General features: G+C 37.4%; 2 protein-coding genes across 4 annotated transcripts; one reads left to right on the plus strand and one right to left on the minus strand.

Moving 5' to 3' along the window:
* The first annotated feature begins 22,035 nt into the window (after positions 1 to 22,035).
* LOC103981992 (cytokinin dehydrogenase 5-like) lies at positions 22,036 to 23,363 on the plus strand. The gene is made up of 5 exons (XM_065180575.1): positions 22,036 to 22,042; positions 22,393 to 22,520; positions 22,661 to 22,667; positions 22,715 to 22,945; positions 23,035 to 23,363. The coding sequence occupies exons 1-5, from the start codon at positions 22,036 to 22,038 to the stop codon at positions 23,361 to 23,363; spliced, it is 702 nt and encodes a 233-aa protein (XP_065036647.1).
* Positions 23,364 to 25,134: 1,771 nt separating this feature from the next.
* On the minus strand, positions 25,135 to 56,091 carry LOC135651524 (probable D-2-hydroxyglutarate dehydrogenase, mitochondrial). 3 transcript variants are annotated; one of them, XR_010501860.1, is made up of 17 exons: positions 55,813 to 56,091; positions 55,603 to 55,719; positions 52,574 to 52,893; positions 51,492 to 51,593; positions 47,580 to 47,627; positions 39,063 to 39,133; positions 37,460 to 37,578; positions 35,679 to 35,774; positions 35,470 to 35,579; positions 33,025 to 33,105; positions 32,377 to 32,477; positions 28,688 to 28,796; positions 27,013 to 27,118; positions 26,770 to 26,855; positions 26,551 to 26,676; positions 25,469 to 25,663; positions 25,135 to 25,367 (listed from the first exon to the last, which is right to left on the minus strand). XR_010501860.1 is itself a non-coding variant. In XM_065171635.1 (17 exons), exons 2-16 carry the CDS (start codon positions 55,694 to 55,696, stop codon positions 25,574 to 25,576), a joined length of 1,659 nt encoding a protein of 552 aa, XP_065027707.1. In that variant the 5' UTR covers positions 55,697 to 55,719; positions 55,813 to 56,090; the 3' UTR covers positions 25,135 to 25,367; positions 25,568 to 25,573. The 3 variants fall into 3 exon arrangements, 2 of the variants coding, with proteins under 2 accessions (XP_065027707.1, XP_065027713.1); XM_065171635.1 differs by having other exon boundaries at positions 25,568 to 25,663; positions 55,813 to 56,090; XM_065171641.1 differs by lacking the exon at positions 55,813 to 56,091 and adding an exon at positions 55,789 to 55,809 and having other exon boundaries at positions 25,568 to 25,663.
* Positions 56,092 to 71,117: the final 15,026 nt, after the last annotated feature.

The following is a 71,117-nucleotide window of genomic DNA, read 5'->3' on the forward strand; positions in this document are numbered from 1 at the left end:
GCTTGCTGGGCACCTATGACTAGCAATCTCCCACTTGACCTAAAGCCAATCACCTATGTGTCTGACGTACACGATTTTCTCCGCTGTGAGAACAATTCTCAAGTTATGGAGCCAATCCATATAATTTGGACTAGTGAGGCGGTTGACATCAAGTATGCCACGTAAGGGATTTGAAAGCGACATTTTCTGAAAATAAAGATGCAGTAGAAATGAATAACATGCAGATTTTGCAAGAAATAAACTATCAAGATATGGACATCAAGTGCTTCCACTGTGGCAAAGATAGGCACTGGAAAAGAAACTACAAAGAGTATCTTGCAGAGAGGGCGAAACAAAAGCTTAGAGAAGCTTCAGGTACATTCATGATCAGTCTCAATTTGTTAGACTCTTATGATAACACATGGGTATTAGATACCGATAGTGCTTATTATATATATAATTCGTTGCAGGTTCTGACAAGACCTAGGAGACTAGAGAGAGGCGAGATGGACCTCAAGATGGGCAATGGAGCAAAAGTTACTGTAGTAGCTGTTGGCGAGGTCGCCCTACATCTGCGTGGTGGAGCTTTTATTACATTAGATGCATATTATTTTGTTCCTTCTATTATCAAAAACATTATCTCCATTTCATGTTTGACAGTTAGTGGATATAAATTAGTTTTTGAGAACAATGGTTGTTCGATATTATTAGATGATAAGATCATCATAAAAGAAACATTGCATAATGGTTTATTTATGCTAGACACTACTCCATATATCATGAATGTAAGTGTGTCTAAGAGGAAACGAGATGAGGTGAACAATGCATGCCTGTGGCATTGTAGGCTAGGTCACATCCATGAGGGAAGGATTCAAAAGTTGCTAAATGATGGATATTTAGATCCATTCCACTATGAGTCATATGCAACTTGCAAGCCTTGCCTTCGTGGAAAACTGACTAACTCTCCATTTAGTGGAACTGGAGAGAAAGCCACTGAGTTGCTGGAACTCATACATAGTGATGTATGTGGACCCATGTCAACTCATGCCATTGGTGGTTACTCCTACCTCATTACCTTTACTAATGATTTCTCAAGGTATGGATATGTGTACTTAATGAAGTACAAGTCCGAGGCCTTTGAGAAATTCAGAGAGTATAAGAATGAAGTGGAGAACCAGACTGGAAAGAGTATCAAGACTCTTCGATCAGATCGAGGAGGTGAGTACTTAAGTACAAAGTTTACTCATTTCCTCAATGACCATGGGATATTATCCCAATGGACACCTCCTTATATACCTCAGCTCAATGGTGTCTCTAAAAGGAGAAATCGTACACTATTAGACATGGTATGGTTCATGATGAGTTTCGCTGACCTACCTATCTCATTATGGGGATATGCCCTAGAGACCGCAGCTTACCTTCTGAACAGAATTCCAACTAAGTTGGTAGTGTCTACACCATATGAGATATAGAAAGGGAAGAAGCCCAATATTAAGGTTGTTAAGATTTGGGGCTGCCCTGCCCACATTAAAAGACACAACCCCGATAAGTTATAATCAAGGATAGAGCAGTGCAAGTTCGTGGGATACCCCAAGGAAACTTGTGGGTATTATTTCTATCATCTCAAGGGCTAAAAGGTCTTTGTAGCCAAGAGAGTAGTGTTCCTTGAGAAGGAACACATTATTGGCAGAGATAGTGGGAGCATGATAGAGTTGAGCGAGGTTAGAGAACCAAGCTCAAGCACTACTCTACAACTTGAGTCTGTTCAGGTACCTAACATATAAGTTTCAACTTTACGTAGATCTGGCAGATATCCCATCTTCCTGAGAGATATGTGGGACATATTAGAGGAGAGGATGTTGAGGACATTAATCCTCAAACCTACGAGGAGGCTATTATGAGTATAGACTCTGGGAAATGATAAGAAGCCATGAATTCTGAGATGGATTCTATGTAATCTAACAAGGTTTAAAACCTAGTTGATGCACCCGAAGGTATTGTACCCATCGGTTACAAGTGGATCTTTACGAAAAAGATCGGAGTAGATGAAAATGTAGAGACCTATAAAGCAAGGCTAGTGGCTAAGGGGCATCGTCAAAGGCAATGTGTTGACTATGACGAAACCTTCTCACCCGTAGCAATGCTAAAATCCATCCGAATTCTATTGGCTATTGTAGTACACTATGATTTTGAGATATGACAGATGGATGTGAAAACTGCATTCCTCAATGGGAACCTCGAGGAGGTGTATATGATACAACCTGAGGGATTTATGTCCAAGAACTACCCAGATAAGGTGTGCAGTTGCTTAGATCCATTTATGGACTAAAGCAAGCTTCTCAAAGTTGGAATATAAGATTTGATGAGGCAATCAGATCTTATGACTTCGTTAAGAACGAAGATGAGCCTTGTGTGTACAGGAAGGTAAGTGGGAGCGCTATCACCTTTTTGGTATTACATGTGGATGACATCCTGATAATTGGGAATGATTTAGGAATGCTATTCATAGTAAAGGCTTGGTTATCTAGACACTTCTTCATAAAGGACTTAGAGGAAGCATCCTATATCTTGGGGATTCGGATCTATAGAGACAAATCAAAGAGGATGCTTGGCTTGTCCTAGTTCAGGTACATAAAAACCATTGTCAAAAGGTTTGACATGAAAAATTCCAAGAGAGGTCTCATACCGATGAGATATGGGATATCGCTTTTTAGGATTATGTCCCCAAAGACTCCAAAAGAAAGAGCGAACATGAATATGATACCTTATGCCTCAGTGATAGGGTCTATCATGTATGCCATGTTGTGTAGTAGGCCTGATATAGCGCATGCTCTGAGTGTCACGAGCAGGTATCAAGCGGATCCAGGCTTGGAGCACTGGAAAGCAGTAAAGTGTATCCTTAAGTACTCGAGAAGGACTAAGGATCTTTTACTAGTATATGGAGGTAGTAGCCTCATGGTTGAAGGTTACATGGACTCAAGTTTTCAGTTTGATGTCGATGATAGCAAGTCGAATTCGGGGTATGTGTATATCTTGAATAGAGGAGCAATGTGCTGGAAGAGTTCTAAGCAAGATGCTACTACTAACTCGACCACAAAGGCGGAGTACATTGTTGTAGTAGATGTAGCAAAGGAGAGAGTCTAGGTGAAGAAGTTCATCACAGATCTGGGAGTCATGTCGGGTAGCGATGGGCCAATTTCCTTATATTACAATAACAATGGGGCGATTGCTCAAGCGAAGGAACCCAGGTCTCATCAGAAATCTAATCAGAAGTGTTTTAAGGAGGTTCCAACTTATTAGAGGGTTCATGACCTGAGGAGATGTAGTAGTGGAAAGAGTTCCATCCGAAGATAACATTGCAGATCTACTAACAAAGCTATTGTCTCATATTATCTTTGAGCGTCACAGGGGTTTGATAAGGATCAGACACAGGTGATTGGCTTTAGGTCAAGTGGGAGATTGCTAGTCATAGGTGCCTAATAAACCAATCACGTGAGTGATGACACATGTGACTTGATACAAAATCTTTTTGCTTATTATCTTTTGGCATTTATCACTTTATATTAACTATTACATATACATATGTATATATTGTGATGTCCTTGGATCTGTGCAATGGGAATCGGATCGTGATGAGATCACATATGTATATGTAATAGTTAATATAAAGTGTGTTGTATACCGGACAGACTAGTGTGTTGTATACCCGTCCATATGATGGATGCAACTAGTCTCATAGCTGCTCATGTGAGGACACTAGGGATACAGTATAAGTGCTCATTGGAGAATGAGTTCACTAATTGATCCGCTTACGGAATACTAGATGGTTGATGATGTCTTATAGTCAGACAGCGATTTAGTAGTCCTAGTGGTGTATCTGGTCCTTAGACTTGAGACACAAAGGATGTCCTGTATGAGTGTTCCACTCTTTGATACTAGACATATAGGTTTGGATGTCCTAGATCTAGTACAACTGGTCATTGGGAGTGACAGTCGACCTTACGAGGGTTATTAAGTATCGATAGAGGATCATCCACTCTCGGCATCATGAGAGGAATATCTCATGTGTTCTTGCTCAGACAAATCCCTAGCTAGGGTCATTCTGATTGAGAGAGAAAGAGTTCTCCGGGAGAATTCGATTAGAGCGAGACTTGAGAAGAAACCGTATGGGTTTGACAGTATCATGCCCGATATAAGGTCTCTGGGATATTAGATGGATGAGGGACTATAGGTATACGGTAACTGAAGACAAACAGCTCCAATGGATTAGATTCTCCTGCATCGTCTAAGGACTACGACGTAGTGGCCTAATACGTCCGTAGTCGATGAGTCGAGTGAATTATTATAGAGATAATAATTCACTAAGTTAGAAGAAGTTCTGACATGTATGACTTATGGCCAGCTCGATATTGGGCCTAGAGGGTCACACACATATGGTAGGCATTGCGATGAGTAGAGGTTCGGATATGAGATATCCGTCGGAGCCCCTATCTTATAGGATATCCAATAAGCCCCTGAATTATTGGATCCCATGGACGAGATCCAATAAGAGCCCATGAGAGATTATTGGATAGAGATCCATTAATCTAAAAGGCTTGGGTAATTGGATGCAGATCCAATACCCACTAGGGGAGGATCCATTAGGGTTTGATAGAGGACCTCTATAAATATGAGGGATTCAGTGGTTCATAGGCTAGAACCTTTGCTTACCTCTCCTATTCTCCTCCCCTCTCCACCTCAAAGCAGGCCTAGAGTTTTCAGGAGCGTCGTCGTAGCCCTACTGTGTGAATCACCGCTAGAGAGGAGTACGCTTGACCTCCTTTACCCTTTCTAGAGATCTGTAAGGAAACAAGGATATACGATCTCTCTAGATAACACAATTTATTCTATACGCAGTTTGTTTTATAGATTATTGTGCATCAATCTTCGCATGACGACAAACATCTTTTTTGGAAAATTGAGGATTTTATTTTATTTTATTTTATTTTCTTGTTCCTCCGCTGCGCATGTGATGTCGCACCCAAGATTTCCCAACAACAAGGAACTAAGGAGAAAGCCTCCTATGATTAAGACTTTAGACACCCTCAATCATATAAATCTAATGGATTGTAACCCCCTTCAAGCATCCTTAATAGCTTTTTCCTGCCATAGCCCCTCAATCATATAAATCTAATGGATTGTAACCCCCTTCAAGCATCCTTAATAGCTTTTTCTTGCCATAGCCCTTTCTTCTAAGCACCCTAAGCCAAGCAACTCTTCTTCCTATCGGGATAATTATTGATTATCCCCTATAGTTAACTATGATTAGCATTCTGCTACCTATATTTTAAAAAGTAACATTGGGGTCTCTACAATTACGATGATAAAATATTTAACCCCAATTCTTCTTACATCGTTAACTTCATCGATGGAAAAAATTACACATGTTGTCACGTGCTAATGAAAAGGATAAAAATATAATTTTATTATTTTTTAAATTATTAAATTTATATCACCTTCTCGCTCTAATCGATTTCCTCTTCCTCTCCTCTTTCCAACCTACTCTCACCCATCGCACTTGCTCGACCACTGCACCTTCACTGCTTGATCGCTGCACCATACTTGCCCACCACCACACCTGCACTGCTCGACCACCGCTTGCTTGCCACACCCTACTCGCTTGTCACGCCTGCTCGCCCGCTGTACCCTGCTTGCCTGCTGCACCAGCTCGACTGCCGCCCCTACTCACCCATCACTCGCCTACCGCACCTTGCTTGCCCACCCCTTGACCGTAGCACCTTCTCGCCCACTACTCACCTGCTACACCTCGCTTGCTCGTCGCACCCCGCTCGCTTGCCGCACCTACTCGCCCACCCCATACTACTCATCGACACACCTACTATTATCGATCAGCTGCACCTTTGTCGTCCTCCACTCCGCCCTCAGCACCCTCTCCTTGGCAAACTCCAAAAGCTTCAAAATTGACCCACCAACCTCCTTCGATGCTGTAGTGAACGTGTCCAACCCGAGCTTCACCCGCATCGACACCGACCCCCTGCATCGAATCCAATGAAAGGGATCCTCCCCTTATTGAGGGACTCGAAGATGTGGATCATGGATCTAGATGGGCCGATGTTGATTGTGAGGCTAAACCTCTTGGGTCAAGGGGCATCGAAGTGGGAGGAGAGGTGAGAATGGTCGGTTGATGGTGACAAAGAGGTAGAAGAGGAAGGGAAGGATCAAGAGGCTAGTAGAGAGGATCCAACAGTGGTCACCTCCGCCATAGGGGGGGTGCGGGGTGTGAGAGGATGGGGCAAGTAGTACAAGACGGGGGTGGAGCTAGGTCCGATGAAGGGGGATGTAAGCACCATGAAGGAGGATAAGGTAGCCCGAGATTTGAGGGAGGAGAGATCCATGGAGGACAACGATTAGAGTGTAGGTGCGATTATTTCAGATGGTGAAGTAAGACCATTGTTATTTGTTAAGATAGGGTTGAGCGGGTGCGATAGGAAAGTAGTTGGAAAGAGGAGATGAAGAGAAAATCGGTTAAGTTGATATAAATATAATAATTTAAAAATAATAAAATTATAATTTTATCCTTTTCATTCACGCACGTTACAACACGTGCGATTTTTTTCGTTAACAAAATTAACAATGAATTGGGATTAAATGTTTTACCTTCATAAGTGTAGGGGGTAATATGTAATTACTCCTCTTCCTGCCAAGGCCACCTTAATGTAGGGATATTTTCATCCTTAATAGCTTCCAAAGAGATCTTTAGTAGAAAGAAGAAGAACTAAAAAGGTAAAGCCAAGAAGCCCCACAACTAGCCTAATTCTAACTTGCACTGAGAGCCAAAAGAAGAGGAGTTTAGAAAAGGGTTCTAGCTTCTAGCCATAGCCCTTTCTTCCTTAAGTTCCAAAGCCAAAGCTCTGCATCAAGTTATGCCCAATTATTATAAGAAGTCTATAATGTTTGTTGTTTGCTATCAAAACCTTCGGAAAAGGTTCTAGCAATGAGAGAGGAGGAGAGCGAAATTGGCAATGACACATAATTTGTCAAGAGAACCTATGCTCTATATACCTATTAGTCTCTTAAATCACTTTCAATTTCATTGCTTTAAGCCTTGTAGTTAGCACTTAAGCTTTTATAAGCAATTTAGATTATTTTCTTTCAATTTTATAAATGATCTTCTAGAGGTAGTTCTCTCTTTTGTCAAAACTTTCATTTGAGAGATAGTATCAAGTTGATGAATCATCGAACTCGAACTTCATACTATCACAAACCTAGTTAGAATTACCTAAGTCATGAAATACCCTTGCATTATCTGTTCGCAAAGGGTCAACCTAGTTATAACCTCGCTCGAGTCTCAAAAGACCTAAAATTGAGCAAATTGATTAGTTCTAAAAATGAATGACAGACAAGTCCTAACATCTCACAAAAAGGGTAGCATTACATGTAATTCAATAAACATATAGTGTGTAAGAGAGAAAAAAGAGGAAGGAGAAAACAAAAAATTTAGAAAGCAAATGACTATTCATTAGGTGTTGAGTGCATTGACAAGTCCTTATAGGCTTTAACTCACTTTTTGTAGGAGGCTCTAGTGGTGGGTAGCTGAGTTAGAACACATCAGGAAGTATCTTATAGATCTAAGTGATAGGCTACCAAGTTTCTCACATGAAAAATATTATGAATATTCAGTCACACCAATAGCTGCAATGTGTATGAGACATTGCCTACCATACTGATAAGTGGGAATAACCATTCATACTTGTGTATAAATCTCTTATGCACTTTATGCCTAAAGAATCGGAGTGATACCGGTTGGAGCTTCAACAACACTAAGCCACCGACTTTAAACTCCCATGGTCACCTTCCCAGATCTACCTACTTTTTCATCTTCTTAGTTGCCTTCTCTAAGTAAACTCGGACAATATATGTATTTCGGTGTTATTCCTTGATAAAATGATATGCTGATAGACCACTCCTAGTATAATTGATTGTCAAAGTGTGAGAAGTTGATGACTATTGTCTAATAATGATTTTAAAAATACTCTTGTTGGATGTAAAGCTCCACTACAAGTTGTAAAAGAATTGGGCTATGTCCAACAACTTCACCCAATCCCATTAGTAGGCACTCATTGTAATCACCGATAATTTCTCCTTTACTATAAATTAATTACTATAAACGATGTATTGCTTTCTTATTAACTTCTATATTTGTATACTATAGTTAAAGAAATAATTAAATTTAGTTTCCTTAATCACATGGATAACTTAGGAGTTCTACTAATCAATTAAATTATTAATTAATTTATTTCCTAATGAGTGATTGGATATTTAGGAAGTAAATAGTTTACATTTCATTTTTGTGTGTGAACTATAAGAAATGAATATTATATTACTTCCTTTATGTATGAAAGTAAAAGAAAAATAAATTAAAAAATAAAAATTAAACTATTACTTATCTTTCAGGGAGATCTCATCTTCTCCTATATAAAGGGGGCTACTCCTCCCTGAGCCTAACAATGATAGGATTGAGAAGAGGACTTCCCATGGAAATGATATCGAGGAAAGGATAGCCGAGGAGAGGTAGGATCCTTTCTTTTTAATTAGCTTTGATTTATGTTTTAAAATCTTAATATTGATATTGTCATAATTTTATAATGCATGATGATGTTTTAATTTTAAAATTTCATGATTAGTAAATAATAATAATTGATTTATGATGTTAAAATGATTATTTGATTTATATTGATCTCTTAAGCTTAAGTAAATTTTAATATTGATTTAATTATTAATTTTTTTATTTTTGAATTAGCATAATAGTTCTAATTTATTTAATTAGATATATATATGTTTTAAGAATTATATGTGAAATTTTATAATGTAATTAGTTTTAAATTTAAGATCATGAATTTAAATTTTTAGTTAATAGATTTAAGTTATTCTTTAATGATTTTAAATATTAAAATTTAATTTGATAAGAGGAGTCTAATTGGGGGCTGACTTGAGTCAGGTTGATCTATCAGATCGGATTGACTCAGCCCATGTGGTCATGTACAATCTAGCCCATGTGGCCAAGTACAACTTAGCTCATGTGACTAGGCATTACCCAACATATGTGGCCTGGTAGGAGCCAACCCATATGATAAGGTATGACCCAACCCATGTGGCAAGGTACGACCCAACCCGTGTGGCTAGGTATGATCCAGTCCATGTGGCTAGGTATAATCCAATCCATGTGACATATATGACTCAGCACATGTGGTAAGATATGACCCAACCATGTAGTTAGGCAAGGGCTAGCTCATGCGACTAGGTACGACTCAGTCCATGTGGCTAGATACGACCCCAATTCATATGTCTAGGTATGACCAACTCGCGAGCCAAGCATGGCCTAGTTCAACGGTAGGGCTTAGCCCAACTTATAAGTGAGGCTTAGCCTAGTCCATGAAGTTAAGCCTGCCCAGCTATGCGATTGGCATTAGACATATTGTCGCTCCTTTATCTAGCCCGTTGTACTTAACTCAACCTACTTGGAACAGGCATGTGCAGTGCATATGACCAATCCAAGACTTATGTGGGTTGGTTTGGTTTGGGCTAACTATTGAATCTCGAATTTTGATAATGAATTCAATTGTAAATTGTTTGATCTAATCTATATGTTGAGAAAAGTGTGCAGGATTAACTACGATAGCAATAAGACATAAAGCAGGTGTTGTGCCGGAGTTAAGATCGAGATCTCATTGGGAGTTCGACTAAAGTCCGGACATTCGTCGAAAGTTCTGTCAGAACCTACCGAGAAGTCTAGGAGCTTGCTAAAGAAGCTCGTTGGAACTCGCCAAGAAGATCATCGTAAAAGTCTAGGAGCTTGCCAGGAGTCCACCGGAACATTGCCGAGAGTTCGTCGGAAGTACGTTGGAAGCTCGCCAGAAGAGCAATTGACGCACTGGAACAAGAAGCACTGTAAACTATGCCTTAATTATCATAGTTAGAGCATAAATTAAGTTAGGATTGGGAGGTAATCTCATTAACTTAATTAGGGGCCAAATGGGCCCTTAATAGGGCTGAATTGGGCCGAATTGAGCACCTAATTCAGCCCTTGAAAACTTGGCCGACGATGGCACCGCTTGGAAGGCAGTGCCCCAGGATATCTGGGTGATGGTACCACCAGCAGCAGTCTTGACAGTGGTGGTACCCTCCTGTTTGGCAGTGGTACCACCTAGTGTCATATTAGTGACGGTAGTACCGCCCAATAACGGCGGTGGTATCGCTAGTACCCCGGAGTCCGAGGATGTGACACTTTTTGGCTCCAATTTTGAAGCCATTGGGGCCTATAAAAATCTCACCCTTTTCTACATGAAAGAGTACGAAACCTATTGGCATAATCTTGAGTTCTTGAGTCTTAAAGTATTGTAAAAGTGAAGAGTTCTCCTCCTTCATCTCTTAGCCTTGTAACCATCCAAGAAAGAGGAATGAGACTTGTAAGGGTTGTCTCCTAAACCCAGGAAAAAGAGAAAGTGCTATAAAGATATGTTCAGTCTTCACTTATTGAAGGAAGGCCTTTAGTGGACACTGGTGACCTCATCGGAGGAGGAATCTGAAAGTGGATGTAGGTCACATTGACCAAACCACTCTAAAACTCGATTTGCATTTACTTTGAGTAATTTACTTTTATAGCAAACTGCCTCTCCTCCTTACTGTGTTTTTACTACGCCTACATACGCCTTCAAGTAAATGCCTTCTAAGATTAGCTTTAATCATACGAAGACTTTACGAAACTGACGCTTTTCATTTGTGCAATTTACATTACTGCAAATCTCCTTAATCTTTTCTTACACTTTTACAAAAGCTTTCAAGTTCAAATTCTCTCCGAAATAGATTGAATCAAAACCATTTTTGTCAGAATCAGTTTTAATCAAAACAAGTCTTTCGAAATCACGAAAGTTTTCCGCTACACTAATTCACCCCCCCCTCTTAGTGCTGCTCTTGATCATAACACTAACACTATACGACATAGTCTAATTTCCTCTTCTTTATTGGTTTGAGCTCGTTAATTGATTAAATTAGATATGTTTGATCGGTTAAAGCTAGTTTAGGGTGATTCTAAACTAACCCGACTAATTTAAATCTACTTGACCTAATCGAGATCAATCAAATCTAAATTAGACCAATTTATGGTGATTCCAGACCGGTTCTATAAGGATTTGAGGTTGCTTCCATTAGATCATAATCGAATTGAGTTTGGTTTAAGTCAATTGAGCTATTCCAATTAGGGTTTTAGTTGATTGAGGACTATTTTGATATTGATGTTTCATGCCTTTATGATTTGATGAATTTAAAAAGTTTATCTAAAGATGTCATTTGAAAATTATTATTGGTTTCTATTTTATGTTTATGATATTGATATGTATCATGTAGTAGATGTAACTAGACTAGTAGTTTACATTAGGAGTGTAACTTGTGAAAGGAGCTACGGGCCCATCACAGTGCGAAGCCACCAATGAACATAGTCTAGCAAATTTACATCAAGTATGGTCTCTTATAATATTTAACCATATTGATTTATTGATGCATGCGTGAGTGAATGGATGAGTGTAAATAAATGATCATGGATATTTATATATCCCTACCGACGGCAAGTATGACGATTCTCTTCGGGGATTAGTGGGCCATCAAACGTGATGGTTAGACGGTTTCTCCATCCGTTGTTGGGAAGAATGTGTCCCCACTTAGGCGGGTGAGAGATACCACTCCATCCGATGTTGGGAGTGCGATATGGATTATCTCCATCCACTATTGGGAGGAATCCATCCCATGGAATATGCCTCTCCATTCGCTGTTGGGATAGTGCACCATCGGGTGATGTACGCCTTTATTATTATATATGTTGTATGTGGCTGATACATGATTTTATTTATTATGTAAGAAATTATCATCATTTTTCTGATACATAAGTTTTATAATGAATAAATATATTATCATTTCTTATTGAATTATTGATATTTATTTCATGAATATTGAAGATTGTTTTAATTATTATTTTGAGGTTCCTACCAACATGTGTAGTTGCTGATATGTTTTTATATTATATTTATTTTCAGAGTAATCTACTACTTTGTAATAGATCTGAAGCTTGGGTGGAAGAGACTTGTGACCCTACGAAGAAGATGTAGTCATTTTTCTAATTAATAGAATATTTACTATTGTAAAGATAAGGATTTAAATTCAAATATGAATAAAAAAAAAAGAGGGAGTTTCTTATGTAAATTATGAATAATAAATTATTGATTTATTATTCTTTTTATAAATCCGGGATGTGACACTCATGTAGTGCCAAAAATATTACCATATGGGGGTGGAGGCTTATGAAAAAGTATAACTTAGATTATAGTAATTTAAATAGCTCGGTCTAGAACCATCCAATGAACTATGCATCTTAATCGCTAATGATAGTATATAGAACTTCCCAATACTTCACCACATTCATCATTACCAACTTGGTAGCCTCCTTTATTGAGCAATATAGGGTGCAACAATTAATGTTGTATACTTTGAAAACTAATCAACCACCATGAGTATTGATCCAAGTCCCCCTACCATCAATAAGTTTGATATGAAGTCCAAGGAAATATTCTCTTATGGCTTTTCTAGTATGGGCAACAGCTTCAAAAGTCCTACTGGCTTCTACTCTCTGAGTATTGGTTCTTCTATATAGTAGTCTTTAGGACTTGAAATGTCGCCTCACATTTGTTTGACCATCATCAAGGCTTCTCCTTTTTCAACAACTTTATCAATGGAGCTAAGCACTTCTAGTACCCAACTATGAAACACTGATAATAGTTGATGCAACCAAAGACCTCAGCTCTGATACCTTCTTTGGTGTTCACCACTCTGCCATAGCCTACACCTTCGATTTGTCCATCCAAATGGATCCTTCATTGATTCAATGCCCTAAGAATAAAATTTGTATATGGGCAAAGTAGCACTTCTCTCTTTTCACAAACAAAGTGTTCTCCCTAAGACTCTTCAAAATTATTTGAAAGTGTTTGACATTCTCCTCAAGCATTTGGTTGTGGACAATGATATCATCGAAGTAGATGACTATAAATTTGTCTAGATACTCCTTGAATATTTAGTTTATGAGAATGTAGAATGTGATCAAAGTATTAGCTAAGCCAAAAGATATCACCAAGAACTCAAATGCTCTATACATAGTTACGTAGTTGTCTTCGCTTCGTCACCTTCAATTATGCGCACCTACTAGTATCCCGACCGAAGGTCGAGTTTGTAGAAATACTTCGCCTTACCCAATTGGTCAAACAAACCGAATATCTCTCACAAGTGTCCATGTGACACAATCTTTATTTACAAGCCTAAAACAACCACCAAACCCAACTAAAATGGGGTTGTTAAGCCTTCGACCATCCCTCTACATACTGTGTAAAGCATGAACAAACCAAAAGAGATAAACATACATAAGCATTATATTAAACATCTTGTTTAGAATTTTATCTATGACAGAACGTCCGGACATCCAACGAACTCTCGAACTCCCAACGAAATCTCGTTCTTGACTTTGGGACTTTATTTTGCTTTATGCTTTGATCACAATCGTAGTTAATCCTACACACTTAAAACCTACTTTGATCTAGATAATTATTACAAAGCTTGAATCAAATATTGTCCGGCATGTCATTGGTTCATCGATGCTTTGTCCGATTCTTTGGCACATCATCCTCTCTTGCGGCCTATTGCCCAATCGGCCAGTTGACCTTCACAATTCCAATTTTTTTAGTGCAATTTCTGCTCTTCTTGGCCCAATGCCCGAACTCTTAGTCTGAAGTCTTCTATCGATACGTCGATCGATCCTTCGGCGCAACATTCAATCTTCTAACATGTTCCACTCATACCCAACATGATTCTTCCTGCTTTAATTGTCTCTCCCTGATCGAAGCTTCTTGTGTCACTTAAAACGTAGATCAGATAAACACTATCAATTGGTTTCATCATCAAAATCTGAGATTCAATAATCTCCCCCTTTTTAATGATAACAATCAATTGATGACGGAGTTAATCTTAACTCCTCCTATCAATATGCCATATTGATAGAACCTTGAATTCAAGCCAAAGCAAATCATGATTCACATCATATGCATCATCATAATAAAATCACGAGTATTGTATGCATCATATGCATGATCATAAGTATCATCATGGTATCAAAATATCAAAGTATATTACATCCTACTATGTATAATTCTCATATTATCATATCTTCTCCCCCTTTGTCATCAACAAAAAGGAGAAGTGCAACTATCAAGTTTTAGATATGTAATTTCAAATCATTACATTTTAAACATAATCTCAAGTTTTATCATCATACAAGCTAGTAATTTTCTTTCTTCTCTTTTGAGAAGTGCATGTTAGTAATTTTGCTTCCTTTTAAGTTTTTCTCCTTGCAATTTGTAAGCTAGCAAATTTAGCTAAGTGTTATATCATATTAGAACATGCAAGATAGCAAATTTATATCATTTTAGAGTATGTAAGCTAGCAAATTTTACATATATGAAAGTTAGCAAAATTTTACATCTTTTGAGATGTGCAAGATAGATTATTTTTGCATCTTCTTGAAATGTGTAACTTAGCAAACATTTCTTCTCTTGAGATTTGCAAGATAGCACTTCTTGCTTCTCTTTTAAGATGAGCAAGCTTGCAAGTTTGCCTCTTTCCGTGATGTATACGCTAGCAATTCTTTCTCCCCCTTTATCATTGGCAAAAAGAGAGGAATAACAATAAAATAGTGCAATTCATTTCCCTTTACTTCAATCTTCAAATCATGACAAGGATAAATAACAAAGATGAAGAATCCAATCATGAATGTCAAAAGACCATATATTATTTTTGACACATTTCTTCTTTTGTAAATAGAAACCATGATAGGAAACGATCTTGATTCAAAAAGAAGACTCAAGTTATAATTCCAAGAATTCATAAGAAAAATAATGATTCATTTGACAAAAAAGATCGTTGATTCATACATTTGAATAAATATTTTTAAACCAACATCACTTTAACTCTTCATGCATAATTTTAAAATGTAAAATCATCAAACATGATACAATCATTTATTTTCAAAACATTCATCATTATTTTTAACTCATTCAATTTGTCAAATCAACAAAGTCCCTTTCAAGAGATTCATAAAAATAGATTCATCAATCTCTTTTTGAAAACTCAATAAGATAGGGATTGAGAAGTTTTCAAAAAAAATATATATTTCCTTTTTATTTCATACAAGAATGCCTTTGTCATTTATGCAAAATCAAAATATGCATCATGTTTAAAATGGAAAAAGCAACTTTCATTACGACAAAGATCGATAAGCCATAAATTACAAGAATCATCATGCATAATTTCGAAATATAAACTCATTAAGTATGATCATTATGCATCATTACTTTGGGCATGATACCAAAACATAGTTTCAAGTTTTTAAGGTATAATATGTACAATTTCGAAGTATAAACTCATTAAAGATGACATCAAACCTCTTAATATTTTTATTAAAACATCAAGCATGGTTTCATTGAACATAAGGCATCTTCAATCAAAATCGAAAAGCAATACGAAAATCAATATGATACACACTATTGCTTCTTAAAAACATGCATAAGATTAATCTTATTAGATGTACAAGCATTAGATTTATATCTAACATTTTATTATATTTTCATAAAACATGTAATTGTCATTATCATTTTCAAAATTACTAGCATGATCCCAATTTTTTTATTTGTTATTTTATAAATAATTTACGTATAATTTTTCTAAACTAATTTAAAAATAACTCATGAAATGCATCAAGTAATTTCAAAATAAAGCAAAAGGGTTATGGTTACCTCATTATCGAAAGTCGTTAAGGCGTAGTTTGCTACCTCGCCTTTGTTGGTTTTTTCTTATCTTCGGATTAACTCGATTCATCCTAAGCCACCTTGAGTGTTTTATTCTTCTTTTGTAGCTTCTTCTTTTTAGGTTCATTTTTGTTCTTTGATTCTTGTTTTAAGATTTTTTTAAGCTTTATAGTTAAGAGTTCAAAGTCATAGCTTTCGCTCGAGTAGTCTTCATTTGTTCTAAGTGTCAAATCCTTTCTGTTCTTTGGAAGGTTGTTCTCAAGTTCGTCAAATGTCATATAAGTTATTTCATATATCATCAAAGACCTAATAAGTTCTTCAATCAGAAAATAGTTCAAGTACTTTAATTCTTATATTGTCATTACTTTCGAATCCCAATTTTTAGAAAGTGATCGTAAACACTTTAAATTCATGGTAAGAGTATATTACTTTCCCCTATTCTAAATCGTGTTTATTGTAGCAAAAGTGAACTCCTCCGTCAAAACTTCTATCCAAGAGATGGTATATGATCGATGAATCATCAAACCCAAACCGGTGGCAAAGAGGAGGGTTTAGAGATTTAACTTGAATCGGTTCGAAGATTTTCTAAGGATAAAATTGGTATTTATGAAAAAAGATACATCTTTAGTAAAAATGATTATGAATGATACCCATGTGGTAAAAAATTATTCCGAGAGATTTATTTGGTAAACTACCGTTACTTTTTTGTATATTATACCTTAGGACTCGAACCACTACTTTTGACCATGCTACTTAGGATAACATTGTATGCTTCCCAAGAAAGCACATTGTCATTAACAATATTCTAAATAGGATGTTTGATGTAATGCTTATATATATCCGTGTCTTTTGGTTTGTTCATACTTTACACAACATTTAGAGGGATGGTTGAAGGCTTAACAACCTCATTTTAGTTGGGTTTGGTGGTCGTTTTAGGCTTGTAAATAAAAGTTATGTCATATAGAGACTTGTGAGAGATATTCGATCTGTAGTGGACCATTTTGACCCTTTGTTGTGTAATCGTTCAAAGCTTATAAGCTTTTTGCATTCCAGAAGTTCGATGGCATTGAGAAGGTGAATCACAGTAGCTAACTCAATGCAAGGAGTTCAAACACTTTGAATGTTTCAAAAGTGTGAACAAAAAGCAAGCGAAGGGCCAATAACCAGCTCGATATATGGAGTACAACCCTCGAAGAGGCGGGCGAAGTCAAGTAATATTTGCCTTCTCAACTCTTAAAAGAATGGGTGAAACCGAGTACCCCAGTTCTCTTATCTATCCAGCAAAGGAGCACTGCATAGGTTCAAAGATCAATCGAAGATAATGGAAGACAATAGTTATCAAATCCTTACCAATGGTGATTAGTGTTACTAAGAGTAGATTATTCACTTCATTTCCCAACAGAATGTCAATCGAAAGGGGAAGTGATGCGAATCTACTTGGAAGTGACAATTAGATGAAAAAAGAGTCGATGGGTAAATTTTGTGGAGGAATGACCGAAAACTTCAAAAGTTTACGAGGCGATGCTCATTAAAGCTCCAACATTCATCCACCAATTTCAAAAAGCATGAGGCATTTGAGAGACTGATGCATAGTAAGGATGGTCTTTTCCTTCAGCTAAAGGATTCGTAGGAACCAACAGGGATCAAAGGCTTAACAGCTAAAATTCTAAATAGGATATTTGATATAATGCTTATATATGTACATGTCTTTTGGTTTGTTCATGCTTTGTACAACATGTAGAGAGACGATCAAAGGCTTAACACCCCCATTTTAGTTTGATTTGGTAGCTGTTTTAGGCTTGTAAATAAAGGTTATGTCATGTGGATACTTACGAGAGATATTCGGTCTATAGTTGATCATTTTGACCCTTTGTTGTGCAACCGTTGAGAGCTTGTAAAGTCTGCTTGTAATTTGCATTAGCTATAAAGTGTTTTCTAAAATGTTAACTTATGGATCCTGAGTGATACGCTTTCTCTAACTCGTTTTCTCTTTTGTAGGTCATAAGTGACCATTAGAGATTTCAGGGAGGTTGACTTTTGCGGATGAACACGCAAGGGTGCCGCACAACTTAAGCAAAATTAACTAAGTCCGTGACAAAATGACAATCTATGATTGGCTAGAAAAGGCTATTTATAGCCCTATATATATATATATATATATATATATATATATATATATATATATATATATATATATATATATATATATATATATATATATTTCATTGGTTTAGTTGACTCTTTAGTTCCTCCTTTTTTTTTATTCTCCTTTCTTTAATTTTTTTAAGAACTTTTTCGTATAGTATCAAAACATCCTCTAGATTCTTCACGTATAGAGCTAAGGTCCAATTGTATTGGGTAGATGAACGGAAGCACAAGGTCGAAGATTATACTTATGATAGTAATTACATATTTTTATTTCTATTTCATCAATTTCATAATTAATTTTATATAACTTTTATTATTATTTTTATAATGCAAACCTAAAGGTGATTCACCTCCTTCACCAAATCTTGAATTAGGAGAAAAGAAAAGGAAGATGAAAATAACAGTGATGGTGATGTAATACGACAGAATATTTCACAGTTTGATAATTAAGTGAGAAAATCAAACCTTTTAAGTCTTCACTTGCTATAAGATCCAGTTCTAAAAGATCAGGAGATGACCTATCGTCAACCCCACTTGTTCAAGTTATTTTCAGGACCTTGAGATCCTTCTTCATGTAGCAATTTCTATTTCTCCGAGGAATCAATCAAATTTAACCAAGACGCATTTAAAGGATATAAGTCAAATGGGATTCAGATTACTTGACAATCATATTTGATTTCCCTTACCCAAATGGGTATACTCCTATCCATGATATTAAATAATAAACTTAATTTAATTCCTAGAGCATAAAAGGACACCATTAAAAGGTTTATAAAAAATCAAATATTAATGGAATATGAATTTCATGGAGAGGTATGCACACAAGTCTGAACTCTGCGAACTAGTTTTATTTTCCTAAGCCCTCAGTTAACCTATGCAACGAAGGAGTCTTTTGGAGGTTTGAACCTGATAAAACTTTGCATGATGCTTTGATTTAGACGACAACACTTAGGAAACAAGCCATGTTGGAACAACTTTGACATATGGGATTGATGATTATTTCTGACACCGACACAGAGAATTTTTAGTGATAGTATCAACATTATTGACCTGAGAACTGTGATTAGTCCATCAGAACTTCTAAAAGATCTACCGTTATTGCTTGAGACAAAGACATTGTCGTCCATCCATTACATCAATAATGTTCCTGCTCTGTGTTCACATGCATCAACTACATAGGTCAGAGGCAGGAGAGTTGCAAAGGAACCATTAGATGGAGCACTTCCACATAGTTCATCCATGAACACATTGTACTGCTGCCCCTTAGAAGTTGGTGCTGGCACAACATAATAAGATAATTCTTAACATTTTGATTTTCTGCATGGATATATATATATATATATATATATATATATATATATATATATATATATATATATATATATATATATATATATATATATATATATATATATATTAACAACAGGAGTGTCAAATTTATTATTAATTCTTTAACATAAGAATCGTTGGCATAAAAGAGATGATTTTATATGTGCACACAACAGAAATTTGACCATAATCATGAAATCTTTACAAAAATTTAAAAGTATATTGACGAAATACAGTCATGCTTCAAAAGAAATTGAAGCTTTAAATTTAAACCATGACAATGGAGACCTACTATATCAAACTAATATAGTTCTCTTGCTTTTTCTTTTTCTTTTTCTCTCATATCAAACTTGGTGTGATCCAAAATCGTTTGATGATAGATTCTGATCCTCTAGCTATTGTGTCAACGCCATCTTTTTTTATGATGTAAACATCTCGTGACCATTGGTTAATGGAATACATACAATTACCATAACATTTTGCGTCATGAGCCGAGATTGACATCGCCTGATTATTATTTTTTAGGAATAATGTTTGATCACCCAAACTCTCGATCTTGATCCACGTCTCATTCTTCAAATCGAGTCGAAATAAGATGATATGATTCTTGTCACACATATCATGTCGAAGCATAAAAATATCATGGCCAACCCTATCAAGGCACGGCATACGAATACAAACCAACAATATCTCTCCACAAGATTCAACCAAGAATACATCATACATTAATATAACACGGATATCCATGGGAGGTGGCACATTCAATTTCCTGACCCGTAGAGGAAGGACTTGGAAAGTCATTAAGCGATAGTAAGGGTAAGCTATAGCATAGAATTGCCCTTGCAAGCTGATAATTGGCATATTATATTTGATATCCATGTTTTTCTCTATGTTCCATGATGTGTCCCCCGACCTCCAAACATAAAGAGTTTCGACATCAACTAGGAGGATGACACAATCAGGCTTTGTCGGAGGTGATGACATATGAAGGAACACCGGACCTGGATGCCCAAGTGCAGGGAGGTCCAACTGTGCCCGAGAGAAGGGATTCAAAAGAGAGAATATGCCATTTTGTTTGGACTTCAACACAAGCCAACCATATGATGAGTCATTGATGACCTTTCTTCCGAGGAGAAAACCTGGGATTCTGATCGTGAATGACATGTTCTCATCTATTATGTTTTGTAGGATGTAGGAATCATCGGCAACGGTGAACAACCATGGGGTTTTGCTCATGGTTAGGTCGAATCGTAGGGCCGCGACTCGCCACTCCTTACATGTGGTGCTCAGGCGCACAACATCCTTGGGGTTCATACACATTAACACTGACTCCACAATATCGATAGGAATACGACTGGTGACGGCCTTCGCCCTCCATATTCTCTTCTGATTACTATGTTTCTTCTTCATAAATCTCTACTAATCCACACACACACACCTCAAATACTGCCTCGGATTGTGAGGTAAATAAAAACTAGTCTACTTTGCTCTAATGCAGTAGAAGAGGAAGATGGAAAAGAAAGCACGTCTTCCGCAAACATTTATAATAGTTTCAAGGACGTGAAATAGTAAGTCATGTGGAAATTAACACAACTGAGAGAAGGAAGCAAAAAAGAGAGAAGGATTACTTGGTTAGAACTGGAGGAAGGATATTGAAACCCTTGGGGCATAAGTTGTTTCTCGCCTGATCATGTGCACCGGCCATCTCTCTATGGTCGTCATGCTACCGATGTTGGGCTTAAATAGGGATCGACGTCTCCTAGGGTTAAAAAGGTGATTCAAAATTTGGAGTCACATAATGGCTATTGTTCGAGTCCCATATTGTCAAAAAGGATTATTTCAAATCCATTTATTCGCTACCATTTATAGATGATGTCACGGATGATTGTGTCAATAACTTGCTATCATTTCGAGAGAAGCATATTACGAATTATATGTAATTAAAATCCTATTTCTTTTACTTTTGTAACTATGGAATATAACAATAAATTATGGAGATCTTGTCACTTCCTTTTATAAATTCACTTGGTGAGTGAATGATAGTATAACATGCATTTTGTGTCTCGAGGTTCAACATGGTGGCTCGGCAAGAAGAGATTCGAGGATGAGAGACCCTAGTCTTGGCCTTCTCGTGAGGCTGGGTCTCGTCTAAAGGAAGCTTTTAAATGGATTTTGCTTTGCTCAATGTGACTTTGCTCAATTTCGATTAGAAAACCATGGTGGAGCACCAAATCTAGAACATACATTTGATTCAGATATTATGATTATTAAAAACCACAAGAACTACGCTGAGCTACATTTAGCAAACAAAAGAATCACTTGGAGGTGTTCTTGAAACTGTTGAAATGGTGTCTCAAGCTATCGGAGGAACTGTTTGTGCTTTTGGGTTGGATACTATCTAACTCGTAGTGGAATAGAAATCAATGGTACGCTGACGAGATGAATCGACTATAAGCTCTAACCAGACACTCTTTCTTATCTCAAGCAGAAGCAAAGTCTGCAGCTTCTTCGTTCATGTTGCATGTTGTGGATGGCATGGCAACCCTAAAACCAGGTCCGATCCAGGATCACACAAAAGAATCGGATCCGGATCCAAGTTTAGGTAGCTTTTCGAGGTTCAGATCCGAATAAGGTGGTGACTAAATAATTTGGGATCAGCTGATCGATCATATCTTCTGTGATGATGAAAGGTATTATCTTTATGACTTCAAGTATCAAACAATTTTATCGTCCTACCTGTTGGTAAGCTCCATAAATTGAGTGATACGTCTATCTCAACTCGGTTTAGGCATTATCATGCAGTCACGACATCTTAGTTATGGTGTCCATGGTAAACGTTTGCATGCCAGGCAGCCGTGACTTAATCCGGCAGCATCCTCATACCCTGCCTTTGCTCTCTCTCTCTCTCTCTCTCTCTCTCTCTCTCTAAAGCTAGCGATTGCATCCTCCTCGTTCTTCTCACTCCACCGATCGCACAAGCTATTACCAAGAAAATAGCATACCAGTCTTTTCTTCCCTTCAATTCAATTCGTTCATTCAGGGAAGGGAGAACTGATAACGTGCTCAGATGAGAATAACTCGGAGCTTTTCCATGGAGTTCTAGGTGGACTGGGACAGTTCGGGATCATCACCAGGGCCAGGATTGCACTGGAGCCAGCTCCCAAAAGGGTACAACTCCCTCGCCTTCTCCTCTCTTCCACCCACCTTCTCGTGTCTGTAGTCATTAGATGGATGCAAGTTGCTATAAGAGCGCAATCTTGTTTGTACTTTGCACTGTAATCATCATCATCTCTAGTACTTTCTTGTAGGGGTTAGGTAAGGTGGATCCGAGTGCTGTACTTAAATTTCACCACCTTCACCAGAGACCAGGAGTAGCTCATCTCTCTCCATTGGCGCAGAACCAAGCCAGAGATTCGACTACGTCGAAGGCTTCGTCGTCGACGACGGCCTGATCAACAACCGGAGGTCGTCGTTCTTCTCCCCGAAGAACCCTGTCAAGATAAGCTCCGTAGGAGCCACCGGCGGCGTGCTGTACTGCTTAGAGATGGCCAAGAACTACGACGACTCCGCTGCCGACTCCATTGATGAGGTAGGTCTGCACTTCAACCTAACACAACAAGGCCATCAACCTTGTTCGGTGACGAGAAGAACATCTGTCGAGTGTTTTCTTTGGTTGCTGCAGGTGGTAGAGGCACTCTGGGACAGCTGAGCTACATACCGGCATCGGTGTTCACCACCGACCTCCCCTACGTCGACTTCCTCGACCGCGTCCACGGGCCGGAGCTGCAGCTCCGCGCCAACGGGATGTGGGAGCTGCCGCACCCGTGGCTCAACCTCTTCCTGCCGGCGTCACGGATCGTGGACCTCGACCTTGGCATCCGCCGCAATAGCACCGGCGGACCTATCCTCATCTACCCTAATATCGCATGCCTTGTTTGCTTGCCTTGCCTTGCATGCATGCATGCAGCCCTTGCAACCCTAGCTAGCTCACTAATGAATGCACACGGTTAGACCACATGGCTCATGTTGAAACGGTGGCCAAATCCATGTTGATCACAATATCATGTTCTCCTCCAATACACAACTCTTTCCTTACCATGTTTTGTACTCCAGTAGGTCAGCCTAATATCCTCCCCACATCATAAAAGCAAACAGAAGCTTCCAATTCCCATATCGAAAACGTCCGTAGATCATCGTACGGTCAACATGTGAAGGTTAGATTTTCGTGTTTTTTTTTTTGGGATCTTCCAACCCTCTTCTTCACCCTTCTCCTTTTTGTTCCCCTCATGAAAACCCCACACCTCACTCGGTAGCAAAGAAAACATCATCACAAATATCTAGCATGAAGCAAGGAATGTAACAAGTTGGGGAGTTTCTCTTATGATTATTTGGTTTTGGAGACGACAACATATAATGAGATAGATTTGAGGGTGAACAAGATGTTGCTAGGACGAAGACAAGCTGATGGATGCGATGGTCCAGAGGACAGGACCACAAGACAAGTGAGGCCCAGCAAGAGAGAATTTTCCAAGGAGTTGTCCTAACTCACCTTTATTTATTTTCATAAGACAATACTACTTGCAAAGATACAAATATTTTGTGCTGTCTATATGGATGTGAAACACAACAAGCGCTTGGCCATTGGAACCTTCTTTTCTGTGCTTCTTCTTATAGGACAGAGTTGGGGACCGTAATGATGACAGTATGAATATTCGCAAGTCTATTGTTTTCTAGATGGAGCCAGCCATACTCTCACTGAAAGGATGTGTCCAGGCTCTTTCTGAAGACTTCACAATTTGTTCTCACCTTGACACAAAGAATCAATTGGATGTTTTCCAATATGTCACTTCAGAAGGAACTGAAAGGGATCACTACTTTATGTGGATGACCACATACGCAGTTCTTTCCTTGTCATGGAGCCTAGAGGAAAAGAGAGCAAGCTAAAGAAATAGCATGAAATTTGAAACCCTGTATGATGTATTTTCATGATTTAGCTGATACATTTGGTAGCATTAGGTGTATTGTTGGGAGAATGAGGTAGTTTTGTTTACTGTAACAATGGTATCAAATACTTGTGTGCAGGAGAACCAGTTTAGGCATGAAAAACTTGTGTATCTCAATCGGACAGTACTAAGATTGCCTTCATTTTTTTTTTAGTTCAACATGTCAGTAGTAGCATACTTCTTTTTTGGGTTTCGGGGAGTAGTTAGGAAAGAAGAGAAAAGGAGAGAGAGAGAGAGAGAGGTGAATCTTAAAACTTATCTAGGATTTGGTATGGCCAAATTGTATGAATACCAGAAACATCAAGCTAATTTTTTGCTGGCTAAATCCAACGGTCATTCAAGGCACAACTAGTTGCACTCAGAATATATTGGTGTAACCAATCTTGCACCTAACAATAAATCATACCATAGACAAACAAACAATCAATGACATGATGATGGTAGCGATCTTTGGATTTAGGGGGATGCAGATTTGGTAAACCTAAAACCTAGGGAGAACAGCTTCCTGTCCATTGATGTTGATTTCCTTTAGTAATCTGCTAAAATTGAAGAAAAATTATATGAACCAAATCTCTAATTATGGTTTGAGCAAATAGCAATTTAAGAATACAAGGCAAACTAATGTGTATAGTCCAACCTCTAGTTACTGCTGCAGCTTCTTTGACAACAACCTTTTAGGGCAGAAAGGTCAGGGAAAGTTTAGAAGGAACATATTTTTCATTTTGTTGTTCAATAAACTATCAAGGATTTTTTGGTTCAAACCTGAAAGCCCCATTCAGTTGAAGTAAAATAATTGAGATTAATTTATTGGTGTCATACGCAATGGAAAAGTAAAAATTCAGTTTAATGATTTAAAGGAATAGCTAGATGTTTTACAACTTCATTGTAACTCACAGTTTCATGCTTCCTTTGCTCTTTGAAGTTGATCGATGACCACCACCTTTATGATTTTGATGCTTTGTTGCTCTTGGGGGCACCACTAATTGAAAATTGCAAAGAGATCTAATATTTTCTGAAAATGGCAGAAATTGAACAAATAGTTAATTCTTGTAACAGAGAAAATGAAGTAACAAGAAACATAAGCAAAAATTATAGATATTAACAATCCTACACCATTTATGTAAGTCTTCTGGTAACAAGTGAACAAACATAATCTACACCTCAAGATCTGATTGATTTCACTGGACACATTTTGCCTTTTAAGTACCATACCACTGTTCAATTGAAGCATGACTGAGGTAGAACTTTGTATGGGTTTAATATTAGATTGGGATCTAACATTTTCTTGATATCAACCATTAGTTGCACCTGGCAAGATAGACAATAGTGTAAATTAAGTGAGAACCAAGCACATGAACAAAATAATAACTTAATGCCATGAATAAAACAGATGAATGAGGGTACATGCTAGATGAAAAAATAAAGCAAAATAGAAACATGAAGTGTTAGTAGTATGTAGCACAAAAATCAGTGTCAAGTGTGTTTTAAAAAATAACCTAACAGAATTAGAAAATGGCTTTTTCGGGGAGTACATATGTTATACTTGCAACCATGGTTAGACATGAATTATGAGAAAGTTGAATAGTGCCTAATTATCATATTTTAGATCGTGTACAATTCTGTTCCAGGACTTATGGTAGTATCAGAATTTTCTTACTTTTTGAGTTTTTCAAAGAAAATAAATACAGCCCTCTTTTTAGCATACTGTTTCTTACAGCTGAAGATCAATAGTGCTTTGAAGTCCTAATATGCTGAGCAATGACGTTAATCCCAATATCATGATATTTAATACTTTTATGAGCTTGCAACAAAATTTTAAAAATATCTCAGCTAAACACAAGCAATTGCATTAATCCAAAACCTTGGGTGACCCATAGATACAAAAGAAAAATAATTTATTTGAACTTCTGAATTTATACATATCTAGCTAGCTATTAAATTGTATGGAAAAATATACCACGGAATCCAGATAAACTACTGTGATTAAGCACTAGATACTAAAAAAACAAACTCAATGAAGTAAATAATTTTTTCACCATATTAACTTGTTTAGGCCTGGAAATTTTTTTCATGATTTTGTAAATTAACATCAGGAAAGAGAAATTTATGCACTGTAAAAGGGTATAAATTAATATAGGTCTCTCAGTTTATCAATCGAAGTTTTTATTTATTGAATATGATTTAAAGCCACATACAGTCTCTGGAGACTTGCTGTAATGGATCTTATTTGCTTTCATTAACCCTAATCCATGCTCAGCACTGATACTTCCCTTGTGTTTTGAGGTCCACTCATACACGTAAGGTTCAATTTGAGCAAGGATCTGCAACACAACATTCAATGCTGCTTTAATCATGATAGCTAATAACAATTAGTTCAATGTAACAAAGTTGCAGGCTGAAGCTGATAGATATACATCACTATCATATCGAGTTGTCATGATATTCAAGTGCAAGTTACCATCCCCAAGGTGACCGTATCCAACTACCTTGGCCGCCTCACCTGAACATGATAAAGAATTTATCAGGTATCATAAATCTGTGTTTTTCTTTGTTTTATAAAAATACTTGTTTGATGAAATAGTACAAGGTAATAAAAAAATCAGTTCTACAAGCTAATTTATATTGCTAAGGTGCAGTAGCATTTGTGGGTTAGATACCAAGCCTGTTGCGCATTTCTTCGACGATACCATAGAATTGGTCAATGGGTAATGATAAGTCATATTTGTAGACAGCCCCAACCTTAACTGATGCTTCTGATATACCCTGGAACAGTGAAGCTAAACAGTGTCAAAATGATACGATCAAGCATCACATTAATGAAGAGCTACCCTCTATTTTAACATCACTGACACAAGAACTTGAAACAAATCATCTCAGAAAACACAAGTAGAAGCTTGTTTCATGTCATAATCAGAAACAAACTATCGATAACATGGGAAGTGGACATGACAAGAAAATAAACTAAACATGCCTGGGAAACATCAAGACATGACTATAAATGGATTAGTTAGAAATCAACTAAATGGACTTTTATCAACAAAGCCCATTTTGGGATTTGTGTTAAGAGAAAGAAAATTTCTTATTATTCTTCAAAAGTAATACTGTAACTAGATGTGGATAGGAAGCTTTCTTTCAGCCTGGCATTACTGATAAGAATTCATATTGTGTTAGCAAAATACACAAGATGCAAATTACTTAAGATACATGTTTACAAGGACTGTCATACTGTTCGATATGGTACGAGATGGGTGGCATATACTGGTCTGAGAGCTGACCGAGATATGGACCAGCCCATGACACCTGTCTGGTCGAGACACAAACCAGCCTGTTTGGCTGAGATGCATACCAGTCAATACGCCTCATGTATCACCCGATAGAGTCAAAATTTGACCTGATCAGTAACGATCACATTTCGATCATACCATTGTCATTTTGATTGATACCATCCCCCAATGGTCAAATTGATCATTGGAGGTTGTTTTGGGCTTATAAAAGCCCCTCCCTCCACCTGTTTCACCCACTCTCACTCACTCTTATCCAAATTCTCTTCCTCATTCTTTCCCACTCATTCTCATTCAAACTTGTTTAATCTCTCTAGACGGTGATTAGTGGAAATCAATCTCTTGATTTGGATTCAAAAGGGATTTATAAACTACAGGTCCAATAGAATTTGTCTCTGATTGAAGGTAGTTAGCTTTTATCTATATTTTCTTTGTCACGGCACATGTGGCGTAAAGAATATTGGTAATTATTAATTTATTAGTGACTAATGATTAATTATGACTTAATTAAGGTACTTAAGAATATTACCTTAGATTGATCATATCCTGACTTCTTGCATGATTTACGAGCGTATTTTACATGTTTAATGGGTAATTGGAGGCTTATTAATGCATGTTTACATATCAAATTTAATTTATATACCAATAAATTAAGATAAGAAAACCTGAAATAGGATTTTTTTTTTAATTCAGTTGATTTTTCAGCCCTTTTTCGGGTTACCGATACCAACCGATGAGTATCGGTCTGACTAGGGACCTATATGGCTGGTCAGATATGGCAAACCATGCATGTTTATGCTTATCATGTTTTGAGCATTACAATAAGCCATAATGTCCAACTAAATTAAGTATATTACATGGGTATTTCCCACCATAGAGCTTTACCAATGTTAATATAACTATTCTAACTTTGTGTGCTCATATCTTTTCTATGATTCTTGAAAAAGTTTTCCTAGGTCATTTCTAAAATATTTATGTGGAATCATAAATATTAATTACTGGGTTCATCTCACAAGAAAAAAGGAATTCCAAAAGCATCAAGATATTGAACCTCACGAATTCGCCAAAATGAGGATGATTGGTTAATATCTTGAGCTACAACACCATCTAGTATGAGACCTTCTTCCATTGATCGTAACAAAAAAGCTTCAAGTTTTGTTCTGCATTTTTTTGTCAAAAATAAAGATTGTAAATGTAACACAATTGTAGTAGATAACTAAGGAAATTGAAACTAATACACATTTACCAATGAGCCCAGTAGCAACCTGCAAAATGTTCATAGTTGAATGCCACTAATTAAATTGACAAACTGAATTCAGACACTCATAGTCCTAGCACTTCTAACAATCATTTGAGGTAGCATTCTTAAATAAAAGACTTCATTAATAAAATAAGATACACAGAAATAGCACAACAGTGAGATTGCTCCTTTAAAATCTGTGTCAACAGTTTGAATGAAAGAAATAGAACATTAGCAAAAACCTAGTGCACCAAGTTGTCCTTTTTGTTACTTGTAAGATATGATTCAAAGAACATTGATTGTCACTTGTCAAGATATTTATATGTCAAATTTATGGTAAGAATATTTTAATTAATAGAGACACCACTTTTAGCAATAGAATGTTTCCATCTAGAACTTAAGAACTTTAAAGAACAAAGAAATGCGTCAATTCAGAACAAGTGGCTATAACCAAATGCTCCATATAACAAAAAATTACAAAATTCATCTCCATTGTCCATCTTCATGATCACCGCTAGAGAACATCCATCAAGAAAAGCCCTCCCCAAAGCACCTTGCCCAGTAGGCTAGGTAAAGTCTAAGAAAGGAACATGTGAAACATAGTATCCAAATCCTAAGTGTGAACTTATATAACAAGTATAGTTACCTATCAGGAAGGACAAAACTATGTATTTTCATGCATTTCATTGAACCTATTATTTTATAAACATATGATGCATAGAAGTTTGTTGCAAGAAATTCCTTCTTCTGAAACAGGATTAGGATTCTATTATAATTAGAGTAAAATGTCTTTTTGTGTGTAGCTTTGCAGTTCTTTTTGGGGTTTATAGTATCATCCAAATATTATTGTCATTTTGTGTGATAAGAGCATAATGGTACCTTTTAGTGATGTTTATGGACCAACACAAAACAAGAACAAGCCCATCACCAACGATTGCCTAGGGGGAAGACAGGATCTCCTCCAGTGTCAGAGATCTTTAAATATGAATGGCATGGAATTCAGAATCAAAAGGGAGAGAGGAGTAGATACCAAATTTCGATATACACATGTAAATCAAGAAGAATACACTCAGGTGTCAAGGTCACCAGGGAATTAAGGTAGATTCATCTTGGTTTTAAATCTTTCCTCAGAAAGGCTTCTCTAGAGTTTAATAACCAACCACATCAAATCTTTACCTCTTCGAGTAGTCACCCCTTTCTATATGTGTTTGAAAAGAGGCTAAAGAAATCACCTTGAGGCTTGAATTAAGGAATTTGTACAAGGATGCAATTGTAAGAGTGGAATCCACTTTTAGTTCAAAATCTTCATCATAATAGAACAATAGTGGATTGAGATGACGAGATAAAAGGGAAAGCATCTGTGATTCAAAGATAGGCTAATAACCAGATAAGAATAAGGCCTAAATCCATCTGTTTTCAAACAAGAGCTTGGGTCATTTTGATAGACTGACTGAGCAAGCAAGAGCACATGTCAAGGTAACAATGCTCCATGGGAACAATTCAATCATCCTTCCAGAATCTAACATTTTAATCATTGCCCAAGATAAATCAAGAAGTAAAAAATGATTATTTGATAAATAATATCCCTATCCATGTTGGCAAAAACGAGTTCCTAAATGAGTTATCACTTCAGACTTCAGAGTGGCTTTGTCAGCCAGAAAAATTTATAGAAGCTCTCTTCCAAGTTCAGCCATGCGCTATTTATGTTCTCCACCACCATTTGTCAAAATGAGCATAATTTATATCTTCTAGGTTAACGACTCCAAAGCAATCCCAATTCATAAATCTCTAGATAATTGAGCAATTAACTATCCACCAAACACATCCGCTATTCTAATTAACTATCCACCAAACACATCCGCTATTCTTCTGTGCTTTCTCTATGAGCTTTAGAAGCCAAAAGTGGCAGGAAAAGATAGAGAAAAACTGGATAGGAAAGTTAGTGACTGTAACAGCAACCTACTTGCAAAGGAGTATCTACTCTTCTTGCCATCGAACCAAAATTCCACTTTGTTTTAGAGAGGCATCCGATCCACCAACAGTAGCCTTTCAGACCTTAGTGGGAGACCAAGATACACAGAGAGAGCTTGATGCTTGACAGGCCCTCTAACAGAATCAGATCCAATGTATGTTGGTTTACTTGTGGAGGAATTAAAAGTGAACCCAAAGCAAAACATGGAATAATGTAGGGCCACCATTTTGTGGTGGCATATTCATGCAATGTGGACCACATATGTGGCAACATAGTCCCCATGAATACATATGACCACACATAAATATGCAGTCACATATAGGGTTTTGAAATATTAAGATTGATGTAGAATAAATGAAACCTATGCTCATAATATCCATGAAAAAAAAGTCTTTCACGTTCATTATGTGTCATGGCAAGTGAAAATGTTGTCGCTCAAAAGCAAGGATTTTAATTTCGAATGATACCACCCGTACCGAGCAGTACATACCGGTCTGCTAGGACCACCCTCTACCGGGTGGTACCGTCGATTGGGGCTGTTTCCGCCCCGTTACCGTCCGAAATCGATCGGTAACAGTCGATTTCGACCGTCGCCGCCCGCTACCGGGCGGGATTAGTTAAGGGAGAAGGAAGAGGGAGAATAAAAAGGAGAACCTGGAGATCCGGCGTGGCTCTCCCTCGACGATCCCAATCTGTCGCCGCCCTACCTCGTCGGACGTCACAGATGAGATGTCGCCTCCTCGTCGTCTAAGGCGATGAGGCCTCGGCATCTTCTCCTCATCCGCGTGGAGCGCAGGGAGAAGAAACGCGGCGACTTCGCTCTTTTTTTCTATTTTTTAATATATATATATATATATATATATATATATATATATATATATATATATCACGAGCGATATGCTCTGGCATACTGCTCGGTACACTCATACTGTACCATACCAAGCTAAGCTCGATATGCCAATATGGTATAAAATTACAAACCTTACTCAAAAGTGAGTAAAAACAAGATGATGAAATTAGAAGCAAATGCAAAATTTAAACTTGCAAGTTGTTGGACTGAAGATACATGATAGATGATAAGTTAAGAGAAATAGGTGGAAGCACCCATTTTTCAACATAGCTTATCTTGAGCTTCATTTCCAAACTTTTCTGAAGAGGGTTGCATATCTTCCGTTCCTTTAAAGTAATAATTGAGTAATTTCACTTCGCCTAGGATGATGTTACCTAGTTTAATATGTCTAAGAGATACTAAAGTGGTCAATTTTTTTCCTACGAAGACATTTAGTTTTATCAAGTTTGTGAAATGTGCAAGTACCTGCACTACAGAATTGTTATTTAAGTTCAGAAGTTGTTTTTCTCTAAATGTATTTCTAAATTTATTTGCTACAAAAATCCAGAGAAAAGAATCTATTTGAAAATGGAAACAATAACCATAAAAATGAGGCTATGTTACACAAACTAAACATAATGTCAAACAAATAGGAGAATAAATTATTGAAAATTTATAAAGGTGACAAGCTCAACTTACTTATCATATGTTTCATCACTACCAGTTGTCTCAACAAGAATATAGAAGTTATACAAGGAGGATGGTAAAGGACTGCGAACACCATCCAAGTGAGACAGAACCTTCAAGTCAAATATAAAAGTATAATAATTACAAACTAATAATAAAAATGACATTTCATATCATTGATATTGGAATTTGGAGAAAAGGCCATCATTTGCTCAATCTATTATTTTTTCTGAAATTCTAAGAGCAAAGTAAAGATGTCATCAAGGCTTTTATTGATTTTGTATCAAGATCAGACTAAGGAATAAAAAACTAGTAATAATATTTTATTATAGCATCACTTAATCTAAATCTTTCTTGTTAAATAGAAAAAAATGTGGAAATGATTACACAGCATGCTTTTTGTAAAAACAGGAAGTGGTTGAAGGATGTTCAAGTACCCAGTAAGTTAAACATGCACATGGGACTCCTCCTAGAGCATTACAGTGGTGTTTAACCCTTTAGAAGCAAGGTCCTACTATAGTCATATTTAATAGAAAGCACTAACTATGAGAGCCATTGACAAAACCAAAAGTTGATGCATGCTGTGTTAAAACTTAAAAGTAGAACCTTCTATCAGTAGATTTTTTCAAAAATAGACAATCATATTAGATATCAACTTACCAAATCCATTGAATGGCTATCCATAAATTCAAATGCAGAAAGAACCCCGCCCAGTGCTCGCTTAGCTTCCAGTAGTAATTTCTGGAAAGGTGAAACGATCTCAAGTGATAAGCAAACATAAGATTACATCATTGAAGGTTATATTTCATTTAGGCATAAAAGATACCAAACATGAATACTAAACCAAGGTTCTCAATTTCGATGTATACCGCCCGATACGAGCAGTATGTGCCGGTCCAAGAGGATACCGGTATGCGAACCGCTCTCTACCGGGCAGTACTAGTGTTTTAACCGGTACCGCCTTAGATTTTGATCGTTACCGAGGCGTACCGGTCGCTACACCCTAGTGTGGTAGGTGGAGGTATTTTTAAGGTTTTAGGGTGTACCATCGGTACACCCTAGCATACCGACGGTACACCCTAGCGAGATACATACCGATACATACCTGCTCAATACGCCGATACAGACCAATATTCAAAACCCTGTACTAAACTATAAATTTTTTGTCCATTTATTAGTACCTACAGGTTACACGTGTCTATGAAAAAGTTTATGCATTCAATAGCACATGGTGACATATAGATGAAATTCTTGAGTTCGATAAACAATTTACTGACTTTCATGTTGTATAGCAATACTATTGAATAATCAAAAGTATTTCAGAAAATTTAGACAGTTGCAAGAAACAGTATTTGCACTCAAATGTCAGGATGTGCTACGGGGCTAGTACAAAATGACCGTAACAATCAGCAAGGTATTAACGTCCAGGCATAGCAGATGGTACAGGCCGATATTTACCAATCAGAACGTGAACCATCACCTGAACCACAGGTTTTCACCTTGCTACCGTCTAGTATGATTGTTGTACCTGATGTACTAACCAGTTTTTAGGGTCCAAACTAGGTGTATAGGGCAGTAAGCATGGTTTTACATTTTGAACCACAGGTTTTCACCTAGTACGTTATGCTATCTGATCGAGACACTGACTGTCCTGTACCATGCGGTCTAGTAGCGAAACATCCAAACAGGGTTTACTGCCTGGTACGCCCACTCGGGATACCCTGATCTCCAGAGGACCACAGGCATCTCTTTTGGGCTGAAAAAGAGAGCTTTTCAGCCCTCTTGTTTGTACCTTCCTCTGAAACAGCATCCTGACCCTCTCTTTCCCTTCTCTCATCAACCCTAATCCTTCCAAAGCCCACTCAATTCTTGACCAAATCTAAGAAATATTGAAGGAGAAAACAAATTCTGAAATTGAAGATTTGGTGGAATTTTTCTTCAAAATTCGGTAAATCCAAACATTATTTCTTAGCTTAATGACTTGATTCTAGGTTTAATTAGGCCAAGATTAGAGATTTTTTTAAGATTTATCTTTGTTTTACACATAAATTAGGACTTGATCCACAATGATCAAGCCTATCTACGCTACAACCACAATGATCAAGGGCATGGTTTTAAGCTAGATTTTTGTGGATCTAAATTTCATCTTCATCGGAATAGTTTAGATCCACATGAATTCAATCTTGGGCTGACTTGGGTTAGATTTTCGATCTAATGGCCATCTGAAGCATGGCACCATATTAATTTACAGTTGCCTCAGGTCGACGACACCGACCTATCCACCACAGAATCACGAAAATCAATTTGATGATACAAGCAGGTATATGATCTTATTATACAATCATTTATTATTTAGGTGACTCTTAGCCTATTTGGGTATTACTATGTATTCTTATTTCTTTAGATACTGCTTGTGTTTCTTTTCCACTTCATGTCTTAGTGCAATATATGTTTTGTAAACTTAAACCACTTAAATTATATGAATCTTGTCTGTCTTAATCTTTAAAAAGTAGGAAACAACCATGAAATAAGGGTTCTGTTGGGATTTTAGGAGGTTGAAAGTTTCAACTTGAAACCCTAATAAATTATGTCATGGTGCATGATGGCTTACTATATGTTGGTATGCAGGACCCATGTTGGTTTGGCCATTGACTGGTACCGATCTGGTACGAAAACTGTAAACCATGGCAGTAAGTCTACCGCCTGGTCCCCTTATATGTTCTTTTTGTTTTTATGTATCAACAATTGTCTTCTTTTTTCCCTCCCCCCTCCTGGTGTTCCTTTGCCTCTTCCTACTTTTGTCACTTCCTACTTCATCTAGTTGTGTCACTATTGTCTTTGCCTCTTCCTACTTTTGTCACTTCCAACTTCATCTAGTTGTGTCACTATTGTCATGCCTTCTCACAAGAGTTAACACCTCCTTTGCCTCTTGTATCTCTCTCTCTCTCTCTCTCTCTCTCTCTCTCTCTCTCTCTCTCTCTCTCTAAACCTTGATAATTTTGTTAACAAATGTCATATCATGTGTATGCTTATCCTTTTAACTTAATAATTGATGATAAAGATCTAGGTGTACACAATATGAAAACAAACAGAAAAGAGAACTACCTGACAACTTGTAAAATCTTTACAAGCAAGAAATGCAAGATTCATTGACATTAGCTTGGGTGGTGTAAGAATAGAAACCTTGGTCACAATCCCTAGAGAACCTTCACTTCCTGAACCAATTGCAAAATTCATTAGTACTCCACTACCCAAAGAATCAATCTAAACAGGTGAAATCAGCTAATTTCATTTATTTACATATACCAAATTACCAATAAACAAGTGTTTCAAATCATATCCAGTATTGTCCTTGCGTAAAGTGCCAAGCATGTCAAGAATAGTTCCATTAGCTAATACAACTTCAAGGCCTGAAAAAGTAAACCCAAGATCTCATGAGTAAAGAGAAAATTGATAACTGGCTAATTATATACCAAGCATAAAAAGGGAATACTGAACAAAAAGAGAACACACTTGTGAACTTTCTGATATGCTATCATCGCAAACTTATAGTTATCTGCAATTATATTTCACTGCCTGCTGCTCTGATGCAAACATCAGATGGTAATATCCTCCTCGTATGTTTACCTATAATTAATTTTCAGGAGGTTGTTGAGTACTATATAGCTTTCTCATTTTACAACAAAACAAGCAAATGATTTCCAAAAAATAAGTTTCCATTGCAAACCTAATCCAAAGAGTTTATTTTTGTTTATTTAAAACCTTTATTCTCCCCATATTTTCTTCTCCCTACTCTCTTCCTGTCTTTCTCACCTTTGTACTCATTTCATAATGAATTAAGTTGATAGGTTTTGCCTAAAAAAAACTCTTTTATTGCTTAAACAGAATTTTCAAGATTGCATATCCCAATGATAGTCTCAGCTGTCACTGTGAGGCTGGTCCCAATATTTGTTATTCGTAAATTTCCAGGGATTTCCTACAAAATATCCAAAGACTACAAATATGAAAATCTCTCTCTCTCCATATATATATATATATATATATATATATATAATGTCATAAAACAAGCATATATAATGAAGCATAACCAATATGCTCCAAATATAGTATAAAGAAGACTCCATGGCACATAAATAGGTCAATATGTTACAGCTTATGAATTATCATGGGACCTTGCTTAAGCTTTCGGAAGAAGCGGACATTGTTTCATATCCTGGATATTTCCCATCATCTGTCTCATCAAACTTTGGCTTGCCATTGAATCCACTTGTCAACCTATTAGTCATCTGGCTCGCATGTGAAGGCAAATCAAAGCTCATATATGAGTTAGGTCTTTACCTACTAGCTTAAGCTTTGAAAGAACTGTTCACCCAACTCATTTTATCATTCAGGTCGAATCTAATACCATCTAATGTTGTAGACCCAAGTGATTTATATGCCATATCCTAACAAGACTTCGATGAATTATTTCGAACATGTTAATAACATTAGTCAAACAATAATAAACTGTGGCAAGAAAAATACCACAAGAAATATCAGTATGGGATGGAATATATTAACATAGTCAATAACATTAGCTATCTCATCAAATTTTTACAAGAGGCCCAACTTCTTTTGCATGATGGTAAGTTGCAGGCAACAGAAGTCAAAGACAGTATAAATTTGATAGACATTGCCAAAACTGCTAAATTCTTTCATGGAATCCAATCAATTTTGAGATCTAACTCACAACTAAGTCATTTCATTCTATTTCGAGATTGTCTCACAACTAACGTCATTTCTATTGGAAACGATTCAATGATTAGATGATTTATCAGTCAAAAAAAGAAAACAGAATTGACCAAAACTAATATTTGCAAACAAAGAGGGACGTTTGATAATTAGGTTAAAAGTAAACCAAAATGGAATAATGATCAGGTATTACAATGATGCCACCTTCAAAAGTAAAAAAAAAATTAAAAATTCAACTAACAGATTATGCTATATGATAGACAACTATAAAGAGTCTTACAAAAGATAGCACCAACATTGTGCAAACATAACAGCAAGCATCACATTACCTTCATCAAAACAAAAAAAAAAACATTATAATTACCAAGAATAGTTCCATGAAGTGACCCATAACGTACAAAGCGTAAGCCACCGGCATTGGTTGAGATGTTTCCACCAATTTGGCAGCTTCCTTTTGCCCCCAAGTCAAGTGGCATAATAAATCTAAAAGAAGAACCCACATAATATTCCAATGCTAAATACAAATAAGTCAATCATCCAGAAAGATGCACTTTATGAAAGCCAAATTTGACTTTTAGGTTTTGCTGTGATATTAATTATGTATTAAGATTTTTTTTTTACTTTAAGCAAATAGTACTTTCCTCATATAGACTGCTATTTAGAGTATAGAAAAAAATAATGATTTGCCCAAGAGAAATTCAAACAGAATGTAAGAGTTTGTAGTAAAAGAAAAAAGGTCATATATAGATGGCAAAAGAATAAATCAAGAATAACCATGAAACAATACTAGAGACTTGCAACTTTTTTTAACAAACATACTTTCAAGGAAAGAGGTGACAACAATGCTTGTTTGAGAAAAAATAAAAATGCTGAACAGATATTCGAAACATTAATTTCAGTGCAACATATGATATTAGAAGAAAAGGCACTACTCCAGCTCTCCATATAAGACTAAAATTTTAGAATTGATGAGTAATCAAGAAACCATTTATATTTCCAATGTAAAGTTGCTAAAAGCCTACAAAAGTTTCAATTTTCTAGTCCAGTGTCTTCCTGGTAACCATATTCCTTTTTCTTCTTTGTGATTCCTTAGAATAACTTTTCCTGCCACATGCACCTAAACTTTATAGACAGCATTATAAAGTATGGGTATTCTGAGAATCTTGGGTTTGTCCAAGAATTTCTTCTACTAAATATGGAAAATAATAATTGGGATTCCATGCACAAATCAAGAAAATTAAGTCTGGCTCAACTCATTTGTTCAGCACATTTATTCACTTTTGTTCTTGATATTGACTGGGTGATAGGAGGATGTCATTCAAGTGATGTGGTCTTCAACAGTTCAAGAATTGATGCCCTCCACTTTTATTTGAATTTTCTAACCATTCACATTATATAAGATTGTCCACACCTAATTGCCGGAAGTAAGGAACAAAGGAAATCATCATCTGGGAGATCATTAAAGGCCACAAGAACCACCATCATGTTTTTATTTGCTGGCCAAGTTATATCTGTAATACTACAACAATAATTATTATAATAACAATAAGAAGAAGAACGTAAATTATATCAACCATTTGGAGTAGGCTACATGGTTTGTTCCGGCTATTGAGATCCTTGAAGGCCAATGTCTCTAGATCAAAAGAAGTCATATCTCTTTTTATTGATTCTAGCAAAGTTCCCTTAAGTCGCATCTATGGACTGTAACTTCTCCATATAATTGTGTAGTAACTGTGCAGTCACTTTGCTGTACAACCCATTAACTGAAAGATAAAAAAAAAATTAAGTAATCACCAAATCACCATTAAAAATACATAAACACAATCATCAAAGATAAAAGTAAAAAAAGAAAATATTATATTATTAATTGATTTTTCCACTTTAAAGACATCAAGCAGTTTTTTAGAATAAAAAATGCCATGGTATTACTTGTAATATATAAGGCGCAGATACTCATGAGGTCTTACCCTTCATTTTCTAAGAATGAGCTTAGATTCTCCAGTATGCATCCCCCTTCACAAACAAGAATACCATTGATCTGAAAGCAGTGTGTCATAAGCATGTCATTAACACAATTTTCCATGAAAAATATGGTATCTTTTGACTTTCTCATAAATTCCAAATAATCTGATCAAATTCTTCTCCATGTTACGACAACTAGTTTGATTGTGATTAGGGATATGTCAAAATCTTATAGTCTGTTGCTTCTTAAGTCCCAGTCACTCTCTCTTTAATAGGCTGCTAACCCCTTCAAGGCAGTAACTTTTAATGAAAACCAGAAGCTTATCATCCTGCAGGAATTCTTCACTTATGCCTATAGTATGATTTCTTTGAACTTGAATCACTTTCAAAAGTGAATCAAATTTGTTTCCTATCAGTTTTTCCTTCCTCATTTATAGCTCATAATTTTATCTTCCGTAGGAACCTTCATTTGACAGGAATAGAGGTCAAAGGAGAGAAGATCACCTGCGGTAGTCCAAATGACAATGGGCGATCTACAAGAGAATAATACAAATATTAGGAAGTGATTCTTCATTGGGAGATATCTCCAGCTGCTCACAAGTCTTAAGCAAACTTGTTCGAGAATCATATACACTCAGGGGAGATTAGAGGTTATTCATTGTTCCAGGAATTCTTCTTGCAAATACTCTCATGATGAACATTTGCAACATCATATATATAATGCATAGTACGTATTTCTATTATCTATTTTTCAAAAATACTTTATTATTCCTGATAATCCCAGTTATCAATTTTGTTTGATAAAAACTCAAACATTATTTTGTGCTACATCTTCTGAAACAAGCCCTGTGTTTCATGGATAGTGTGCTTGTTGATCTATGTAAGTTTCTTCAAATCTTTCATGTACCTTCAGAAAAGGACTTTAGCAGAATGCTGCAAAGTCCACTTCTGATTGACATCTTAGTGGGTTACAAGGTCAGAAATGTAGAATGTGTACATTTATTAGCTTGTCTGTAAGGCGGATCCTACATGGAAAGCATTGTGCATATTTTATTCTGCTCAATCAATCTAATGGCTAACCGAAAGATAGTGCGGCAGAAAGGAATCAGGTCTTGGTATGTGACAAAACATACAGAGAACTCTTTGGACTCCCTACTCCACAAACGCTTGAATCATGAGAGTATTTGTGATGTGAGTTAGGTTAGGTACACAACAGTTGATGAACTTAATATTAGTTAGGCTTATACCTAGCCCATATTCTGGGCTATGTGGCACAGGTTCCGCTTTACTCATAGCTATTATGTCAGTAGTAGCTATTGATAACAAAGCATACTTTACAGATAAGCAATTAATTGGGCCCCCAAAAAAGGCCAGCCCATGAGCAATGCAAAAGACATATCATAGGCACGTAGTTAATGTTGGTGTCATGCTTCTCAGATGTCATCTACAAATAATAATTATATATGCTACATGATTTAGGGCATTGATATGGACATTAAGCCACTGATTGGAGAATATTATAACACCATTAATCCCACTCCAAAAGTGGATAATGGATTCGTGTAACATGGCAAACATAATGGATTCAATTATGGATAAGATCCAAACGAATTTTTTTATAGCAAACATAATATTTGCAACTACTAATAGTGACTTTGATATAAGCATTGTGTAACATGTCACAGATGGTTGTCGTGCACCCATAACACCTTCATCAACAGACCATTCATCGCTTTTGTTTGCTTGTACATATCTTTGCCAATGTGTTTTGTCTTGTTTTGTATGTTTTTACTTGAAAACTATGAACATGAACAGTTGCATGGCTATAGAGCGACCGCTCACTAGAATGAGCAAAACTATCCTAGATTTTCGCGTGTCATGGCCTGTTTTCTACAAGCTGTAATGCGATACGAAATGTCAGCTATCTCAACACCCTAGAACCACCCAGGTGACACAGGACTGGATGGGAGTTTAGGGTAGTACTGGGCATTGATTGGATTCACAAGTTCAAATGTAAAGCCTACAGGAACTTGCCAACACACCCAAACACCCGATGGGCAATCGTTTGTGGACTTACGATTGTTCATTTGCCTTCTAAAATCCTTAATTTCTCCTTCCTCTCTTTCCTCTCTTGCACACCAAGTGTTTGCTGAATTGCTTGTAAGGCTACCCTCTTTACGAGACGTCAAGATTTATTCGTCGTTCGTTTTCGAAACTAATCAATTTGCACTTTTACAGGTCCTTCAGGACTTGAACGAGGTTGCAACTAGGCTAATCTTTTGCGACGGATAACGCAAGAATACCTCACGACTTAGGTAATTCTAGCTTAGTCTGTGACATTGTGATATCAGAGCGAACAAGCAATTCGAGCAAATAACAAAAGTTTACAATCTCGCCGTGGCGAAGCACCGTGGTGAATCGAGCACGATGGGGCAAGTCGGACCATTGCTGTAGGTGGGCTGCAAGTACAGACTCGCTCTCAAGCTATTGGGGCCGCCCAAGAGAAGCGTGGCAACGAAAATGGCAAGCAAGAAGTTAACTATTCTCCGCAAGCGAAGGAAGCCCAACCTGAATTGCCAACCGAAAAGAGAAGATATTAGGAGAGGCTTACAGCTGTGGAAATCCACCTTAATGTTCTCGAAGCGAGTCTAGAGGAACTCTACCAAGGCCAACAAAAGCTTCTTAGGGTAGAGAACTCGCAAGAAGAGACGGAATCTCGGATTGACAAGGTCGAGTTCCAAGTAGATCGATTAACGAAAGACACCAAAGACTCCGTGCAGCACCTACACAAAGTCATGGTGGAATTCATGTCCAAGATTATGTTACTCATAAGAACTCTTAATGCGAGAGGGAACAACACCTGCGTTGCTCTGCCACAAAGCTTGAGGGCACCCGAGCCGCATTGCTACAGGGTTGCCAGGAATGCGAGGAGCTCGAGAACTTTATGTTCGACATGGAACAGTAATTCCAAGCTACGAAGCCCGATTCTGAAGAAACCAAAGTTTTAATAGCAACTATGTATCTGAATGAGGACGCAAAACTTTAATGACAAACATATCGGGAAGAAATCCAACAAGGTCGATGTCGAGTGGACACATGGGAGGACTTGAAACAAGAGTTGAGAACTCAGTTCCACCCGAGAACACTAAGTTTGTCACAAGAAGGAAGCTGAGACAACTCCGTTAAAACACTTCCATTCGAGACCATATAACATAGTTTTCAGCATTGATGCTAGACATATAAGACATGTTTGAGAAGGACAAACTGTTCAGCTTCCTCGATGGCCTGAAGCCGTGGGCACAACAAGAACTACATCGAAGGAATGTCACCGGTTTGGTCGAGGCAATCACAGTTGCAGAAAGGCTCATCGACTTTGTTTCCTTAAAGGAGTCGGGGAAGAAGAAACAATCTTCATAAAATCGCCCATCTAAGTATTCCCGAGGGGAGTCTGCAATCAAGCAAAAGAAAAAAAGTTCTCACAAAGGGCCGAGTTCAAAAGGCAAGGCCCCAAAACTTGGAGGATGCTTCTTGTGTGAAGAACCGCACATGATAAGGGAGTGCACACAAAAGCAAGCACTCAATGCATCGACAGCATCAATTCATCCCCCTAGATCAGATAAGGGCAAGGTCGTCGCTCTTAGTTCGAGTAGTTTGGAATCCAACAGCGACGATGAGAAGTCGCAAGGACCCCAGATAGGAGCAATGTATTTCTTAAACGCATTGCGAGGTCAAGTGGGGGAGAACATGAGAAAGCAACAAAAAGCAAGGAACAACGAGATGATATACGTGGACATTAAACTAAATGATCGAACAACCCGTGCGATGGTGAACACGAGCGTTACCCATAATTTCATTATCAACCAAGAAGTTAGGGGACCTGGGCTTAACCTAGAGAAGAGCCCAAGTCGAATGAAGGCTATGAACTTAGAGGCTAAGCAGATCTCTAGACTAGCAAAGGAGGTCCTTATCAAAATCGGGACATGGAGTGGACGGACAAACATGATGGCGGTGTCATTGAATGACTTCCAAGTGATCCTTGGAATGGAGTTCATGCATGCAGCGAAGTTGGTGCCAATGTTGTTTCTAAACTCTCTATGCCTGATAGGAGACAATGACCCTTGTGTGGTTCTAATTTCTCGAGGAGGAACCAAGAACCCATAACAAACATCGACGTTACAACTGAAGAAGGGGCTACAAAAAGGTGAATTAACTTCCGTGGCTACAACAAAGCTAGAGCCACTTAATGTGGAGGCCACTCATGAACTTGTTGTGGTGGCAGACGTTTTCAAGGAGTTCACAAACGCTATGCCACCGAGTTGCTGAAAACTCTAACCGCTACATAAAGGCGTGGATTACTGCATCGAGTTGGAGCCAGAAGTGAAACCTCCAGCAAGACCACTATACCATGTGTCCCCTCCAGAGTTAGCAAAGCTTAGGAAGCGACTAGATGAACTGCTAAGAGGTAGTCTCATCCACAATTCTAAAGCACCATTTGGGGCTCCAATTCTCTTCCAGAAGAAACAAGACCGGAACCTCCGATTATGTGTCGACTATCGGGCCCCTAAACAAGGTGATAGTGAAGAACAAGTATCCTCTCCCACTCATCGCGGACTTGTTCAACCAACTGGGCAAGGCAAAGTATTTTTTTTAAACTCGACCTTCGGTCGGGGTACTAGTAAGTGCGCATAGCAAAAGGTGACAAAGCGAAGACCACCTTTGTGACCAGGTATGGAGCATTCGAGTTCTTGGTGATGCCTTTCGGCTTAACCAATGCTCTAGCCACATTATGTACTCTCATGAACTATCTATTTAACGAGTATCTAGACAAGTTTATGGTTGTCTACTTGGATGATATCGTTGTTTATAGCCAAACACTCGAGAAGCATGTCAAGCACCTTCAAAGTTCAAACAATTTTCAAGGTACTCAAGGAGAATACTTTATTCGTGAAAAGAGAGAAGTACTACTTTGCCCCAACGGAGATTTTATTCTTGGGGCATCGAATCAACAAAAGATCCATTCAAATAGATAAATCGAAGTTGCAAGCTGTGGCAGAGTGGCAAACAACAAAGAAGGTACCGGAGCTGAGATCCTTCCTTAGTTTTGTCAATTATTATCGGCGCTCCATAGTTGGGTGCTCGAAGCGTGCAGCATCACTAACGAAGTTGCTAAAGGAGCAGCCTTGGCAATGGTCAAACAAATGTAAAGCGATATTCCAAGACCTAAAGGCTGCTATGTTAGAAGAACCAATACTCAAATTGCTAAACTATGGGAAGCCTTTTGAAGACTATACAGATGATTTAGACTTCGCTATTGGGGGAGTACTTATGTAGGAGGGTCACCCAATGACCTACGAGAGCCGCAAGCTCAATGAGACCGAGCGACGATATCCGATACACGAGAAGGAGATGACAACGGTGGTTCACTGTGTATGAGTATTGCAGTACTACCTTCTCGGAACGCGATTTGTGGTAAGGACGAACAATATCACGTTGAGTTACTTCCAAATTCAAAAGAAGCTCTCCCTATAGTAAGCACGATGGTAGAACTTCCTGGCTGAATTTGATATAAAAATGGAGTATAAGTCCAGAAAAGCAAATGTCACGACCGATGCATTAAGTAGGAAAGTGGAGCTGAGGAATGCCATGCAACTAGAAGGCGGAGGCCAAGCAAGTCAACTACACTCCAACTTCCTTTATGGGATCAAGGATGGACTGTACAGTAATCCTTAAGCAATAACCCCGATGTAACTGATCAAAGAAAGAAAGGCACAACGATATTGGGTTTAGGAGGAATTTGTCTACACCAAAGGGAATAGATTTTATGTTTCCCGAGCAAACAATTTGAGGCGTGAACTCTTGGGAGAGTGTCATGATTCCCTTTGGTCAGGACATCCGGGCATTCACCGAACATTGGCTCTCGTGGAGAGGGCCTTCTATCGGCCAAAGATAGGGACAAATGTGGAGGAATATGTTCGAACATGCCTTACTTGCCAACAAGATAATGTAAAGCAACGAAAGCCGGTGGGATTTTTGGAGCCATTGCCCATACTAGAAAGGTGGTGGGAGAGTAACTCCTTGGACTTCATATCAAGCATACCGATGGTAGGAGGACTTGAATCAAGACTCGTGGTGGTCGATTGATTTTCAAAGTATGCAACATTCATTACTGCACCCCTACATTGCTCAGCGGAGGAGGCGACTAAGTTGATGATGATGAATATGGTGAAGTATTAGGGAGTTCCGCACAATATCATCAGCGATCGAGACGCGTGGTTCTTGGGATGGTTCTAGACCGAGCTGTTCAAACTACTGGTATCTAAGTTATACTTCTCCACAAGCCTCCACCCCTAGACAGATGGCCTAATTGAAAGAACAAATTCACTCCTTGAGCAATATCTTCGACACTACGTGAGTGCCAACTAACGGGATTTTGTGAAGTTGTTGGACATAACCCAATTCTCCTACAACTTACAACAGAGCTCTACATCTAACAAGTGCCCCTTCGAGATCATTACTAGACAATAGCCGTCAACTCCTCATACCTTAATGGTCAATTCTACCACGAGTACCCTATCAACGTGTCACTTTGCAAAGGAATAGCACTGAAACACACATATTGTCCGGGCTTACTTAGAGAAAGTAGCTAAAAAGATGAAAAAGTACACAGATCTAGGATGGCGATCACAAGAGTTTAAAGTCGGCGACTTAGTACTAGTGAAGCTCCAACTTACATCACTTCAGTTCTTTAAGCATAAAGTGCACATGGGACTGGTGCACAAATATGAAGGGCCCTTCCCAATTATCAAGAGGGTAAGCAATGTATCATATAGGTTGCAATTGTCGGCATGGCTCAAAATTCACAATGTAAATTCACAATGTCTTCCATGTAAGCAACTTGAAAGCCTACTACTCAGATCCGTAAGATGCTTCTCGAAGTGTTCCAACTCGACTACCCCTCACCAAAGCCTCATACAAAAAGCAAGTTGAAGTCATTTTAGTAGATCGCAAGACAAAACTACCCCATAGAGCATAGCAGAACGATTACTTGGTAAAGTAGCGAAAGCTTCCTTAGACAAAAGTAAGTTGGGTGCCTAAAGACACCCTACGACACGAAGAAGCAGTCATGAAGCCTACTAGCAAGCGTCGACAAGGGCATCAACAGTTTAAGTGGGGAAGAATGTCACGGACGGTTGTCACGCACCCACAACACCTTCATCAACAGACTATTCGTCACTTTTGTTTGCTTATGCATATGTCTGGCAACGTGTTTTACCTTGTTTTTGTGTGTTTTTGCTTGAAAACTATTAGCAGGAATAGTTTTCATGACTGTAGAGTGATAGCTCACCAGAATGATGCCCTAGAACGGCTTAGTTTTCCCATGTCATGGCCTGTTTTCTTTTCTACAGGCTGTGGTGCAATGTGAAACATCAACCATCTCAACACCCTAGAACCACCCAAGTGGCACAAGACTAGATAGGAGTTTAAGGTAGTCTTGAGCATTGATTGGATTCACAAGTTACCACATAAAGCCTATGGGAACTTACCAACGTGCCCGACACCTGATAAGTAGTCGTTTGTGGACTTGCGATAGTTTGTTTGTCTTTTAAAGTCCTTGTTTTCTCCTTCCTCTCTTTTCTCTCTTGCACACCAAGAGTTTGCTGAATTGCTTGTAAAGCTACTCTCTTTGTGAGACGTCGGGACTTGTCCACTACTCATTTTCAAAACTAATCAATTTACTCTTTTGTAGGTCCTTCAGGATCTGAACGATTTGTAATTAGGCTGACCCTTTGCGAATATATAATATAAGGTTGTCTCACGACTTAAGCAATTCCAGCTTAATCTGTGACAATGCGGCCCAAGTTTTTAAGTCAGTGGGTGTACCGAACAAGGTCATCATAGTTCAAATCACTTTAGAAGTAGAAATGTTTATAATTTATAGATAAGATACTTATTATGTTAAAGGGGCTTGTGATCTAATAATTTGTTGTCTTAATAAGGCCCTAGTAATGGATACTTCTTCCCATAGCAAAATTTGTCATCTCCACATTCTAGATAGAAGAGGTAATTTGGTAAGGTTGCTTTAATTGCATCAACATAAAAAGTAATCAACAAATAAAGACTTTCTAATTATACTTTTGGGTTCTGAGGTAAGTCTCAATTCAATCTAAGTTTGCCTTTACTAGGAACTTGTGACAAAGTCCAGATGGTTAACATTATGTTGATAACCGGGAACAAAACTCTTAACAAATATTCCATAGAAGCATGTCAGTTTTGAGTTGTATATAACCTCACACTGATGCACAAAAATCTAAGATGATAGTGATAAACTATCGCAAGGAGAACTTTGCTTGTCATATTTATTGAGGGCTAATCTACTGTAGGATTATACACCTTAGAAAAACTAAAGAAATAAATTCCACTAAAAAGTAAGTAGATGATATTATTACTTGTGAAGTCACAGATATGTTGAATGAGATATTAGTATATTACCACTGATATCCTAAAATGAAAGATGTAGCTACCTTGTCGAGGGAGACTATCTTGTCCATCAATGCAAGATTTATAATTACCTGCAAGCATAATCAACTAATAATGACCTCAAGCCCATGGGAGATAATTTTTTCAATTTAGAAATTTAAGGCTAATAAATACCTATATCTACAACAATAGCTACAACAATATCAGCAACAGCAATACACCAAGGATTATGGATGATTATTATATAATGATTATAGCATGACTCATCATGAGAACAACCTCTCAATGGATGATTATTATATAATGATTATAGCATGAATCATCATGAGAACAGCCTCTCTATGTAAAGAGGTAAGGTTGTTTACATTAGCCCTCCCCAGATTCTAAATTGATGGGAGCCTTGTACATCTAATGCTCTGTCTTCCACTTTCATCATTTGTCTTTTTATTGTCCAAATAAGTTATTATCCCTTTACTGCATCCAATTCAGCTTTTTTTTATCAAGTAAAACCGCAGGAGTCACAACATCTTAAATGCTAATTATGCAATATGGAACATTGATATTGATTGACCATTTTCATTTAGGCAAGGGAGAACAGTTTCTCAAGGAAAATACCATGGTTGGTCTTACCAGTCCGTACTGATGTACCAACCGACCATCGATATGGTACATACCAAACTATACTGACGTACCAACACATAGTACAATATGGCATACTGACAAACCAGTATGTGCCACCCGTACTGGTCCCCTATGGGACTGGTACATACTGCATGTACCGGGCAATATGTCATGGTACAGCAAACCTTAAAAAACATTTTAATTAGAGTGATTCAAGCAATCATATAATTTATCTTATAATACCTGTAATTTTGTTCTCTTCTTGATGACCTCCTTACAACTTCTTGTAGTAGTGAATAGACATAATGAATTATGTAATTGTCACATGTAAAAAGGCTTTTAACGATAAGATGGACCCAACAATAATAGATCAAGATGACAGATCTGTTATTATCCCAAACTTCTCGACATGGAACAAAATACATTACAACAACAACAATCCATAATATCCCAACTATTTGGGGTCAGCTTGTGGCATACAATATGTTGATGCTTTAAAAACCAGACAAAACACTAAAAGCAGAGTGATGCAAGAAATGCAATCAAAATGTCTCTCAAAATGTCTCAAAAGACCATCCAAGGTTTCATATATGGTTGAAATGGTATGTACTGACTGGACTGATATTTTTTTGGTTCAATCGAAGGTCAGCATTGGACCATGCGGCTCAGTGCTGGTTTGTATTCTTTTTTGTTAATTTTTTTAATTGATGACACAGGTCAGCATATTATCTGGTACATTGGTAATGTACCATTCCGATAAGGTGGCAAAACTGGTATTAGACTGAAATTTTATACCTTGTTATACCTTTCCTTATGAGTTTTATTTTAATGCACACGTAGCATAGTCAAGTACTATAATATCATGGAATGAGGTCAAAGAAATATATGCCAATCAAGACAATGTAAATTTCCAAAACCAAGTATGTTGATTTTTAGATATATGATCTTAACACATAATCAAACAAATCCACAAACTTCATAATCTTGTTCAAGCTAGCTGGGACCCAATAACAAAGAACTGTCTTGTGTTACCTAATTGATAACCAATTGGTTAAGGAAAATTGAAGTACAAACAAGTGATCATGAATCACGAGCAGCGAACATAATTAAGCATAATACTACATGTCTTGAAAGAAATATGAGGGGGCAGAAGGAAAAACTCTAGTTAGTCAAATACCAGCACCAACGACCAATTACGAACAGAACTTATGCAGAGGCTAAGAAAGCAAAAAAGAAAAGGGGGCATTCCTATCCCTTCCCTGCAAGTAAACTCGAAAAGCCACAATCTGCACTAAATTAAACCCAGAAAATGGCAAGAGAGAGAATAAACAAATTACAACAATCTACGACTATGGATCTAATATATCACAGCAGACCAGATGGAAAAAGTCAAAAGCAATAAAAGGAACCCCAAAAAAATGGAAAATCAGCCATTCTTCAAAGTTTGGCCAAGAATAGTGTGAAGACATAATCCTAATTAGGTACTGGTTCCTCAGCGATCTACAGTACATTTACCAAATAGAAAAATGGATTCAGACATTAGACAAAAAAACAGTTTAGTGCTAGTGTGAAAATGGTGCATCCTAATTTGCATTAGATGATTATCTTATGCTCCTGAATGCAGAACATTACACATCTGAAAGGATGTGAGATCAATAAAAACAAAAGCATAAGTAGAATCTTATGTACCTTAATGCAAGTAGGCATGACAACATATGGCATGTGTACTTTTGTAGGCCTATCTCCATAGAACTATCAGGATGGATGAATAATTTTATATAGAGCAGGCAAGGATGACATTTACGTCCTATAGAAAAATAGAACTTTGGATCTATGTGATGCTGCATGAAACTAGATTTGACCAGAAAAAGTAGTTCTTTCTTTTTAGCCAAGATCTAAAATCTTGGTCCCATACCAGTTTCAACATATTGTTAGATTAATACAGTAACAGTATATTGGGCAATATATTTATTTCTACAGCCAACATCACTAAAAATTAATTTTTATCCGAGCCATATGATCCAAGGTCAGTTCTTCGTTAGATCAATAGTTATCAATCCATGTGTAACATATGGAACCTAGGTTTCTGCATTGCAATTTTTAGTACTCGCTATCCATATCCATTATAACATCAACAATCAAAATTTGACCAGCAAAGTTAGAGGTGTGATTGGCTCTAGCAACACATAAAAATTATTAAAGGAATATTTCTGTCATGCTTTTGATTATAGCTAGTAGTTATGTATTTAAAAATAAATAATGTCTGTTTGTATGTGCATATAGTTTTTTTCTACCTGAACATAGATTAGTTTTCTTTACGGCTTCTCTAAAACCTAGGTGCTAGCATAGGCAACCAAGCAATCACTAAGATACATTTTAGCTTTTGGTTTTCTTTGACAACTTCAGTTAAATGCAAGAAAATAAGCACCTTAAGAGCAATAACTTTTGTTGCAGAATTTGCTTCTCATTATGATTTTAGCTTTATTTCTTCACCTTGAGTGGTATGGTAACGTCTTGATCACTTGATGCAGTATTAACTATTAAGTCTTAACAAGTCAACAGCAAAGTCCTCAAGATAGAGATTCAGCTGATAATGAACAACAAAAGGCCTCTTCTAGAATTTTATGAAACTATGAATGAAAAGGATTTAAATCTTGGTCCTGTACCAATTTCATGAAGTGCTATGGTGCTAGTGTGTTGCCCAGTACCACCGAAAATCCTAAAATATATATGAGAATTAAGTCTTAAAGTCTACAAGCTTCATTAACAACAAGAAGTAGTGACATCACCACACTGGTGGCCAACCCTAATCTTCTTTTAATTAAACTACTCTTGCTACCAAGATATAAATGCACTGCAATATAAGATTTACATCTCCTTGAAAAAAAGATTTAAGATTTAGTCTGCATGTCCACTCAGGCTCTAATTAGTTACTCAAGAGTGATTATAACCAATTTCAGTGTCTATATGAAATAATTAGTTTCCAGATAGATCAAATGAGAGATAGAAAGCACAAACCAAAGAGGACAATTATCATAGATCATCATGTTGGATGGTCAACACCCACTCATCAGATGATGATTTCCCTATCTTCTTGTTGACATATAAGAAAACATAGTGATTACTTTTTAGCCTAATCTACTCACAAACATGCACCGATACATATCTTGGATGTACAAAGGGCATCAATCGTGTATGCAACAGGTAGGAGAAATCTCTTTATCCACTACAGAATTTACTTGGACCACTATCAAAAGTTGAACATTGAAAGAGATTCCTAACATTTAATAATTCTGATGCTACATACCACGAAAAATGTTGAAAGTGAATAGTACCTCATCGTGAACAGGTACACTTCCTCCTACAAGACCTGTGTTGCCTCCTTGGGGGACAACTGCCAATTTTCTTGAATTGCAGTGGTGAAGAATCTTAGACACCTGAAAGTTGGAAAGAAAAGAGATATAACAAAGATAAAAATAAAAGAAAAGGCGACATGAGAGGATTAATAGAACTGAATATGATATATATATACATATCATCAAGTGCTCAAAGTGGAAACTGATTATGATAAAACCAATAGAACCATAATTGTGGCAGAAACCAGATAAATCAAAGGGCACTGTGTCTTGTTTGACTCTCATGCTCCTTATTTGTATATTGAGAAATAACTCAAGAATCTTTTCTAAGTACCGTGATGTTTAATTTAAAGTCATTTAACTTCTGATTGTCCCTCAGTGATATTTTTCCACCTCAGATCAACAAAATTTTCATACAGTGAGAGGATTGGACTTCCTAGCTAAACATCTACTTTTGTGTGGTTTGTTAGTATCAGATCATTCCTAGCTCTTGGACTAGTTCTATTTCTGAATAAATTATCTTTTTTTTAATCCTCACCAGAGTTTGCTGCAGATTCACAATATGTTTATATTGCTTATCATAATCTAAATCTTCACCATCTTGCAAAAGATTGGGTGGATCAATGTGCAAGGCTCCTGACACTGTGGGATCTGAGGAGAATCTATGTTGTTTTACACCTTAAAACATAAGTTACATCCATGACTTGACCCCATCACCTAGCTCACAAAGGAACAAATTTACCATGATAACACCAACTTGCGAAGCATAGAAGTAAATTCAAGGCAAAAGCAATAAACACATTTATGCAGAAGCAGTTTTGGAGAGGGTAGAATTTGATTTATCTTGGGTTACATTGTCAAGTGCACCTAAGAAAGTAGCCTCTGCCCAAGTCTTAAACACAATTATTAGAAGTTATTTTTGCCTTTTTAGTTTTTAGTTGACCCAGAGCATAAGAATTTTATCTTCAGCAACAGCCTTTGAAGCTGTTCTGCAAAAGGATATACAATAACATTTTAAACCCAAACAGAAGTGAAACTTCTACGAACTTGAAATCAGGTACCTCTTGGCTGCTTTTTGGTAAGAGTAAGAGCTTGCTTGAGCCTTGGTATTTCCGCATCCAGTCCACATTTGCAGCTGATAATCTATCTTCATCCTCAACAACATTCCTTTCACCAAGTATAGTTCTGAAATAGCTAATATCATCAGCATTCAAGTTTGAAAATGCTGGATTCCTTGGAATATCAGTGGCCGCAGAACCAAATGATCTCTGCTTGATTGCATATGTTTTGCCTAGATTTAGATAGTTAGAAGCTTGAGGTGTTCCAACAGAAACTCGGAACATACAACAAGGTCTCCAAGTATTCAGCTTCCAATAGGATCCTGAAAGTGGTGTTAGCAGATAACTTTTAGTCCCAACAAGTGCAAAAATCTGCAAATTAATCTTAAGTAAGCTGTAATAAGCAAAAGCTGCTTGATTGCCATTCGAAGGACTTCCTCATAAGTTTTTTTTTATATACTTCCTTACTACCTTGTTCACTGTTAAGAATATAACTACATAACACAATAGCATATCTTTCAAGATCGTCATACAGTACCAGTCCCTCTGTGGTAGCGGTACCATTATATAATACAAGGCATTTAAAAACTAGCATAATGGTTGGTGTGAAACAGTATGTATGGGTCTAACCATGAACAGGTATGCAGACCAAGGTTTGCAGTACCAACCCATATCGCTCAGTATGGGCAGCACGTATTGGTCCAACGGGGGACCGGTATACGGATCGCCCTCTACCAGGCGGTACTATAACCTAAACCCGTATTGGGCAATACAAGGTCTGTACCGGATGGTAACAGTCGAAATCTGACCATTACCGACCTGTACCGATTGGTAATGATCGGATTTCGACCGTTACCGATGAAGGGTTGAGATAGTCTTATTTCAAACGATCAAATTGGATGTTTAAACCATAGGAAAGGGTTTTTAAACCCTTTCCTCCCCCTTCTCTCAACTCATATCATTCTCTCAATCCCTTCAACTCTCTTAAACTCATTCTCACTCATATATAACAATTCAAATCATTTCTTTGTAGATAATTCAATATTAACGGAATGACGGTTCATAACGTACTATAAAGCTACTCCTAAGAGCCCGAAAAAGATGTGTCATTATTCTTTCCTAATGTAGATTATTTTTGCTAAAATTATACTAAATTTATATTTATTTTCAACTTAAAAACCCTAATCTAACCCTTTTTTCTATTTTGGGTATTTTTGGAGCTATTTTTATTTTTTTTGGTGTATCATCAGTATGCCCTAGCGTATCGTCAGTACACCTCGATACGTACCGTACCGACCATTAGTCGATACACCAGTACGGACCGAAATTGCAAACCTTGATGCAGACCATGAATTTTTGTCCTATATTCCAACAAGATTAGCATCCTAGGTGTATCATCTGGTTTTTAGGGTCGGAACTATAGTGTATGGGATGGTAAGCCTACCATCCAGTTCCATTATCTTTTTTTTTTTTTGACAACTTGACCATATCTTTTATATTTTCTCTTTACTTTCTTTCTCACCACAGCATTCTCTCTCGCACACTCTTTCTTTTTCTCAGCTGTTCTTTCTCTCCCCCCTCCTCCACCTCTTCTTCCTCCTCCTCATTACAACTGCTACTTCCTCCTCGTAAGGGTAGTTGCATCCTCCTCATCTGCCAACTCCTCATTCTCCACTTTCTCCTTCGTGCTCTTTTCCTTCTCCTTCCTCCCCTTCCCTCTTCTCTCCCATTTTGTCTGGTCTAGGTGGTACAAACCCTTACAACTGTTGATACGACTAAGTGTACTGGTACCATACTGGTCCAGCCACCAACCGGTATCAACACCATGCTGAGATTTTAAATCTTGATCTAAAGTATGATGCCAAAACACAATACAGTCAACAAGTAAAACCACACCAATTAGCAAGTTAATTTTTCTGCAAAAATGTGGAAACAAGCAAAAATACTCAAAACATCACATTTGTCAAAAGGGGGAATAAGCAAAATTACACAAACAGTACAGGTACCGATGAAAAGAAGGCAACATTTTCTTTTAACAGCTGCTAGCAACTTTCTGATGGATCTCCAGCAATAAACCATTACAACAGTGTCCATGACAAATTTGGAGAAAACTAGACCAAGATAACCAACTTGAAGCCTATAAAAAGGTCACTAAAGGATCAACACTATGTAATTAAGGTGATCCCTAGACTCCATAGGCCTAATTGAATTCCAGATTTTCAACCCTAACTCTCTTAACCTTGTTATCATCAAAAAACATGGGCTGATGCATTATGTTGAGACTTCCAAAGCACACAAATTGGCAAGTTAAGCTGAGGACCCTTGTTACCTTTATTTTGTGAGTTAAGTGGTCAACATTCAATGGATGAAAGGGAAATGAAAGGAACATATTAACTAATAACTATATGAAGTGGTTATAGATACTACTAGATAGACGGATGCTAACATGTACAAAAATCATATTATTTGTGCAATTTTTTGGGTGATTTTGATAGACCATCTCAAATCCAATCCAAGCTCAAGTTGAACCAACATTTCATATGCTTGGTTGGCCTTAAAATGATCTGGCCATGAAACAGTTTCCAGATGATCAAGCTTAAGAACTACCCTCGTAGTCTAGTACTATTCTGGTTTGAAGAATTGAACATACCTGTTGAATGTCAAGTTTTCAGTTTCGCCAATAAGACACAAAGATTTGCATTGCATTTGGAAATGCATAAAAGATTTTTTTTTATCACAAAGAGGTTTACAAAAGATTCTGAGAACACGTCAACGTCTGCTAGCCTGTTTGTCTAAAGAAAATTAGAGTGCGTGAAGACTCAGCATTGCTATTACAAGAGTTGAAAAACTTTATGGGCAACCTAATATTTTTGCGGAATATGTCGGTTTATAATTGTAAAACAGAGTTTCAATTCGAAAGACAATGAAGAAAGATATTGAATTAGCTGATTGCGAAAGGAATTCAAGTACAAATCTATGGAGTATTAGGCATAAAATTTTTGATATTTGTGGACTAGGAAAGAACAGGAAACCTGAAATGGATTGTTCATGGGAGGATGGGGTTGGTCGCCCGAGGAGAAATTGTCGATACCCTGCAAGCAACTGCGAAGCCCTCCGTCTGCCCATCCTCCTCGTTCCTTTGATCTAATCTGAGGAGAGTTAGGCACATTAGCCAGGGGAGGGCACAAAGAAAACCAGCATATACAATGGATGCGTACACGAAGTTTGGACGGCTGAGATACCACTTCAAGATGCATCTCATCCGTCCATCTGGGAGAGGCGTGATGCGAAGAACAGCCGGGTGACCGGGAGATCCGGTCTCTTCCACCGCATCCTCCATTCCAAGAACGATTCCGTGGAGAGAAGGGTCGTGGCAATGGGTGCGGAGATCGGGGACGCGACGGAGAGAGAGAAGCGGAGCGGTCGGCTTATAGGTGGAGCTGGAGATGGCGCTTCCGGTGGCGATGTAGACGGCGACGGCGTTCTGGAAGAGAGAGAAGTCGGCGGACGCGAGGGGGAGCCGCACGGTTGCAGCATTTCAGCGTTTCATGTTGAAATGATTAATGGAGTAGTTTTCTTTTATTTTTGTTTAGAAAAATGTTTTATTGGCATTAATTACAAAAGTAAACATATTAACTGCATGTTGTGTGTGTATATATATATATTAATCTTCAATCGTCTTTTTCGAGATATCCGAATTAATTAATATACTATTACATAAGTAATATATTTTTAAGTTCATGCGTGTGCAATAATTTTTTAATTTTTTTATTAAAAATTAATCACCAATCAAGACTTTAATATGAGTGATTTAATTTTAAATAGCTTTTTGACCTCAAAGGTAAACTATTCAACCGGTTAATGACCATCTCTCTGGCTCAATTAATCTTAACATTTGGAAATATCTCCTCCTAAAATATGAAACAACAGACTTAATATATAATTATAGAATAAATTATGAAAGACTATTTGTCCTTGAAAAGCTGTTTCTGAACCTAACAAGCTTCGATCATGTACAATATGCAGCTTAGAATTTTTTAATATAATTTCCAACGTGCTAAATGATCTTTTTGACCTCAAATCTACCCATTGAAACAATATTCACTGCCCTATATATATGGCGCTAATCATCCATAAATAATGAAAGGATTCGAATTCTCCCTGTCAACATGAGTCAAGATATAAAATACTTTCCATATGGGAAATGATTTAGAGAATTATGTCATTAATCAAAAATTATTTGATAGATATCCACATTTGTCTTCTTCTCTCTATATCATTTATCTTCAAAACTTAATTTAGCTAACTTAAACATCAAAAAGATATTATGAAAAATATTTCTTTTACAAGAAGAAATATAACGGTCAACTTAGTTAAGGCTTTGGACAAATCTCTTTTTCAGGATTTATGTTATTAGGATCAAAAGCGACACTAAGAGGGAGGGTGAATTAGTACAGTCGAAAAATTATCCGTTTCAAAAGTCTTCATTTCGATTAAACTTGATTCCGATGAAAATCGTTTCGTAAAGATTTTAATTTGAAAGCGTATGGGAGCATAGAGAAAGCAGTAAGAAGGTAAAGTAGCTTGCAAGAAATGTAAATTGCTCAAGACGAAATGCAAACCAAAATTTATAGTGGTTCAGTCGTTGTGACCTACATCCACTTTCAGATTCCTTCTCTGTCGAGGTCACCGGCATCCACTAATGGCCTTCCTTCAATAGGCAAAGACCAACCACCTTTTACAGCATTTTCTCCTTTTCACGGGTTTAGGAGATAACCCTTACAAGTCTCACGCCTCTCTTGAATGATCTCAATACTTAGAAAGAGAGGAGGAGTACTCTAGCACTTTTACAACACTTCAACACTTCAAAGGCTCAAGATTATGTCAGTACTTTCATGTCATTTCATGTAGAAAAGGGTGGGGATTTATAGGCCTCAATGACTTCAAAATTAGAGCAAAAAAATGTCATATCCCCGGATTTCAGGGTACTGGCGGTACCACCACCTGACACCTGACACTGGGTGGTACGACCGCCTAACAGAGCTCAAAGACCGAGCTCTGGCGATACCACCGCCTGACAAGGGCAGTACCACCATTGGCAGCATTAACTGTCGATAGTACCACTGCCCAATCTGGGTAGTACCATAGCCCAAACCACTTGGGAGATTGGGTCACCTAGGCAGTGCCACCACCAATCGTGATTTCAAGTATTGAATGGGCTGTTCAATTAGCCCAATTCAGTCATGTTAAGAGCCCAATTGGCCCCTAATTAAGTTAGTGGGATTACCTCCCAATTTTAACTCAATTTATATTCTAACTACGATTAAGGCAAGCAATTAGTTCGGTATGTCGATTTTTCTTTCGGCGAAACTTCCAGCGAGCTTCCGGCGAACTCCCAACGAATTATTAACGATCTTCCGACGAGCCTCCGGCGAACTCCCGACGAACTCTTGGTGAGCTCTCGACACACTTCCAGTACATCGTCCGAATCTTCGTCTCCGGCCCATCATATGCTTTATGCCTTACTGCTATCGTAGTTAATCCTGCACACTTATCTCAACACATAGATTAGGTCAAATAATTCACTAATTGATTTCATCATCAAAATCCGAGATTCAACAATCTTTCCCTTTTTGACAATGACAACTAATTGGTGAAGGAGTTAACCTTAACTTTCTCTATCTATATATCAAACTTGAGAAAAGATATTCTTTAATTCAATGCCTTTGAATTCAAGTATCAAACCGATAAGTTAGGTTCATTTAAACTTATCAGCATGCACATCATGTTTCCTATCATGATTTAACATTCTCAAAATACGATGTCATGTATTTATCAATGAAAATGATTTCAAGGCATGACATCCATTTTCAAGTTCAATGATAAACAATTATCATTTTCAAGTATGATACGAATTTCAAATATTAAATATAGCAAGACGACAAAGATAGCAATTCATCGTAATATAACAAGTTGAGCTCATGATATCTTATCAAAATGAAAGACATTTACCAAGCATTTATTAAACATTTCAAGTGTTTATGATAAGTATTTACAATAAGATACATTGCATTCATTTGTCATCAATTTGTCACATTTTGGTATCATTTCTCCCCATTTGTCATCAATAAAAAGGAGAACGTTTCAATAATGCAAGTGTAGTTAAAATTTAAGTAAGTTTCATACTAATTTATCTAATAGATATTGCATCATTGCATGATAATATTCAAAAGTTCTCAACATCAAAAGTTATCAATATTAAAGAGAGAGATTTCATCAACTTCTCTCCCTTTGTCATCATAACTTTGCATGAAGAAGAGGAAGGAAAGTAAGAAGGGAATCCATTAAGAACCAAATTTGTGAAATGATTTGAACCAAGTCAAAAACAGTAAATAAGTTTCATTAAATCAAGCTTCAATTTTGACAAAAAGAAGGGATTCATGAAAAATGATCAAAATATTCATGTGAAATCAAATCATCATTCTTGTAAGTGATCATCTCGTACTTAAAAATTCATAAAAATTCTTCTTTCATGAGAAAAGTAAGAAAGAATTCATAAGAAAGAAGCATCGTATAAAAGATAAAAGAAAAATTCCATGAATAAAACTTCATAATCAAATCTATTTCTTATTAAAAATTTGATACTTAGTAGATTCATATTTTGGATTTCATGAAAGCCTTAATTATGAAATAATTTCATGAGAGTTTTAAAGAATCAAGAAAGTTCAGAAAGGATCAAATTCATGCATTCGGACAAATTAACATTCCTAACTCCCTTCTAATGAAATCAAATTATTCTTCATATAAAGGTTTTGTAAAGATATCGACCAATTAATGTTTTGTATCAATGAATTCTAAAATTACATCATGATTATTAACATAATCTCGTATAAAATGATGCCTAATGTTAATATGTTTAGTTCTAGAGTATTGAATGAGATTTTTTGTTAAATATATTTCACTTGTGTTATCACATTTTATGTGAATGTTCTTAAAGTAAATCTTATAATTCTCTAAAGTGTTTTTCATCTACACAACTTGTACACAGTATGCACTCGCAATTATGTATTTAACTTCGGTTGTAGATAGTGCAATCGAGTTTTGTTTCTTGGAAGACTAAGAGACAAGTGTATGACCTAAGAATTTACATGTTTCGGATGTGCTTTTTCTATCTAATTTACATCCAGCAAAATTTATATCAACATAAACAATCAATTCGAAGTTTTCAGATTTTGGATACCATAATCCTATATTAGTAGTTCCTTTAAGATATCTAAGAATTCTTTTAACTGCTTTAAGATGAGATATCTTAGGATTAGATTGAAACCTATCATGCCCCTATAAGCTTTTTTACCATGTCTGATCTAGTTGCGGTGAGGTATAGTAAATTATCCATCATGCCCCTATAAGTTTTTTGATCAAAGCTTTCTCCACTTTCGTCAATGTCTAATTTAGTGGAGGTACTCATAGGAGTATTAATAGTCTTTGAACTATCCTTCTTAAATAGTTTTAATAAGTCTAATGTATACTTTGTTTGACTAAGAAAAATACCATCATGTTAGAACCCTTGCAAATTTTAAACTTGGGGTTGATCTCTTTAGGGGATCGGCCTCCTTGGAACTCTATAGGGGTTCCTCCCTCCAAGTTGTTGCTCAAAGGCTGCAGAAAAGATTCATCTCTTGCTTATGAAAAGAGGAGAAATACATGGCTATTTATAGTGCTTCTAATCCCTAACTCTTAATAGGACTCCTACTTAAGACTCCTATTCCTTTACAACTCCTAATTCTTCTCTAAGAAACAACCTCCTAACCCTAGTCGGCCTCTTCACCTCTTTAATAGGGATTGGCTTAGGTAGGTTTTACATAAATGCCCCTTTCAATTAGGACTCTCCTAGCTAGAGTCCTAACAGACTTGCCCTCTTCAAATCAGCCTTGTCCTCGAGGCTGACGATTCATGAATTCTGAGAATTTGATCTTCAAGTCATCATAGTTCTCCCAAGTGGCATCTTCTGTTGGTAGGTTCGCCTATTGTATTAGCACTTCAGTAGTGGGTCATCGTCGTCGAGTCATGATTCGTCGATCAATAATAGCATTTGACTGGGTTTGAAGTTCTCTTTGAGTAGTCATATTTGGTGGGTGGCTTTGGGCTGTCTCCAAGCACCTATTTATAACTTTCGTCTAGTCGTCGGTTTGTGGGTGATATGTCATACTCATTTTTAATTTAGTACCCTGCATATGGAATAACTTTGTCCAAAATCTGCTCGTAAAGATACAAGTAGAATTTGTCACAAGCACAATGCATCCCTTATAGTGTAATTCTTTTGAGTCCCAATTGTAATGAGCCACGGAGCTTAGTGCTTTCTCCAATTTTTTTATGATCTTACTGGTCTCCAGATCTTCCTGCCATTCCCTCTTAATATCCTTAAGGAAGTCACTAGTTGAAAGTGAAATGGCCAAAAATTCAGCTTGCTTGGGTAGCCGTGAAAGCGCATCTGCAATAACATTCTCTTTTCCCTTTTTATAAGTTATTTCATAATCATATCCAAGAAGTTTTGTTACCCATTTTTGTTGCTCGGGGGAAGATATCTTCTGCTCCAAGAAATAATTTAGGCTTTTATGGTTGATTTTGATTTGAAAGTATCGCTTGATCAAGTATGATCTACACCTCGTTGCTATGTGCACAATGGCAAGCATCTCTTTATCATATATTGACATGTTTTAATGGGAGGGAGATAATACCTTGCTAGTGTATATGAGTGGTCGACCATCTTGCATGAGAACGTCTCCAATTCCGACTCTAGATGCATCAGCCTCAATGATGAAGGGTTAGTTGAAATCTAGTAGCGCTAGCACTGGCATTGTCGTCATGGCTGCCTTAAGTTTGTCGAAGGCAGTGGAGGCTTTGTCCAACCATTGGAAGGTATCATTTTTCAGTAGAGAAGTGAGTGGTGCATTGATCTTTCCATAGTTTTTCATGAACTTACGGTTGTAGCCTATTAAACCGAGAAAGCCACGTAGCAATTTTATGTTCCTCGGGGTTGGCCAATTCTGTATTGCTTCTATTTTGGAGGGGTCCACCGTCACACCTTCCTCTGATATGATATGCCCAAGATATTTCACCTTTTGTTGAAGAAAGCAAAAATTCGTAGTGGTCGTTGTGTGTTCGAAAGGCAGTTTTTAGTATGTCTTCTTCGCACACTCGTATTTGATGATACCCAGATCGAAGGTCTAGTTTTGTGAAGATTTATGCTCCTTTTCATCTAGAAATTTATTTACTACTAGAATAGGGTATTTATCCTTGATGGTTATGCCATTGAGAGCTCGGTAATCAACGTATATTCATCATATTTCGTCCTTCTTGCGTACAAGTAGCACTGATGAAGAGTAGAGGCTGTAACTTGGCCGAATAACTCCTATTTCGAGCATCTCTTTTACAATAATTTCTATTTCATCCTTCTAGAGATATAGATACTGTATAATGATCATGCCGACGGGTAAGAAATAGGTTATACGGTTCGTTAAATATATCTGAAAATTCAGCAAGCTAAGGAAGTAGATTTGGATCTTCAAATTCTATTGGCTCTCCCTTAGTTTGCTGCTCAAGTTGTACTAAAAAGCCGTTATATGCTTTATACAAAACCTTCTCCATTTGTTGTGTGCAAATCGTCGTTACGTCGCCCCCACGTTTCCCGTGCAGTATCACATATTTCTCCTTACTGTAAAATTTCATAATTAGTTGCATAAAATTCCAAGAAACATCACCTAATGTCATCAACCATTTAATTCTGAGCATGACCTCATGATCATCAAGAGGGAGGAGGAAGAAATATGCAATTATCTCTTAGTCCTACAGCAACAGTTTCACTCGCGGGCGCCTACGATCATACTTCAAAATCCATCCATCGATGACCTTAACGTCAAATCTACTGCAATTCTCGATAGGTAAGGCCATCCGAACAGCAACCTTACTATTTAGAAAGTTATTAGTACTGCCCGTGTCGATGAGAATAGTGATCGGTTGTTATTTGAGAAGGCCTCCAACTTTCATCATTTGCGGGTTTGAGTAGCCGGCTAGTGCATGTACCAAAACATCGGTCGGTTGTGACTCTTCTTCTGCATCTTCTTCTTTACGTTTAAGGCTCTTTTTTTTATGTTCAATGACCTTTTCTTCTACTGGTTCAATCATAAGAAGTCTCCCTATACTACAGTGATGCTTACGGCTCCACGGCTCGTTGCAATGCCAACATAACTCCTTCGCATATCGCTCCCGAAGCTCTTCTCTTGTCAACCACTTTGGTGCAGGGACTCGGTCGACAGTAGAGGGGGCTAAGGGCTTCAGTATTACTGGTCGAGGAGTGACCCTAGTCCTCCGAGCTTCATGGTTCAATCGCTCCTCTTGATGTTGTGTGAAAGAAATAGCTGCCATAAGCGTGTACGGTTGTCGTGCTTTAACTTCTCCCGGATCTCCGACTTCAAGCCCTCAATGAAGGTCCCCAATAGCTATTTTTGAGACAAATCACAAGTTTGATTAGATAACCTTTCAAACCTGGTTTGGTACTCTTGAATGGTGGAGGTTTGTCGGATCTTTGCTAGTTGTCCGTCAATGTTCTCGTAATCGATTAGTCCGAAGCAGATCAGTAGTCTTTTTTTGAATTGTCTCCATAAGAGGATTCCATGAGTGTGTTCAAATTAGTCAAACCATTATATGACATCCCTTTCAAGATGTATAGCCATAATTTTCACTATAGATGCGTCTGCGGTTTTGTGGTACCAAAAATATCGCTTCGCGCGCGAAATCCAACCAATCGGGCCTCCTTCCTCCATCTAGGGAAGTCCACCCTCATGCGTGGATAGTTGGGGTCGGTCATAGAGCCTCCCCTCCCTTGGAAGTCATCTCTTCGGGCTTGGTGTTGTTAGGATCGGAGCGGCACTAAGAGGGAGGGGGGGGGGGGGGGGGGGGGTGAATTAGTGCAGCGGTAAAGTGTGATAAACTTTTGACGATTTAAACACTTTCGGAAACTTCGTACGATAAAAGTAAAGTTTTCGTTTGAAACTGTTTCGATTGCGTTTTAACTTGAAGAGATAAGTAAGATGGAGACCAAGAAGTAGAGCATTAAAGTACAGATGGTTGCAGAAATGTAAATGACAATAAGTAAATGCAAACCAGAGATCACGACGATTTTACAGTGGTTCGGTCAAATGACCTACATCCACTTGCGAGGCCCCTCTTCGATGAGGCTCCCACCTTCCACTAGCAAATCTCTTGAAATGGAAGGGCAAATACCCCTCTTACAACTTTTTACAAGCGGTTCACTCTCTTACAGATTTTCAACAAGAAAGAAGGAGGTGAACACTAGCAAATTGAAAACAAGACTAGCAAAGACTTTTCTAAGACCTTTCTCTCAAACAATTGCTGCTCAAAAAGTTGTTATCTCAGTTGAGATTTGAGGGGTATTTATAGGCCTCAAGAGGATTCAAATTTGGGCTCCAAAATTTGAATTCTCTTTGGGTTCCTGATGCTGGCGGTGCCACCGCTTGTCACTGTCAGACATTGACAGTGCTGGGCGGTGCCACCGCCCAGCTCTCGGGTGCTGGGCGGTGCCACCGCCTAGGCCAATTCAGCTCACTGGTTGGGCTCTAAACTTGGCCCAAACCAGTCTGAACTCGGGCCCAATTGGCCCCTACTTGGGTTATAGGATTAACACCTAATCCTAACCCTAATTAACGTGCTAACTACGAATTTAAAGACATTTTCTAAGCTATTACAAAGTCCGTAAGTCAAGACTTCTTCCGGCGAGCTTCCGGCGAACTTCCGACGGTCTTCCGATAAACTCTCGGAAACCATTCTGCGGACTCCCGGCAAGCTCCTAGACTTCACGATTTGATCTTGGCGAGTTCCAACGAGCTTCTTCGGTAAGCTCCGATCTTTCTTGGTGAGCTCCGCGAACTTCCAACGAACCTTCCGGCGAGCTTCCGAAAAACCCTTCGGCAAGCTCCCTACTCATTCTCGGCTAGTTCCGGCAGCATTCCCGACGAACCTTCGGACTTCCGTTGAACTCTCGAACTCCCAACGAATCCTTCGCGCTTGAATCCAGCACTTTGTTTCGCTTTATGTCTTCATCATTATCGTAGTTAATCCTGCACACACAAACCAAAACTCAACTCCGATCTAGACAATTATTACAATGCGAATTGACATTCTGTTGCCCGGCACGTCATTGGTTGGCGCTTCGTCCGATTCTTCGATGCATCATCCTCTCTTGCGGCTTGTTGCCCAATCGGCGGTTGACCTCCGCAACCCCGATATCCTTGGCGCAATTTCGCTCTCCTTGGCCCGATGCCCGACGTCTGAAGCATTTAGCCATCCAATATCCTGACGTGATCTCTTCCGGCGCAACGTCAATTCCTCCTGCGTCAACTGTCTAAACCTGATCGAGTAGACCTGCATCGCTCAAAATGCAGTTTAAATCATAAACACATATCAAGTGGTTTCATCATCAAAATACGAGATTCAACAATCTCCCCCTTTTTGATGATGACAACCACTTAATGACGGAGTTAACCTTAACTCCCGGAGTTTAAACAAACTCCCCCTATCAATATGCCATATTGATAGAACCTTGAATTCAAACTGAATTCAAGTCATTGCAATATTCATCATGAATACTTGCAACACATCATCATGAACATATGCATAAACTTATGCATATCATGTCATCAACATACTTCTCCCCCTTTGTCATCAACAAAAAGGAGAAGTACTACTATTCTTTGTGTTTGTAATATAAGTTCAACTCATTGCATGAAAAACATAATATTAAGTTTTATCATCATGCAGTTTTGAAGCTAGAAAATTTAGCAAGTAATGCATCATGCTTAGGACATTCAAGCTATCAAGTTTTAGATATGCAAGTTTTACAGCGTACAAGATAGCACTTTTGGTAATGTTCAAGATAGCAAGTTCTACATCATGCAAGCTAGCAATATTGAGATGTTCAAGAAAGCAACTCTTGCTTCTTGAAATATGCAAATTTGTCAAGTTTTGCTAGATATGCAAGTTAGCATTTTTGCCTCTTAAGATAGGCAAGATAGCACATTTGCTTCTTTTGAGATAGCAACTTTTTGCTTCTCTTTAGACTACAAGCTAGCAATTTTTACGATATGTAAGTTTCACAATATACAAGCTAGCAAAAATTTCGAAAGCAAATGCAAGATAGCTTTCTTGTGTAAGCTCATAATTCTTGCTTCCTATTGCAATGTGCAAGTTGCAAGTTTTGCTTCTTGAGATAGGCAAGATAGCACTTTTGCAATTTTTGTTTCTTAAGATAGACAAGCTTGTGATGTTCAAAATAACAAGCTCTTTCTTCTAGAAGTGTCATTTTTGCTTTCTTTGCAAAGTGTAAGCTAGCAAAATGTTTGAAAAAGTGATCAAGTTTTGCAACATACAAGCTAGCAAAAATGCCAAACTAGCAAGAGATAATGTTTTACATGAGGCAAACAAACAATTTGGCAAATGTTACATTTGCATCTTCTCTTTTTAGAAGTGCAATTTTTGCTTTCATCTTGAATTGTGCAAACTAGTTAGTTTGCCTCTTTTCATGATGTCCACGCTAGAAATTCTTGCTCCCCCTTTGTCATTGTCAAAAAGAAGGGAAGACCCTTATATCAATTTTCATATTATGACAAAGGTAAGTATCATTCTTATTTGTGCATCATTATATATTCAAATTAAAACATACATAATTTCAATAACCTTATTTTTCATGCACGATACCGAAAAATAAATCAATCATCATTAATAAGCATATCATACATGATACTCAAACATTAAAATTTTTAAGCATTTATCAACATGTTGATCATGATACCAAACATTCATCATTTAAAGCATTCATGATACACATCATATGCAATAAATACATCATGTACATTATTATCATAAGTATTGCATACATCATTTTAACTTTATGAATATTTCATCATTGCATGCATTATACCAAAACATTTCAAGCCATGCAAGCCATAAATACAAAGAAATCATGTCATGAAGGATAAAATCATTTGAATACCAAAAGACATGATTCATATAGTAAATATCTTCTTTAAATAAAATATCAAGAAAAATCATAGGAGTACAAAGAAGAGATCTTGTTTTAAAAGAAAAATCAAGTAATAACTCCAAGAACTCACAAGGAAAAATCATGATTCATTTAGAAAATCTCCTCTCAAGAGAATATCAAGTAAAATCGTAGAAGATCGATTAATGAGAAATTTTGATTTATAATAAAATCTCATGTATCGAATGTGGAGAAATCAAAATGATGATTTATATAAAAAGTATCACAAGTTATATTCAAGAGAAAAATCATCATTCATTTTCAACTTATTCAATTTGTCACATCAATATTTCTTAGATATGCATGATACCAAAACATGGTTTTAAATCTTTAACATATAACATGCATAAATTGAAAGGAGAAGGGAAGAATTCAAACGTACAAAGATTTCAACCATCTCATAAACAAATGTAAGACCAAGTCATGAATCCAAAATTCCATGAATCAAAATGATCATCAAAGGTGATCTCATGTTATTCCAAGAAATCAATATCATGATTTTGATAAAACTCATTTCAAATTTAAATCATCAAAATCATCAAAATATCAACATTACTTTCAAGAGATTCAAAATGGTATACATAGATTTATCATAATAAACATCAAGATCAATAGGATAGAGAAAAATAATTTTTCAAGGAAAAAATATTTTCCTCTTTTTAGTTGTTTCAATTCATATGATTTTATTTCACTTATACCAAATAAAAACATGTATAATGTTTAAAACCGAAAGTGTAAGATTTATTACAACAAAGATTAAAAAGACACTTTCATTATGGTAAAAATCAATAATCCATAAATCACAAGATTCATATGCATAATTTCGAAATTTATTAAGCATGATCATTATGCATGACACTGAAACATGGTTTCAAAATGTTTAATATTTTCATTACATCATTATGCAATGGTTTCATTGAACATAATTTTGAATGATTCTTATAGATAACTAAAACTTCTTTAGTTTTAATTTATGTGATTGACTTTATATTAGCATGCTCAAGTTTTGTTCTTATGTCAAAAACATACATCATGTTTGAAAACCAAAGACAAGGTTTAAAAAAATCATCAAGCCTTCCATATAAAAACCATGCATCATCATTGAAGGTTAATATGGAAATCATCAAAATACACATTCTTGCTTCTCAAGCACATATATATGATTATTTAAATCTAACATTTTATTCTATTAACATAAAACATATAATTTTCAAGAAAAATAATTATTCAAAAGAAAAGAGAAAATGCATCATGGAAAACATCAAGTAATTTCAAAATAATTCACAAGAGTTGACTTACTTACCTTGTAGTCGAAGCCCGTCAAAGCCCAATTCGTCGTTTCACCTTTGGAAGTTCTTGATTTATCCTTGGTTGCCTTCCTCTTCTTTGGCCTCTTCCTCCGTTCAAGTTCATTGTTTATTTTAGATTTTTGTTTAATAAACTTATTAAGATTTAGTGTTCGAAATTCAAGTTCATCATTGTCCTCATCACTTGAGTCATTGCTCAAGTGGTATCCAATTGTCCGGAGTTCCAAATCCTTCCTGTTCTTTGGAAGGTGATTTTGTTCATCATGTGCATTGTGCACCATTTCATATGTCATCAACAAACCAATTAGTTCTTCAAGTGGAAAAATATTTAAATCTTTTGTTTCTTGTATTGCGGTTATTTTAGAATCCCACCTTTTTGGAAGGGATCTTAAGATCTTGCTTACGAGATCAAAATTCGAAAAAGATTTACCAAGAACTCTTAGATTATTGACGACATCCGTGAAACGGGTGTACATGTCGCCTATAGTCTCGCTTGGTTGCATTTGAAAAAGCTCAAAATCATGCAATAAAATGTTAACTTTCGAGTCTTTGACTCTACTAGTTCCCTCGTGCGTGATTTCAAGTGTTCGCCAAATATCGAAAGCCGTTTCGCACGTAGAAATCCGATTGAACTCATTTTTGTCCAAAGCGCAAAATAAGGCATTCATAGCCTTTGCGTTTAAAGAAAAATATTTCTTCTCCAAATCCGACCATTCGTTCATCGGTTTAGAGGGAAGTTGAAAACCATTTTCAACGATATTCCATAAATCCAAATTCATAGAAATCAAGAAAACTCTCATTCGAGTTTTCCAATAAGTGTAGTCCAATCCGTTAAACAACGGTGGACGAACAACCGATAAGCCCTCTTGAAAGCCATGAAGAGCCATTTCTCTCAGGTGTAAATCCGAAATGAGAAATACCGGGCTCTGATACCAATTGTTAGGATCGGAGCGGCACTAAGAGGGGGGGGGGGGTGAATTAGTGCAGCGGTAAAGTGTGATAAACTTTTGACGATTTAAACACTTTCGGAAACTTTGTACGATAAAAGTAACGTTTTCGTTTGAAACCGTTTCGATTGCGTTTTAACTTGAAGAGATAAGTAAGACGGAGACCAAGAAGTAGAGCATTAAAGTACAAATGGTTTGCAGTAATGTAAATGACAATAAGTAAATGCAAACCAGAGATCACGCCGATTTTACAGTGGTTCGGTCAAATGACCTACATCCACTTGCGATGCCCCTCTTCGATGAGGCTCCCACCTTCCACTAGCAAATCTCTTGAAATGGAAGGGCAAATACCCCTCTTACAACTTTTTACAAGTGGTTCACTCTCTTACAGATTTTCAGCAAGAAAGAAGGAGGTGAACACTAGCAAATTGAAAACAAGACTAGCAAAGACTTTTCTAAGACCTTTCTCTCAAACAATTGCTGCTCAAAAAGTTGTTATCTCAGCTGAGATTTGAGGGATATTTATAGGCCTCAAGAGGATTCAAATTTGGGCTCCAAAATTTGAATTATCTTTGGGTTCCCGATGCTGGCGGTGCCACCGCTTGTCACTGTCAGACATTAACAGTGCTGGGCGGTGCCACCGCCTAGGCCAATTCAGCTCACTGGTTGGGCTCCAAACTTGGCCCAAACTAGTCCGAACTCGGGCCCAATTGGCCCCTACTTGGGTTATAGGATTAACACATAATCCTAACCCTAATTAACATGCTAACTACGAATTTAAAGATATTTTCTAAGCTATTACAAAGTCCGTAAGTCAAGACTTCTTCCGGCGAGCTTCCGGCGAACTTCCGACGGTCTTCCGATAAACTCTCGGAAACCATTCTGCGGACTCCCGGCAAGCTCCTAGACTTCACGATTTGATCTTGGCGAGTTCCAACGAGCTTCTTCGGTAAGCTCCGATCTTTCTTGGTGAGCTCCGCGAACTTCCAACGAACCTTCCGGCGAGCTTCCGAAAAACCCTTCGGCAAGCTCCCTACTCATTCTCGGCTAGTTCTGGCAGCATTCCCGACGAACCTTCGGACTTCCGTCGAACTCTCGAACTCCCAACGAATCCTTCGCGCTTGACTCCAGCACTTTGTTTCGCTTTATGTCTTCATCGTTATCGTAGTTAATCTTGCACACACAAACCAAAACTCAACTCCAATCTAGACAATTATTACAATGCAAATTGACATTCTGTTGCCCGACACGTCATTGGTTGGCGCTTCGTCCGATTCTTCGGTGCCTCGTCCTCTCTTGCGGCTTGTTGCCCAATCGGCGGTTGACCTCCGCAACCCCGATATCCTTGGTGCAATTACGCTCTCCTTGGCCCGATGCCCGACATCCGAAGCATTTAGCCATCCAGTATCCTGACGTGATCTCTTCCGGCGCAACGTCAATTCCTCCTGCGTCAACTATCTAAACCTGATCGAGTAGACCTGCATCGCTCAAAATGCAGTTTAAATCATAAACATATATCAAGTGGTTTCATCATCAAAATACGAGATTCAACAGGTGTGATTGGGCAAAGCTCTCTCCTTGATGTGATTTCTTCGGGCTTAATGGTCGGCCCAATCTGAGTTCGGTAAAGAGCATCCGAATCTTATCCTTCATTCGCGCCTCAAAGGCTTCGAATTTAGCATTGATTACCTTCTCAGATGTCATAGTATATGCCTCCAAATATGTGATGTTAAGATCTCTCTTTTTGTTGTCGGGTTAAAGGCATGTATAGGTTGAGAGAAGTGATGGTCGAAAGGATTGATGGATCGGCAGATGTAGGCTGCGATTTAGGCTTGTTTTATGGTTGTTTTGGGTGCAGTTTGAGGGTGTGGTTTGGTGGAGTTTTAGAGCTATGGATGAAAATTTTAGATCTAGCAGATGGCAACAAAGGTTTGATAGAAATCAATAGAAGTTGCTGCAGGTATGTGTTGTCTTGTAAGAGTAGAATTATCGTAGAAGAAATAGCAGTTTCTCGATGAAATTTCTATCAAAAACTTAAGAAATTTGAGGAAGGAATTGACAAAAAAATCTCAGTTTATATACAGCAATGATATATAATTTAATTAAGAAAATTTTGGTAGTATAATAGCAAGAAAATTAGTGCAAGTTACGATTGCAGAATTCTCATCAAAAAATTT

The sequence above is a fragment of the Musa acuminata genome, chromosome BXJ1-4 (genome assembly GCF_036884655.1).
Source record: "Musa acuminata AAA Group cultivar baxijiao chromosome BXJ1-4, Cavendish_Baxijiao_AAA, whole genome shotgun sequence".
In the NCBI taxonomy this organism is placed as follows: domain Eukaryota; kingdom Viridiplantae; phylum Streptophyta; class Magnoliopsida; order Zingiberales; family Musaceae; genus Musa; species Musa acuminata.

Coding starts and splice junctions, on each gene's coding strand:
- LOC103981992 (XM_065180575.1), top strand. Junction 22,946..23,034: donor CGACTCCATTGATGAGGTAG/GTCTGCACTTCA, acceptor TGGTTGCTGCAG/GTGGTAGAGGCACTCTGGGA.
- LOC135651524 (XM_065171635.1), bottom strand. CDS start 55,696: ATGGGCAGACGGAGGGCTTCGCAGTTGCTTGCAGGGTATCGACAATTT. Junction 51,594..52,573: donor TACCAAAAAGCAGCCAAGAG/GTACCTGATTTC, acceptor TCCAACTTTCAG/GTGTCTAAGATTCTTCACCA. Junction 28,797..32,376: donor AGTGATGAAACATATGATAA/GTAAGTTGAGCT, acceptor AAAAAAATGCAG/AACAAAACTTGAAGCTTTTT.